Raw genomic sequence first — 72,089 nt, forward strand, 5'->3', positions numbered from 1 at the left:
GCCAGGAAAAAGCTAACCAACATGAAGAAGCACCTGAAAAAAACAAGGATCATTGATTTTTTTATGGAGACAGGGAAGATCAAAATACCAATTCAGAAGACAGCATTGAAACTATACCCACATCTGATAACTCAAAAGGGAATGTGAACTTGTCTCAGGCTCAAAAAACATTCCTGGAAGAGCCAAAGGAGGATTTTAAAAACCAAATTAGAGAGGTAAAAGAAAAAATGGAAAAAAATCACTGATGAGATCAAATCTTTAAAAAGTAAAATTGGCGAAATGGCTAAGGACACACAGAATCTAAATAAAGAAAATGACACCCTGAAAGGTAAATTCAACCAATTGGAAAAGGAGACTCAAAAGCAAAATGAAGACAGACTTCATTAAAAATTAGAATTGAGAAAGTGGAAGCTAATGACTCTATGAGGGATCGAGAATTAGTCAAAGAAAATGTAAAGAATGAAAAAATAGAAGAAAATGTGAAATATCTGACAGGAAAACCAACTGACCTGAAAAATAGATCCAGGAGAGACAATTTAAGAATTATTGGTCTACCAGAAAGCAACAATGAAAAAAGAGCCAGGACAGTATCTTCAAAAAAAATTATCAAAGATAACTGCCCAGAGGTCCAAGAACCAGAGGGGAAAATAGTCATTGAAACAATCCATGAATCACCCCTGAAAGAGATCCCAAATTGAAAACTCCAAGAAATATTATAGCCAAATTTCATAATTATCAAGTCAAGAAGCAAATACTGCAAGCAGCTAAAGAGAAACAATTCAAATAATATAGAACTACAGTTAGCCTCATGCAGGATCTTTCAGCTTCTACATTAAATGACAGGATAAATTGGAATATGATATTCCAAAGGGCAAAGGAGCTTGGACTACAACCAAGGATTAACAATTCAGCAAAATTGATCACAATTTTTCAGGCCAGGAGATGGACATTCAAAGATAGAAGTGAATTCCAGACCTTCCTGATGAAAAGGTCAGAATTCAACGGAAAATTTGATCTTCAAATTCAAAACACAAGAGAGACATAAAAAGATAAGCTGGGGGAAAACAACCCCACTAACCTTGTTAATCAATAAGATCAAATTGTTTACATCTTTAAATAGGATTATATTGTTTTATATATGTTATACATATATATATATATATATATGTGTGTGTGTGTGTGTGTGTGTGTGTGTTTACGTGTGTGTGTGTGTGTTTGTGTGTGTATGTCAATCTTGAGAATAGTACAGTTATTATGACGATTGACTAATATGACAAAACAGGAAAATGATAAGTGCTGGAGAGAATGTGGGAAAATTGAAACATTAATACATCATTCATGGAATTTTGAACATATCCAGCCATTCTGGAGAACAATTTGTATCTATGCCCAAAGGGCTATAAAAATGTGCATACCCTTTGACCCAACAATACCACTCCTAGGGCTATATCCCAAAGAGATCACACAAGTGGGAAAAGGACCTGTGTGTACAAAAATATTTATAACATCTCTTTTTGAAGTAGCAAAGAATTAGAAATTAAGGGGATACCTATCAATTGGGGAATGGCTGAACAAGTTGTGGTATATGAATGTAATGGAATTCTGTTGAAATAGGGTAGATATGGACTTCATAATAACCTGGAAAGACCTACATGATCTGATGCTGAGTGAGAGGAGCAGAACCAGGAGAACATTGTTCACAACCACAGACATATTGATTCTGTGATGACCAATTTTGATATTCTTGGCTCTTCTCAGCAATACAAGGCTCAAAGAGAGCTCCAAAGGAATCATGATGGAAAAAGCTATCTACATCCAGAGAAACAATTATGGAGTCTGAATTAAAATTGAGGCAAACTATTTACTCTCTTTTTTTCCTATTCTTTTTTGGTTTTGTTTCTTCTGTCTTATGATTCATTCCATTGGTCATAATTCTTCTTTACAACTTGAATATTGTATAAATAAGTTTAATGTGAATGTATGTATAGAATCTATATCATACTACATGATGTCTTGGGGGGAAGCAGGGAGGGGTGGGAAGGGAAGAAAATTTGAAACTCAAGAACATGTAGAACTGAGTGTTGTAAACTAAAAATTAAAAAAATCTAATTAAAAAAAACTCATTATGGAAAATGCTTTTCACATCCAGAGAAAGAACTATGGCATCTGAACACAGATCAAAGCATACGATTCTCTCTCTCTCTCTCTCTCTCTCTCTCTCTTCCTCTCTCTTCTTGTTTCTTCTTTCTTGTGTTTGTTTTTTTTCCATTTGTTCTAATTCTTCTTTACAACATGACAGTATGTTTAATATGATTGTATATGTATAGCCTGTATCAGATTGTATGCCATCTTGGGGTAGGAGGAGGGGAGGGAGGGGGAGAAAATTTAGAACTCAAAATCTTATAGAAGTGAATGTTGAAAACTAAAAAAAAAATAGATTTTTTAAAAATCCAAAGGTCAAAAAAGGGAAAGGTCAAAGACAATATATTTCAAGAAATCATGAAGGAAAATCACCCTGATATCCTAGAACCATAGAACAAAGTATAAATTGAAAGAATCCACTGAGCACCTCCTGAAGGACATCACAGAATGAAAATTCTCATGAATATTATAGCCAAATTATAGAACTCCAGGTTAAGGAGAAAATTTTGCAAGCAGCCAGAAAAAAAAAATCATATATTGTGAAGCTATACTCAGGGTTACACAAGATTTAGCAGCTCTGTATTAAAGGAGTGGAAGACTTTGAATATGATATGACAAGATAAGCTCAAAGTAGGTACCAAATTTAGACATAAAAGCTAATAGCATAAGCAAATTAAGGAAGCATGGAAGAAATTACCTATCAGATATATGGATATGGGAAGAGTTCATGCACATATATGAGATATAAATGTACACAGGAGGTAAAATAGATCATTTTAGTTACATAAAATTTAAAAATTACACTAACATAACAATATAGCCAAAATTAAAATAAAAGTACCAAACTGAGGAAGATGATTTACAGCAAGTTTCTCTGATAAGATTTTGTTTTTCAAATATATAGAAAACAGGCCCAAATTTATACAAAAATAAGCCATTTCCAAGGCAGTTTTCTGAAGAATAATTCAAAAAAATCAATGGACATATAAAATACTCTAAATTACTAATAACTTGTGAAATGCAAATGGTAACAACTCTGAGGTGCTACCTTACTCCCATCACATTGGCTAATATGACATGAAAAGAAAATGACTAAGGCTGAAGGGGATACAGAAAAAATAAATGCCTTAGTTCATTGTTGGTGGAGGTAACTAACCCAACTATTGTGGAGAATAATTTGAAACTATGCCCTTTTAATACCCTTTTTTTTAGCAATATTGCTGCTAGGTCTTTGCCCTAAGGACATGAAGGAAAATGAAAAAGGGCACAAAAGTACAAAAGTGTTTATAGTAGCTCATTTTGTGGCCAAGATTTAAAACTTAGAGGATGTCCTTCTATTTGAGAATGGCTGAACAACATATTGTACAGCACAATGATGGGATACTATTGTGCTATAAGAAATGAGAATAGAAGTGGTTTCAAAGAAGCCTGGAAAAACTTACATTAACTGATGCAAAGTTAAGGCAGAAGAAGCAGGAGAACAATCTCATAGTAACAGAAATATCATAAAGATATTAAACTTTAAAAAACTAAGCAACTCTATTCAATACAATAATCCACTGCAACTCAAAAGGATTCATGACATAAAATGTTATCTACCTCCTGATAGAGAACTGATAGACTTAGAGTGCAGATTGAAGCATATTTTTCCCTTTATTTTTCTTAACTTTATTCTTTTTTTGGAACATGGCTGTTGTTGAAATGTTTGTCATGACAATAAAAAGAATAGAGTTAAAGTCTAAGAGATAATTTCTTCAGACATATCTATAATCACCTGTCTACATACTGCCTTTTGTTAATTATATCTTGTGTCTTCAAGATTGAGACTGAAAAGCCACTTGGATGAAAGAAGAAAAAAAAAGAGAGTTTTATCTATTTGTACATGAAAACAAAATATGTGGAGTGTATCTCTTGGCCCATGATTTGAATGGACAACCTCTAGAGAGGTCGTTTCTCATTGCATATTTTGACTAGATAACACATGTGTACAAGACAGTTGTTCCACAGTTGAACAGAAGAAGTCAGATGGGCTAGATCACCTGTGGAAAACTGCAGAAATATTTTTAGTGAACTAAAATTTTCCCCTGAAACAAAGGCTCATCTTTTTAATACCAATAGTCTCCCAGTATTGTTTCATGTCTTTTAGTCATGAAAGACTATATTGTCTGAAGACTTAAAATGACAAGAATCATAAGAGGAATTAAAAGAGAGACTTAAATAAGCTACAATATATGACAAATCAGAAATTATGAAAGAAATGCAAAGTAAAGGATGCAATAAACAAATATCTGAATGAAAAAGGAAATGGGTTCATCATGTGATGAGAATGGTGTCATCTGGATATTTTTACGATGCCAAGACAAAGTTGAACAGTCCTCAAGTTGCTTGGCTATTTATTAAACGGGGGGAATGGATAAGACTTTGTAACAACAATGTTGCTAGCAGTTGCTGTGGAGGTGAAAGGCCCAACAACACCAACAACAAGAGCACACAGAAGGGCTGCTAGCATAGGTTCTTTGATTTGCGTTTCTAAGAAAAGCAACTTTAAGGGGCTAATTATCTTATTTTAATTAAATATACATATATCATTCACTTAGTTCAGGGGGAAAAATCAGCACCCTGAACTTCAGAGGGAATAGAAGCAGAAATTACAAACAGAGACAATATAAACAGACTAAATCACAATACACAGTTACCAGAGATGCACCAGCATCTGGTTTTTCAAAGCTTGAGGTGTTGCTGCTTCAATGGCTACCCAGAATTTGGTCACCAATACTCTTTCAATTAGTGTACCCCCAAAGGAAAAACGCTAACCTTTGAGTTTATATACACTTCTTCAGGGTGAAAGGGTGTCACAACCATGTGACTCAAACATGTGTGACTTAGGCCTTCTTGTGACTTTAATGCTTGCTCAGGGTCAGAAAGCATCACAACCATTCCACTCAAACCCATGTGATCTAAGCCTTCCCTTGACATAAGCAGGTCATCAAAGACTCACAATTCAATGAAAGATTCCTTAGTTCTGAGAAGCACTCTAAAACAAAGACAATAAAAGTCCACTTTGCTTGCCATTACATTTGAAAGGCAAAACTCAACAAAGGTATTTGATTACTTCAGCATTCCAAAAGAGAAAAGAGTAAAAAAAAAAAAGTTCCACCCTAATTACCATAAAAGACTTACAGAAGATGAATGGGAATGAATGGATTGTGATTTTTTTCAATGGAGGGAATAACTATGCTCTTGAGATCAAAGAGCCACTTTGTTCTTTGACTAATTGAAAAGGCAAAGGGGTGAAAATATTTCTCATTTTATTACTAAACATAATGATCACATTTTTTGACAATTTTTAAAATAATTTCTTTTCTGTCCAATTAAACAAAAGTTTCTTCCAGAATTAGTTAAGACCTTAATATTGTGGGCACACAAAATACAGCCAGGCAGCAAAATACAGTTGAAGTGTCATTTCCTGTTCTCTTGAAGTATGATTTATTGTCAAATCAACTGTATTTTCCCAATCTGTTTTATTTATAATGCCTTCCCTCTGTTTATTATTGCCTATTTGTCATCTACAAAGATTGTTTGAGTGAATTTCTTTTCATGTTGTTCCATTAGATTGTAAACTGATGGAGGGTAAGGCCTGTCTTTTGCCTCCTTTTGCATCCCCGGTACTTAGGACAGTGCCTGGAACATAGTAGGTGTTTAATAAATGTGTATTAATTAATTGATTGATTAGATACTATTATTAGATTTACATATTTATTTGAGGTGTGAGAGGTAGAAGAGAGATGGAAGGAGGGGAGAGGAAGAGAGAGATGATGATGATGAGACACAGAGAGAGAGAGAGACAGAGACAGAGAGACAGATAGAGAGACAGACAGAGACAGAGACAGAGAGAGACCAAGACTGCGAGACAGAAAGAATAAGGAGATAGAGAGACAGAGAGAGAAATAGAGACAAAAAGAGGACTTGACATACAGAGGAGGACTAACCTTGGAGAAAGGAAAACCTGTGTATAACCATGCTTCAAAATAACAGCTACGTTATCATAATCAAGTCACTAAACCTCTCAGTGATCCAGGAAACTCTCCAAGACTTCAAGTCTATATATGAGTATTATCATATTGATGAAATAACAGGTCTGGATCCCTTCAAACAAGCACAAGAATTAAGAAAAAACCTACCCCCCAAAAGAGATGCACACGTGTGTGTGTGTGTGTGTGTGTGTGTGTGTGTGTGTGTGATATTTTCAATTGTGCTTTTGTATTCAACAAAATACTTTCCAGACATAATACTTACCAAAAGTATTTTTGCTACTTAAGATTATGAAAATATCATTTTTTACGTAATTGAAATATGTATATGGAACTCAACTTTCTTTAAAAGATATTTCAGTTATGAAATTAGAAAGCTAAGAAAACATCTATCTTTTATATACTTCAAGACTGAGAGTGAATGCTATAGCCCTTAGCTGTTTCATGAAAGTGTGAAAAATGTGGTTGAAGTTATTTTCTGGAGCGTGACTAAATAAGGAAGCAGGAGACAGTTCCCATTCAAGACCAAGAATGGTGCTTAAAGGAATTAGGGACAGGGCAAAATTTGATGCCTTTCAAAGCTGTAAAAATAAGCTTTAGTCTAATAAATGTGACAGTGTGGTGTATTACAGCATGAATTAGAGGCTGTGGACTGAATTTTGATAGAAGGTATATGAATCAGGGAAGTTAACGTGGAGACAGATTCAGAAATAGGTGGTATTTGGAGTTCTAATTAATAGCAGGGAAATTCAGGGTTTGTCAGACATCACAAAATGTTTTCCATAGAGGGTTTATACAAGCTAATTTTGTGGAAAGGAAAAGGGTTGTGAATATATTGTGAAGACTATTAGAAGCATTATGTTATCCCAAATGGGGCTGATACTTAGGCAATGCAGGATAATCTCTATTCAGATCACATCTCTAATAAGTGGCAAGAATCCTGTTTCAGATTGCTCTCTGGAAATTTTCCCCTAGTAGGAAAAATCATATTTCCAAAATAATAGGTGATATAGAATTTGACCATAATGTTACTTGATTTATGTTAATATAAATGATTGAAAACCACTATGTCAAAGCAATCCAACTTGTTCTTTACTCACGTTTCAGAGTGATTTCCTATTCTTGGCTCCCTGTAAGCCTTCTGTAATAGATATCTAATTAGAATATGTTCCCCCAAAATTAAATTTATCTACTCTTATTCATATTTTAAAAATATTATCTATTTAGACTTGTTTTGGCTTATGCCAAGTTTGTTAAATGAACATGATTTCTGACCTTTAGTTGTTTCTGATTTTTGCCTCACAGTGAAACATAATGGGAAGAACACTGAACTCAGAGTTGGGAAATCTGGGCTTTGGATTGGATCATCCCACTTGTGTATCCTTGGACAAGTCATTAACTTCATTGGGTCCTATTTCTTGACTGGAACTGTATGGTTTGCTTCAAATGGCATGGCTGTGCCCGTCAGTTTTGTTTAGTTATTGTCTTTTGTTTTAAGGAGAGGGTTAAAAGGGAGAAGTGTATTAGGAAATGGCTGTGGTAAATATTATATGTATATATATATATATATATATATATATACACATATATATACACATATATACACATATATATATATATTGCCAAAGTGACAGAGCTGAATTCCTTATTTACCTTGAAGCCCTTTACTTCCATGTTGTGGACAGCCATTTGAATGACTTAATTTAGGGAATACATTTTAAGATTTAACAAATGAATGTGATATCTTCTATAATGCTATAATTAATGAGTACTGATTAAGCACCTACTAGGTACCAGACACTATGCTATAGATTAAAAATACACAAAGAATAAAACAATGCCTGCTCACAAGGAAATTACATTCTCTCATGGAAGAAGAAATATTAACAGTCTGTATCCTAAAGGATCCAGTAAGGATGTATTGTACCATTAATCATTAAGAATGTTCTTTTTCTGCCCAGTCATATATTTCCCTTTGAGGTCACATTCTGGCAAATATTCATTAATCAGCATTGTTTTCAAATTTTCAAGTATAGGAAATGCAAGTGTCTGACAATGCAAGGGGAGCATTATAGTTTCTGAAGACTGCATAAGCTTATGTTAATAGCTCAGTTTTATGCCATAACTTGTGTATATGTGATCAAGATAAATTAGATGCAAGTACTTGCCTTATTCGGCATTGAATAAATGATATTCAAAATCGGGGCATGGCAAGCAGTAGATAGAGGAAGTTATTATAGAAATATAAAAGACAACATAATTAGTTGTCCCCAAAAAAAGGAACATAAATGACAATCAATAATTAAGATTCTAGGTATGATTTGGACCTTAGAGAGAATATCAATTCCCCACCTAGAAGCTGAAAAGATCTAATTCTTAGCATTCACAAAGGGTAACAAGGAAGCACAGAGATTACTTGGATGATTTATTTCCTGGAGAAATTATATTCCTTGTTTTAGGCATGATGCTAGCACTAATGTGTGAAGTCACGAGAAAACTGATAAATTTTGAATGGGTTCAAAAATAGAAGCATTGTCTAGAACAGGTAAAATGGACTGTGTAAAATAATATATATTTGATCTGATTTATTCATAACCCTCTTTTAGAGTACAAATCAACCATGAAGGAATCTTTATAAATTGGTCCTTATGGACCAATTGAAGTAGGAATAATCTTAACTTTTACATACTGATAGCATTTGAACCAAGAAGATGACTAGTCCTCAGATTAGATATATTACAATGGAAAAAGAATAACTGTTAGTATTATCACACAATTGTGTAAACAGAGGGCTAGGGTTTAACCAAAGTATACCACTGACACAATGCACACTGAATCTTCTACTAGCGTGGGCCCCAAATTGTCCAAATAAAGTACATTGGAACTGCTTTTAGTTACTCAATGATCAAGTGCAAATTGCTTATAACTGAAAGATTCCGTGCAGGGGGAACAGAGATAAGCCATTTTTATGAACATGCATCCTATACTATTTATGTTTGAAACATAAATTTATGTTTCAAACATAAATTTATGTTTCAAACATTCTCAACAAAGTGAGAAATCCCTTACTAAGTGCTCTCCAATTCTTGCAAGATCTAGAAAATAAATTCATACATGGTTTATTAATGGCAGAGGTAAGAAGTGGAAAGTGGCTACTTTATCTACTGGAGAACAAATATTTGAAGGAGACAGAAGTTGGCCTATTCGAATGAGTTAAGGGGAGTTTAGTTAGTTGTCAGCAGAGCTACACAGGAAAACTTGGGTAATTTTGCGATTTATACTGACTTTTGATTAGTTGCTATTGGATTAGCCATATGGTCATCTAAAAGGAGGAATAATATTTGGGTACTGTAAATAACAGTGAAGTCTAGGGAAAGGAGACAGGGGAGGATATCACTAATGGGAAGATTAAGTTTGTAAATGTTTCATTTCATACTAAAAGGAAATCAAATGAAGTCAATAAAATGAGAGAATGAATTATATTTGGAGATAGAAGAAGGCAGAAGTAAAGGAGGACACTAAAACAAGTAGAATTATAGTGAAATGGGCACAAGAAAAAAGTGAATACTTTGGCATTCAGCTTGCCAAATTTCAGATGGAAGATAAGATGGGACTAAGGATAAGGGAAGTAATAATACTGTTCTACTCTTTTTTTCTGTAAAGCTAGAATTTTATGAAGTCATTATTTTGGAGCTATCATAAAGGTTGGGTCTAAGAAGTCTAGAATGTAGACTACATAGTGACCATAAGACATGGGACACAACTGGTTTCAAAGAATTACAGATGAGTTTTAACCAGAGAGCAATGGAGAACTGTCTAGCTGACATGAGGAGACTGAAACGTATAAGCAATGATAAACTCCACGGAAGCATACTGCTTAAGGAATTGCATGAGAGGAAGAAAAGATGTATTGGTCCCATGGCAAGAAAAAGGGATAGCAAATGCACTTCCATAGTGGTCCCTGGTACTCATTCAATTCCAGGGGAAATATAGGAAGGGCTTCAGCAGATTTGGTGGATCACCTATCATGAGCTTAAGGGACGATATGGATGAAAGTCACACAGGAAGTGCAGGCACACATCAGTTGTATCATCAGAGAGAACTATCATTTCAGTGAGATCAAAGATGCATTGAAGTAGGTTTGGAGAGAAGTGAATATATTTACAGGCAGATAGAAAAGAATCAAATGAAGAGGTGCTGGCTGCCTAGTGGCAAGTGATTTTCATAAGAATATGATTCTCAAAGGAAGAAGATGATTTCTAAGAGGACCTTGCAGTTAAAAACCTAAAGAAAGCCATACCTGACTGTCCAGGTCATCTGAACTTTGAGAATTGTTTGGACATTGAACATCTGAGGGGAAGATGAATAAAAATATCTGTTTAGCAGACCCACAATTTTTTCTTAATCTTCAAATGGAGTATAATAGATGTAATGGGCTAATTTTGTGTTTGTCTGTTTTCCTGTACAGTATTCATTCTTTGAGTATTTTGTATCTTAAATATTTTCAACAGTAGAATAACCTTCTATTGTATAAAAGATAGATATAGATACAGATACAGATATAGATATAGATATAGATATAGATATAGATATAGATATAGATATGGATATAGATATAGATATAGATATAGATATAGATATAGATATAGATATAGATATAGATATAGATATAGATATAGATATAGTACACTCAATACTTTTTGTAGAAGGGACCTTATGTCTGGATTTACATTTGGAGTAACACTCAACATGATCCTTACTAATCTCTCTTTTAGGGATTTTCTCAGAATTTCACCATATAGTAGGGTCATATACAAAGACAAAGAGAAAACTGACCCAACTCTTTCAGGTCAGCCACCCCTTTTCCTCCTCAGTCTCAGGATCAATTATAAGTCAGTTTGACCATAAATCTACTCCCTTTGTGAGAATGAACTCCCTGGTCTCTGAGATTTACATTCTTTGTCCATAAGTGATCTTAGTGATTAGCAAGAACAAATATAAATGATGACATGTAATATCTTGGTATCAGAAGCACTAGGTTATTAAAAGAGGGTTTATGGCCTTACCTTTCTATAGTGGGTATTATTTCTGATGGCTACATATAGCATACAGATGTATATGCTATGTCAATGAATTAGTAGTTTCCTTGACTCTAACCAGGATATTTTTTTTCATTTATTTCTAAATAATAGATGCACATCACTGCATTTGCTGCCAATATATTAAAATTAATTCATCCAAAATCATTTGGTGCACTGCTTGAGGATATTCAGAAATGATCATTTTTGGAAGCATTTTGAAATAGTAATGCCATGCCAAGTTTGACCATTGCCTCTTTGAAATTTCTCTCTCTCTCTCTCTCTCTCTCTCTCTCTCTCTCTCTCTCTCTCTCTCTCTCTCTCTCTCCTCCTCCTCCTCCTCCTCCTCCTCCTCCTCCTCCTCCTCCTCCTCCTCCTCCTCCTCCTCCTCTTCCTCTTCCTCCTCCTTCTCCTTCTCCTCCTCCTCCTCCTCCCTTTTAATCATCTCCTTGATCATTCAATTCCGGGGAGAGTTTTTCAAATGAGATTTCATGAGATTATTTTAGGTTGACAGCTCTCTAGTGGGAGCTTACTTAAACCAGTAATAAGCTCATTAAATCAAAAGATTTCATAGAAAATGTTATAAGAGACTCTCACAATCAACTTAAGGGGGGTGGGGTGGAATCAGAAAAGTGTATTTTAAATTATCACTGAAAAAGAGCATCTGTCCTAGATCACCAGCATTCCAGGTGTCAAATAATTCTGGTATTGATAGGTGAAGGACCACGGGAGATACACAAATCCATATTGCTTTTCCCTGAATCTGTACATTCTCCATTCTTTCATGATGTTCATGGAATGTAGAGTGCTTTTCCTATTCCGCTTTGCAAATCTGAATCCTTCAAGGCCCAGTTTCTTTTCCTTTTCTTCATTAAGCCTTCCTTGACTCATGTAACATTTAAGCATCTTCTCTTTTGAACTTCAATAGAACTTCCAATTTGTATAAGCTGAGTTAGCGCTTAATCTCATATTAATGAGCATACTTTTATAGATTTAGATCTGGAAGGAACATTGAAAATTATTTTATTCCATGTTCTGATTTTACAGATGAAGAAAGTGAGGCTTAGAGAGGTATCACACAGTTAATAAGTGGCAGAGCTGTGTTTCAAACTCAGATCTTCTGACTCCACAAATCCATTGCTCTTACTCTTAAAGTTTAGAAAGTACTTTGTGTATATATATATATATATATATATATATATATATATATATATATATATATATATGTCTTCTTATTTGAATTTTCTAATAACTGTGAGGTAGATGTTAGTATTATCCCCTTTTTTATAAGCTGAGGTTGCTACAGGCTTAGTGAATTAATTAGGGTCACATAGCTGCTAAATGTCTGAGGCAGTATTCAAATATAGTTAAGTCTTGCCTCTTCAACAAAGTATTTTCCCCACTCCTACCATGTTGAAGGTAACACCGTCATCCCAGGACCTTAGGTTCTAGAAGTAAAAGTTATCTTTAATTCCTATCTCTCATCCTCCCTAAATTGCCTAGGCCTGTTCATTTCACCTCTGTAACATCTCTCAAATATGCCCCATCATTCTTCTGACACTTCCACCACTCTAGTATAGGATCTCACTGAATTATACATGGATTACTGTAACAGCCTGCTACTTTGTCTGACTACCTGAACTCTCTCCCTGCTCCAATTTATCCTCCATTCAACCACCAGTTATTTTCATAAAGTACAAGTCTAACCATATCATTCTTCTACTTAACATTGTCCATTGGCTCCCTATTTATTATCTCTCATATAAAATACAAAATTCTCTGTTTGGCATTCAAAGCCCTTTATCATCTAGCCCCTTTCTAACTTTCCATTCTTCTACAACTTTACACCCCAACTTAACTCAGTAAAGGAAGTTAGAAAAAGAACACTTATAGAAGTAGAAATATCAGACAAGGCAAAATAAACAAAGATCTGGTAACAAAGGTGCTCAACATCTTATGCTATAGAGAGGAAAAAAAGTGGTAAATTTTTAAAGTAATCAAATTATAGGATTTGTATGTTTCTGGTTGATTCATCATTCCAATGACACTGGCCTCCTTGCCATTCCATGAATAAGAAATAATATTTTTCAGTTCCAGGAATTTTCACTGGCTGTCCTTGTTGCCTGGAATGCTCTCTTTTCTCTGCTATGACTCTGACCTTCCTGGCTTCCTTTAAGGCCCAATTAAATCCAGCTTCCTACAAGAAGACTGCCCCAGTCATGGTAGATTTTAGTGTCTTTCTTTCTCTTATTTATTTCCTATTTATCCTTTATATAGAATTCTTTAAATTCTTTTAACCTTAGTGCTTATTACAGTGCCTGACATATAATAGGTACTCAATGAATGTTTATTGATTGACCACATATGATATTATATTAAAATCATAGTATGTGTAATAACCTCTTACTAAACTATTACCTCTAAGATAACAAGGACTTTCCTAAAAATTGTTTCTTCACCAGAATCTAGCACAGTTCTCTTTCTAAAGTCGTTTTTTCCTTGTGGTTTGTTTTGTAGCTGAAGTGAAAAGTCCAAATAGAATGTGAAAAAAAAACGGTGCCCAATACTTATTCCAAGTCTTCTGGCAAGTGGATATTGGCCACATTGAAACTTCTACATAGAACTTAGGGGAGACAAGATGGCAGAGTAAGTGATAGATTGCTGGAGCTCTCCTTTGTTCACCTCCAAACAATCATAAAATAGGACCCCAGAATAAACCCTGGAAGAGCAGAGCCAGTAGGAAAAAAGGATGGAGCAGCCTTTTGGCCTGGGAGACTTACAGGATCAGGAAGAAATGTCCATCTCCTGTGGATATAAAGGGAGCACAGTCCAGGAGAGGAAGCATCTCAGCAAATCAGCAGCAAGTTCCACCTCAGCAAACTGGTGGGAGATTCTGAGCCCCAGTGTGGTGGAGTAGGCAAATGTCAACACCAGGACCCCCCACATTACTTGCAATAATTAACAACTTTAGTGATGTTGTAGGATATAAGATAAACCCATATGAATCATCAGCATTTCTTTATGTGACAAATAAAGCCCAGCAGCAAGAGATAGAAAGAGAAATTCCAATTAAAATAACTGCAACAATATAAAAAACTTAGTAGTTTACCTGCCAAGACAAACCTGGTAACTATATGAACACAATTACAAAACAGTTTTCACACAAAGTCAGATGTAGATAATTGGAAAAATACCAAATGCTCATCATTAGGCCAAGACAATATAATGAATATGTCATTTCTGCCAAAACTAATCATTCAGCACCATACTAATCAAACCAGCAAAAATTAGTTTAGAGAGATAGAAAAAATAACAACAAAATTCATCTGGAAGAACAAAAGGTCAATAATATTAAGGGAATAAAAGAAAAATATACAAAGGAGGGAGGATTAGCAATACCAGATCTCAAATTATATGGTAAAGCAATAATCATCAAAACCTTCTGGTACTGGCTAAGAGATAGTGTGGTGGATCAGTGAAATGGATTAGGTACACAAGACACAGTAGCCAATTATCACAGTAACCTAGTGTTTCATAAACCCAAAGATTCCAACTTTTAGAATAAGGGTTCACTATTTGACAAAAGCTGCTAGGAAAACTCAAAAATAGTAGGACATAAACTAGGTATAGACCAACATCTCCCACCATGTTACAAGAGAAGGTCAAAATGAGTGCATGATTTAGACATAAAGGATGAAACTATAAGTAAATTAGAAGAGCAAGGAACAGTCTACCTATCAGATCTATGGGGATGGGAAGAATTGATGGACAAACAAAAGATAAAGAGCATTACAAAATATTAAATAGATAATTTTGATTATATTAAATTTTAGAAATTGTACAAACAAACCTAAGGTTGCTAAAATTAAAAGGAAAATAGGAAATGGAAAAATATAATAAATTTCTCTGATAAAGGCCTAATTTCTCTCAGAGAGAATCAAGACCAGTTTAGAAAAGTAAGAGCTATTTCCCAGTTCCAAAGGGTCAAAATATATGAATAGGCAGTTTTCAAAAGAAGAAATCAAATCACATAATCACATAAATCATAATCAAATCAATAATCACATAAAATGCTATAAAACACTACTGGTTAGATAAATGGAAATTAAAACAACCTTGAGAAATCACCTCATATCTATCAGTTTGGCTTACATGGCAGAAAAAATGATGAATTCTAGAAGGGATATGAAAAAAAGTGGGACACTAATTCGATCTTGGTCAAATTGTGAATTAGTCCAACCATTCTAAAAAAATAATTTGGAACTATGCCTTAACAAGCTATAAATCTTTGCATATACTTAAACCTATCCATGCCACCACTACGTCTTATCACAAAGAGAAAAGGGGAAAAGGACCTATTGGTACAAAGATATTTACAGCAGATCTTTCTGTGGTAGCAAAGAATGGAAATCAAGGAAATGCCCATCAATTGGGGAATGGCTGAACATGATTTTGATGGACATCTCTTATGTTATAAGAAATGGTGAGCAGGATGTTTTCAGAAAAAAAAAAAAACTTGCAAAGACTTACATGAATTGATGTAAAGTGAAATGAGCAGAACCAAGAGGACCTTGTACACAGTCACTGCTTATATTGAAAGGATGATCAATTGTGAAAGACTACTTCAATCAAGATGATGGTGATCTAAGACAGTTTTCAGGCACTCACATTGAAATATGCTACCCATCTCTCAAGGGCGAAATGATGAACTCTGACAGCAAATTGAAACATGCTTTTTAAACTTTCTTTATTTTTCTTGTTTCACTTTTTTGACTGTCAGACTTTGCAATATGGCTAATATGAAAATGTTTCTCTTAACTTCATGTGTATGACTGACATCAAATTCACTGCTCAGGGAGGTGAGAAAGTTGGGAGGGAAGAAGAGAATTTGAATTCAAAACTTTTTTTAAAAAAAATTCCACATGAAACTGGGAAATATTTAATGAAATAAAATATATGTAAAAATGAAGGGCCGTCAGAGATGTGAGATTTATAGTTGATAGATTGGTGCAGAAAAGGTTGATTTGAGAATTACCATCATAGAGATATTAATTAAATTTATGGATGATGAGATCATCAAATGTAGTCATATATAGGGAAAACAGAAGAGGGCCTGCAAAACATTCCTTTGGGACATCTATGGTTAAAGAGTATGACTTCTTTGTCACCTACATTCCACTCAAATCCTTCACATAAACTTTATACTATATCAGCCAGGTCCCTCCAAAAAAATAGAAAAAAATGACTCTGAAAAAATTCTAGAACTGCGGAACCTACAAAATAGCAGAGGGAAGGAGGGATCTAGTCGAGGACAGCCTGGATGGTCACTGGATAAGGTCTATCGCCCATGGAGCAGAGGGGAGTGGAGCTCAGCATGGGCGATGGCAGGACCAACCAGACCAGCAGCAGGCTGGAACAGGCCCTAGCGCCCTGAATCAGTTACCAGACTTCTTAACCCACAAACACCAAAGGCAACAGAGAAGGGTTAGTGGGAAAAGCTGCGGGGGACAGAGTTTGCAGTTTGGCCACTGCCCCAGAGGCAGCGGGGGAGACGCAGATACAGAACTACAGCTGCAGTTACTTCTGGCCCCAGGCCCACATGGTGGGAGGAATTAAGTGGCAGATCAGAGCAGGAGTGCAGAGCCTGCTTAAGATTTCTGTCAGGTCCAGGTTGGTGGTTCTTGAGGAAGGAAGAGTGCTGGTGTGGCAGAGCTGGCTGTATACAAATAGCTCTGAAATCAACAGCACATCCCCTCAAGCTTGAAACAAAGTACTCTTTGCTCTACAAGCAGTCATACCCTGAGGAAAAACTCAAGGGTCAAGTAAGTCGGCTGGGAATATGGCCAGGCAGCAAAAACGCACTCAGATTCAGTCTCAGACTTTGGAATCTTTCTTTGCTGACAAAGAAGACCAAAACATACAGCCAGAAGAAGTCAACAAAGTCAAAGAGCCTACATCAAAAGCCTCCAAGAAAAACATGAACTGGTCTCAGGCCATGGAAGAGCTCAAAAAGGAGTTGGAAAAGCAAGTTAGAGAAGTAGAGGAAAAATTGGGAAGAGAAATGAGAATGATGCGAGAAAACCATGAAAAACAAGTCAATCACTTGCTAAAGGAGACCCAAAAAATACTGAAAAAAAATGTTGAAGAAAACAATACTTTAAAAAATAGACTAACGCAAATGTCAAAAGAGCTCCAAAAAGCCAATGAGGAGAAGAATGCCTTGAAAGGCAGAATTAGCTAAATGGAAAAGGAGGCCCAAAAGACCACTGAAGAAAATACTACCTTAAAAATGAGATTGGAGCAAGTGGAAGCTGGTGACTTTATACAAAATCAAGATATTATAAAACAGAACCAAAGGAATGAAAAAGTGGAAGACAATGTGAAACATCTCATTGGAAAAACCACTGACCTGGAAAATAGATGCAGGAGAGATAATTTAAAAATTATTGGACTACCTGAAAGCCATGATCAAAAAAAGAGCCTAGATATCATGTTTCAAGAAATTATCAAGGAGAACTGCCCTGATATTCTAGAGCCAGAGGGTAAAATAGAAATTGAAAGAATCCACTGGTCACCTCCTCAAATAGATCCCAAAAAGAAAACTCCTAGGAACATTGTCATCAAATTCCAGAGCTCCCAGATCAAGGAGAAAATACTGCAAATAGCCAGAAAGAAAGAATTTGAGTATTGTGGAAAAACAATCAGGATAACACAGGATCTGGCAGCCTCCACATTAAGGGGCCAAAGGGCTTGGAATACAATATACTGGAGGTCAATGGAGATAGGATTAAAACCAAGAATCACCTACCCAGCAAAACTGCATATCATGCTCCAAGGCAAAATATGGATTTGCAATAAAACAGAGGACTTTCAAGTCTTCTCAGTGAAAAGACCAGAGCTGAATAGAAAATTGGACTTTCAAACACAAGAATCAAGAGAAGCATGAAAAGCTAAACAAAAAAGAGAAATCATAAGGGACTTACTAAAGTTGAACTGTTTTGTTTACATTCCTACATGGAAAGATGACGTGTACAACTCATGAGACCTCAATATTATAGTAGCTGAAAGGAATACACATTTATATACATATATATATATATATATATATATATATATATATATATATATATATATATATATATATATATATATATATATGTGTGTGTGTGTGTGTGTGTGTGTGTGTGTACATATATATACATGTGTGTGTATGTATGCATATATGTAGGTGTGTATATATATGTGTGTGCATGTGTATGTATGTATATATATATATATATATATATATATATACACATACACACACACAGAGGGCACAGGGTGAGTTGAATATGAAGGGATGATATCTAAAAAAATAAAATCAAAGTAAGGGATGAGAGAGGAATATATTGAGAGAGGGAGAAAGGGAGAGATAGAATGGGGTAAATTATCTCGCATAAAAGTGGCAAGAAAAAGCGGTTCTCTAGGAAGGGAAGAGGGGGCAATTGAGGAGGAATTAGTAAATCTTGCTCTCATTGGATTTGACCTGAGGAGGGAATACCATACACACTTAATTGGGTATCTTACCCCACAGGAAAGAAGGAGGAAGAAGATAAAAAAGGGGGGATGATAGAAGGGAGGGCAGATGTGGGGAGGAGGTAATCAAAAACAAACACTTTTGAAAAGGGACAGGGTAAAGGGAGAAAATTCAATAAAGGGGGATAGTTTAGGAAGGAGCAAAACATAGTTAATATTTCACAACATGAGTATAGTGGAAGGATTTTACATAATGATACGCATGCAGCCTATGTTGAATTGCTTGCCTTCTTAGGGAGAGTGGGCAGGGAGGGGAGAGGGGAGAGAATTTGTAACTCAAAGTTTTAAAAACAGAGGTTCAAAAACAAGAACAAATAAAAAAGTTTTTGCATGCAACTAGGAAATAAGATACACAGGAAATGGGGCATAGAAATTTATGTTGCCCTATAAGAGAAGAAGAGAACGGGGGATGAGGGGTGACAGATGGGAGGGCTGACTGGGGAATGGTACAACCAGAATATATGCTATCTTGGAGTGGGCAGGAGGGTAGAAATGGGGAGAAAATTTGTAATTCAAACTCTTGTGAAAATCAATGCTGAAAACTAAATATATTAAATAAAGTAAATTTAAAAAAAATAAAAAATTAAAAAATAAAAAAAAAAACTTTATACTATATCTAATATTGAACCAACTTAACCTAGAGCCCAAAGAATTGATGTTATGCTTTGGGAGCACAACTGGAACACAAAACTTGAATTTCAAAGGCAACAACACAACAACGAAAATTAGCAACAAATACTTAAAGAGATCTTTACCCCAAGAAACTGTAGCATTTACAGTGGTAAAAATCTATCTTCTCATCAGATAGGCTAAATCAGATTGAGAGTAGCTGACAGGCCTCAAACCCATAGATGAGTTAGAGGAATGTCTACCCCAAGCATATGAAGATTCCCCTTCCCTCACCCCAAAAGAAGGGGCAGATGACAACAATCTGTTCTAATATTCCTGAAGGCAGGTAAAGCAGATGTTGTTAACTGCTTAGGGATTGGCAAGACCTAAAGATGTCAAAGTTATTCACTCTATCCTAAGCCATTGCCAGTCATTTTGACTTTTGTCCTGCCACTGGACCACTGGACATTGATGACTCTGGAAGAGAGAGTGAAGCTGATGACTTTGCTCAATTGTCTATCTCATTTAGCATTTAAATCCAATTCAAGGGCAAGTAAAGATGTCACTCATTATCCATTATTTTACTCCAATATCATGATGTCATTGATCCTCTTTGAAAATGAAGGGCAAACCACTTTACAACAGTAGAGTGAACAAGAACAGTGAAGTACCTTAGTAGGATACCCACTGCTCCACAAACTTAGATCTACTGCACCTCTTTTTTTTCACTACTGCACACAACCAACAAATAAGTGGGGTTGACAATTAAAGATGAAAAAAAAGTCACTGAAAAAATTTTGTGATTGCTTGAAGTCCCAAAAGTTAAACATGTGAATGTTAAGAATTGACTATATATGATATAATCCTCACAACAATACCTTTAGTCATATACTTATTACATCCATTTATAATTGAGGAAACTGAGGCAGAGGTTAAGTGACTTGCCCAAGGTCACAAAGCTGGTAAGTGTCTGAGGCTGGATTTGAATTCAGGTCTTCCTGACTCAAGGCACAGTCCTCTATCCACTGTACCACCTAGCAGAACTAAAAAGTTGAGAACCAGGAGGAACAGACAGACCGGAGAGTTTTTTTTGAAGGAAGAATCATCAAGAATTACTCACTTATTGAATACATGAGGAGAAGGAGGGAGAAGGGAAAAAAAATAATCCTAAAGTTTCAAGCACAACAACGTCAATTTCTGGGAATACTATATGCAGAAATGGTGAATTTAGAAGGAGCAGAAAATTTAGGAGAGAACACAAGTTTAGCTTTAGGTATTCTGAGTTTCCAGCTTTGGAGAGACAACAAGTTGGAAATATCCTATAGTTGTTTGGACATGCAGAGTTGGAACTTGGAAGAGAGTTCAGGTCTATAGATATAGACTGAAAATCTTCTTGCAGAGGTGATAGTTCTCCCAGAATAAAGGAGACAGACAATGGAGAGTAGTCAGAGAAAAAAGAAATAATGATAGAACCATAGAAAATTATGTGGTGGTGAGTGGAGAACCCAGTAAAGGGAGACAGAGAAAAGCTGTTTGAGAAGTAGGAGAATCAGGCAAGAGAAAACAATGTCCCACAGCAAGGGTGCTCAACCGTGTCATACATTATAAAGAGGAAAAAAGTATAAATTTTTAAAAACAATTGAATTAGGTGATCTATATATCCCTGATGACTTTTGAGAGGGTTGGTTCAAAGTAGACACATTATAAAGTGAATTTGAAGGATTTTAGGGGACGGTACAAGACAAAGAGGTAAAAAGGGAAACGATTGGGTGTAGATCTTTTTTTCTCTTATAAAATGTTTGATTTTTCTATTTTGAAATTACCTTAATTTCCAAATAAATGTCTTCCTTATCACTCTCCAAAGAGATATCCTTTTTAAACAAAGATTTATAAAGTGAAAGAAAAAAATGTTCATCAAAAGTGACCAACGCACAAACCAAATATGACAGAATATACACTGTTACAAAGTCGATCTCCTACCCCCAAGGTGAAGGGAAAGGAAAAAAAAAGTATGTACTCAAATAATCTCTTCGGGGACAAATCAGGTGATTATAATTATGCAACATATAGTATAATTTTTCCTGTTTATGTTATTGTCATTAAGCACAGAGTTTTCCTGGTTCTGCTTACCCTATCTTTTTTATTGGTGTTTTTCATTTGTTTCAGTTGCGTCTTACTCTTTGCAACTCCATTTGGCATTTTCTTGGCAAGAATAATGGAGTGCTTTGCCATTTCCTTCTGCAGCTTATTTTACAGATGAGGAAACTGAGGTAAACAAGGCTAAGTGATTTTCTCAGACTCTCAAAGTGAGTAGGTGTCTGAAGCCAGATTTGAACTCAGGAAGATGAGTCTTCCTAACTCCACGTCCAGCACGCTTTCCACTGTGCCAGCTAGTTGCCCTCATTCTTTATCAATTCATGTAACCCGTTTTATATTTCTTTGAATTTTTCTATAACATCAATCTCAATATTCTCTCTCAAAAACATTAGTGATATTATTAATGGATCTATGAAAGAAAATAGAATCCTGGGAAACAACATCATTTTTGAATCTCTCTGGAGCCTGAGTTTAACTGTTGTTTTACACAGTTACCTGTCCTTCAAGGAAAAAAATACTTGAGGTTCTGCAAAAAGGATGAAGGTGTAAGATAATTTAGTTCCTAAGAGATGGAGAGATTTAATTGTCAAGAAAAGTGTCTGAAAAGACATTTTCTGAGATTCTGATCTTGGGAAGAAACAATATGAAGAGAATTCCAGGAGGGGCAGAGCCAAGATGGCAGAGTAAAAGCAGGGATGTACTCCAGCTCTCTCACAAATTCTTTCATATACCTCTAAAAAAAGTGAATCTGTACAAATTTGAGAGAGGTAGTATCCACTAGGAGACAGAGTGTGGCAGATTTCTAGCCCAGGAGAGTCCCAAAGGTGGACTGGAAGGATCTGTTACACTGGGCTGGGAGAGCACAGAGCATGGGCAGGCCTATGCTCATCCACAGCGGGAATGGGAGCGGACCCTGGCAGGCTGAATCACAGCCTGCAGTGGTGATCCCCAAACCTCTCAGTGCAGGATGGGAGTTTGTCAGAGCTAAGTGAGACAGAAGCGCAGAGCCTACAGCACACACAACAGCTATTGTTGGGCTATCAGCCCACAGACTAAATGTTTGAAAGTCACCTATCTGAATTTACGGGAGCTATGATGATGGAGTAAACTGTAAGTGCTCTCATCCCTCCCTTGTTGATCTTAAATAACCGAGAGAATACTGCCCTGGGAAAAATCCTGGAATAGAGGAGCCAGAAGTAGGGGTATAGCAGTCTTTAAGCTCAGGAACCTAGGTGAAAGGGTCCCACTTACTGTGGCAGAAGGGGAACAGTGAAGGGCAGGAGGTATCCCAGCAAGCCCCACCTCAGCTGACCAGCAGGAGATCATGAGCCCTAGTGGGGTAGAACCAGCAAACACTAACACCAGAACCCCAGGTGTGCCTTCTCATGGTCAGGGGACTTGGCAGACACCAGCACAGATGATGACTGAGGCCACCCGTGCTATAGTGCAGCCCTATGGGAAGTTGTCCTAGGCAATTGTAAGACTATAAATTCTGGAGAAATTACATATTTTCATCAGTGATTGGAACATCCATACAGAGAGTTCTCTGAATGGGTGAAATAATAGGTCTATTCCAATCCCCAGCCCATCCCATCACACCATTTAATATTTATTATCTTTTCTTTCCAATTTTCTTGTTGTGATATTCAGTTGTTTTGGACATATCCGACTCTGCACGACCCCATTTGGGGTTTTCTTGGCAAAGATAATGGAGTGGCTTGCCATTTCCTTCTCCAGCTAATTTTACAAATGAAGAAATTGGGGCAAACAAGATTAAATGACTTGCCCAAGGTCACAAAGCTAGTAAGTATCTGAGGCCAGATTTGGACTCAAGTAGATGAGTCTCCCTGACTCTAGACCTGACACTTTAGGTACTATGGCACCTAGGTGCTCTTCTTCTAATTTACCCCTGGGTCAATAGTAGTACTCTAACATACAATTAAACATGCAATTATTTTGGTGTAAATACGTCATTTAAATGTCTCTAGCCCCCCCTTCATCATAGTTTATATTTACAAAAAAAGTTCATCTCAAAATAAAGTAATGAGGTGAATTCTGAGAGCCTGTCACCCTTCTAACCCTGAACAGTTCTATTACTTAATAGTCACATATCATATATTAATAAACCTTCAGCTATGTCTCCAAACATCTGGTTTGGTTGTTGATGCAAAAATCTAGAATAAAAATGAACAAAAAGGAAAACAATAGCAATTAGAATACGTAACCCCTCCCCAGGGTTATTTTGGTGCGGAATTTAGCAGGAGACAATAATTACAGTTTTAAGATAGCCAATTAGTTGTTATGCATTTGCTGGGATGTAGAGGTCTGGAAAAGTAATGAACACTTGCTTCCAGTTAATTTTAAAGACCATTGTTTCATTGTTACTATTTAATTTTCAAAGTCATTTTCCCACTAATTAAAACATTTAGTACCTGCACTGAAGGATCCTATCAAAAAGAGCTTAATTTTTATGAATCTAAAAAATGAATCTCTTTAGAATATTTGAAGCAGCAGGAGATGGCCCAGAGGAAAACTGTTGCATTACCCTATTATGACTATAATGGCAATCCACACTTTTAATATGGAGTATACTTGGGATTACTGAAAATCAATACATGTAGAGTAAAAAAATAAATTGGTCAGAAAAACATGAATTTTACATTTAAAAATGTGGATCAATGGGAATAATATCCTCGAACATACAAAGATCTAACTCAGAGAATAGAAATTAGATTTCTTTTCCATTTGGCTGCAGAAAGCAAAACTAGGGTTGAAATTATGGGGATTCAATGTGTCACTTAACAAGAATTTATTAAGACAAAACTATATATGACAGACATTCTTCTAGATCTGAGGATATAAAGAAATGTAAAACCACGATCTCTACCTTCAAAGTACTAACATCTGAATGAGGGAGAAGATGCAAATATCTTTGTACATACTGTCTGTAAAAGGAAAGTACTTTATGGAAAGAAGTACTTCTGCTTTGGGAGGAGTTTGAGCTGAGTCTCGAAAGAACCCAGAAAAGCTAGACAGAGATGAGAAGGGAGAACATGCTAGGTATTGTTGGGGACAGCCAGTGAAAAAAAATACAGAGTTTAGAGATTAAATATTGTGTATGAACAACAGTAAGAAAGGCAAAGTAGGAAATCTGGAAATGGAGTATTGTATGTGAGCACCAATAAATAGGATGGAGCAGCTGAATTACAGATTTTATTGAAGAGAGAAGAGTAGAAGACTAGAAACATGGCAAGGGCAGGTTAGTAAAGGGCTCTAAATACCAAAACAACACTTTTCATTTGATCCAGAAGTAACAGGGAGCCACTGGTGTTTATTGAACAGTGAGTAATTTGTTTTCTGGAAACTCACTTTAGCAGCTGTGTGAAAGATATGAATGAAAAGAGTTTTGAGGCAGGGAGACCTAATAGATGGGCTATTGAAACAGTCCAGGCATGATGTGATGAAGACTTCGACCACTGTGAAGGTCCCTTTGGGGATAAAGAGAAAGGTATATATATATATATACACAAAAGATGTTGTGAAGGTAGAAAATGATAAGGCTTGACAATAGAATGGATATATGAAATGAGTGTGAGTAAGGAGTAAAAATGATTGTGAGGTTGTGAGCCTGTGTAATTGAGAGGATGTCAGTGTTCTGAACACTAACAAGGAAGCTTTGAAGAGGAAAGATTTAGGGGAAAGCTACTGAGTTCTGTTTTTGAACATGTGAAATCTGAGAAACCTCTCAAACATCCAGTATTAGATGCTTAAGGGAAGGTGGTGATGTGGGACTAAAGATAGCAAGAGAGAGAGGGTTGAATATACCAACTGAGATATTATATGAAGAGAAATGATAATTAAAACCGTGGAGATTGATGAGACTACCATGTAATATATAATGGAGGGAAAAGAAAATAGGACTCCGTTCAGTACTTCAAGGTTCACCAACATTTAACGGGCATAATGTAGATGAAATTATGGCAAAGGAAACAGAGTGAATAGTAGGACTGGTAACAAGGGAACCGGGAGAGAATAGTATCATGAAAACCTAGAAAGAAAGAGAACAGTAATAGGGAGAGGATGATTTCTGGTACCTAATGCTCTGGATAGCTCAAAGAATCAGGACTTTAAAAAGCCCATTTAATTTGGCAATTAAGAGACCATTGGTAACTTTGCAGACAGATGTTTCAGTCAAATCATGAGGCTGGAAGCCAAACTGAAGAGTTAGGAACAAGTGAGAGAAGAAGTGGATGTTTGTGTGTAGATGTCTTTCTAAGTATGTATGAGGGCAGGGGAGACAGGACAAAAATTAGAAGGGAGGGTCACATCAAATGAGTATTAATGTCTGTTTGCTTGTTTGTTTTAGGCTGAATAGCCTAAACTGGAATTATAGTGACCACGCATGATTGGACCGGAAATATTGATCTGTTCTTTTTCTGACCTGTATTAGATTGTGTTTCTTTAGCAGGCTCCCCACTTTTGAGGACTTTTCATATTGGTGTTGGTTTCATTGCAGACTGATTGACTTAGTCCTACCACAACTCCAAACTCCTGAGTATAAGCAATCAACAAGCTTCAACCTATGCAGTAGCAGGAAACATAGGCATAAATAACCATACCTGGCATGGGAGGATTTTGATAAGATGAGAAGGTATAGAAAGAAAGATGCACACGGCGAGTTTTGATTTGGCATGGAGAAGTACCATCTTTTTCAATGAGACAGGAGTAAAGAAGTAGATGTTTGTGGAAGACGTCTTAGTGATATGAAGTGAAAAAGAGGGGAGAGAAGTTCTTCGAAAATTGTTACAGTTGTTTGAATAGTATTTGAGGGAGTATCTGAGAAAGTCAAGGGAGGCGGTGAGGGGAAAGCTTGAAGAGCAACAATGATATTTGAAATATATGCTCTGATGAGTGTGGTAGTGAAGTAGTTAGAATGACATAATACATTAGAATGCCTACATTATTTCCTCCAGTTCCATTCAGTAGCATGTGAATAGGAAAGAAAAAAAAGAGTGGAAGTTACTTAAGGTTAGAGTTTCACAAGATGAAATTCCCAATAAGACAAAGAGGGTATAACAACAATGCTACTTGCTGCTACTGTGGCTGTGTAAGACCAATAACACTGGTACACAGGAGGGCTGCTAGCACAGGTTCTTTGATCTGCTTTTCTAAGGAAAGCAACTTTAATGGGTTTACAATCTCACTTTAATTAAACATACATGTTTCATTCACTTAGTTCAGGGGAAAAAGCCAGCACCCTGAGCTTCAGAGAAAACACAAACAGAAATTACAAGCAGAAATTATATAAGCAGAACAAAATAACACAAATCAGATGACAGGCTTCTAGTTGTCTGTCCAAGACATTACATACATAGTTAATAGAGAGAGAAGCACCAACATTTGGGTTTTTCAAAGTCAGGGGACTTCAACAGCTACCCAGAGTCTTGTCTGGTCAAATCACACAGCACTCTTCCAGCTAGTGAGCCCCAAGGAAAATGCTAACCTCAGAGTATATATACACTTCTTCGGGGTCAGAAGGCATCACAACTATGTCACTCAAACAGTGTGACCTAGGCCTTCCTGTGATTTAATCAGGTCATTAAAGACTCCTGATTTAATCAAAGACTTTTGATTGAAACAAAGGCAAAAACTCAAAGGTGCTTGATTGCATAATGCTGAGAAGCACTCCAAAACAAAAAACAACAAAAAGTCCCACTTTACTTGCTATTACAGAGGGCAAACAGATTCCAGTGTAGAAGATAGCATTGAATTGAACTAATTTGCCAAGTTGTCAAATAATGAAAAGAAGGAGAAAATAGACAGAATAGAGCTGAGTAGTAAGGTTAGAAACAGAATTAAGATTAGAGATAATTAGAAGTAAGATAATTGAGGGGTTGAAGAATATGAGCTTGTGATAGGGACAAAAATGGAGCAGAAGGAATGATGAAAGATTCAGAGTTCATAATACAGAAGTGGAACATTTGTGGTTAAGGACAGGAAGAGGATTATAACCATATCTGTATGTAGTAGCTAAGGTGGAGTTGAAGAGTAAGTCATGAAAATTGAGTAAATCAAGGAACAGTGGGGACAGAGTGTTTTAGTGAGAATCAGTATATATGTTGAAATCCTCTAGCATAGGTTCATATTTGTGGTAAAAAGACATAGAATCAGGAAATGAATTCATTGGGGAACAAGGGAGACTCTCCCTGGGATTGAGAGTAACAGCTATGAATATGTGAACTGGGTGAAAATTTTGAATAGCGTGGACGTCAAAATAGCAGAGATTCTTGAGTGATGGTGAGAAAAGGAGAATCTGAAAATGACAATAAGGAGCAAAAAATATTCCAATTCTTCCATTACTAATGAATCCTGAGGTATGAGTAAAAGTGTAAACAGTGCTGGAAACCCTGGCAGGGATGCAATGTTATGAGAAAGAATCAAGACCTCAATGAGTGGTAAAAGAAATAAGGTTTGAGAAAGGAAAAGGTATAAGGAGATAGCAAATTTGTTAATTATTGAGAGAGCAAGGGATCAGAATAACCTTAAAAAAAGGAAATGGGAGTAGGACTAAAGGAGACAGAAGTTTAAAATTACAGGAATGGAGAGAGTATTAAGGGTTGGAAATGTATAAACCAAATAGGCATGACTCTAGGAAGAGTGTCTCCTTAGATAGAAGTCTATGGAGGTTTTAATTGATTACATCATTCAGTGTCATTCCTTGAGCTGCAAAGTCATGGCAGGTAGTGATGCTGTGTGCTCTGAATTCAAGGAAGCCTATCTCAGAGCCAACAGGAGCAAATATACATATGGACTGGGGGAGTCCAGACTGGATGCAAGCAAAGAGGGTTAGAGGTTGGCCTGGCCTGGGGATCGCTTCTGGTATACTGAAGAAGGCCTGGGGGAAAAGACTTGAGCTCAGGATGACACAGGATGGTCAGAGTCCTATTAAAAGGTCTGGAGGAAGACAGAATCTTAAGATGAGTAGATCCAGAGTTCACTGGGAATCAGTTGTTGAAGAGGCTATGGAAGAGAGGCCAGAATGATACGAAGATTAGGTACTGGCAATTCCATGTTCATCATGGTAATCAAAACCTCTCTCACATATTAACATGTGCTTGGAGTAAATATCAAGTTCTCTCTGCCTACCTCACTTCCTAACCACCTTTCTCATTTGGGGGGCATAGAATTGGTTTCATTAGACTCCAGGACTAGGGTCAGTATGAAATTATCCAATTAGAATCTAGGTTCAGGTCTCATCCACCCAAAAAAGTCCACTCTCACCCTTTAGTGCTTCATTTCAATGTGGCACTAGCTCCACACTAAAAAGTTATAGGGAAGTCAATCTCATAATGATTGCATGTCCATATGTATTTCTGTACTGATGACCACAGAAACGAAAGGTGGTTTCCAGACTTCTCAGCTATCAGATGCCAAAGATAACAGAGAAGGGCAGCAGGAAAAGTCAGTTGTAGAGCACAGTCCAGCACAGTCCATGCTAGCAGAGACCCAAGCCCAGCAAGCCAGGAGCAGGCCTTGGGAATCATTGAATCAACAGCTGCAGTGGCTATTTCCAGACCTCTCAGCCCACAGATGACAAGGGAGTCAAACAACTGGTCAGAAGGAGAATATAGGGGTCTCTTTGCTAGCTCTGAGGCAAAACTCTTTTGCTTTGCCCACACTTGGGTTCTGGTTGCCATCCTGGGTATAGGTTCCAGTGCAATGAGGAATGTTAGCACACCAGAGTTTGCAGCCACAATGGAGCTGGGACTCTCCTCACAGCTCCAGGGCAAAAAAAGAGTGGTTGTGGTCATTCACAACTGGAGCACAGGTCAGGAGAGTAATAAACATCACTCCTTAGATCCTACCATCTTCAAAGAACTGAAAACTTATAGGTCCCTAGAATTATCTCTGAAAACAGCTTAACTAAACCTCTGAAGCTCAAGCCACTGCACCTTCTACCCTGGAAGCAGAGACCTATTTTGACAAAGAGTCAAAATTCAAGTTATGGGCTAGAAATATGAGCAAACAATACAAAAAAATGTAATTATAGAAAATTACTGTGGTGATAACAAAGATCAAAACACACACTCAGAAGAAGATAACAAACTCAAAGCTCCTACATCCAAAGCTTCCAAGAAAAATATGACTTGGTCTCAGGCCATGGAAGATCTCAAAAATGATTTTGAAAATCATGTAAGAGAGGTAGAGGGAAAACATGGTAAAAGAAATGAGAGTGATGCAAGAAATCATGAAAAATGAGACAACAGCTTGGTAAAGAAGACTAAAGAAATACTGAAGAAAATAACACCTTAAAAAGCAGACTAGGGCAAATGGTAAAAGATATTTTAAAAAGCCAGTGCTGAGAAGAATGTCTTAACAAGCAGAAATGGCAAAAAGGGGAAAAAGCACAAAAATTGCCTGAAGAAAAAAAGTGGAAGCTAGTGACTTTATGAGAAATCAGGATATTATAAAACAGAACCAAAGGAATGAAAAAATGGAAGACAATGTGAAATATCTCCTTGGAAAAACCACTGACCTGGAAAATAGATCCAGGAGAGATAATTTAAAAATTATTGGACTACCTGAAAGCCATGATCAAAAAAAGAGTCTAGATAACATCTTTCAAGAAATTATCAAGGAGAACTGCCCTGATATTCTAGAGCCACAGGGCAAAATAGAAATTGAAAGAATCCATCGATCGCCTCCTCAAATAGATCCCAAAAAGAAATCTCCTAGGAATATTGTCATCAAATTCCAGAGCTCCCAGATCAAGGAGAAAATACTGCAAGCAGCCAGAAAGAAACAATTTGAGTATTGTGGAAACCCAATCAGAATAACCCAAGATCTGGCAGCTTCTACATTAAGAGATCGAAGGGCTTGGAATGCGATATTCCGGAGGTCAATGGAGCTAGGATTAAAACCTAGAATCACCTACCCAGCAAAACTGAGTATCATGTTCTAAGGCAAAATATGGATTTTCAATAAAATAGAGGACTTTCAAGCTTTCTCAGTGAAAAGACCAGAACTGAATAGAAAATTTGACTTTCAAACACAAGAATCAAGAGAAGCATGAAAAGGTAATCAAGAAACGGAAATTGCAAGGGACTTACTAAAGTTGAACTGTTTTGTTTACATTCCTACATGGAAAGATGATGTGTATGATTCATGAGACCTCAGTATTAGGGTAGTTGAAGGGAATATGCATATATATATGTTTATGTATATATATAAGTGAATGTGTATGTATGTATGTATCTATGTGTATATGTATGCATGTGTATGTAGGTATATATATATGTCTGCTTTTATATGTGTTTATACAGATATATGTATATATATATATATATATGTAAAAGAGAGAGAACAGACACAGGGTGAGTTGAAGATGAAGGGAAGATATGTAAAAGAAATAAAATGAAATTAAGGGATGAGAGAGCAACATACTGAGAGAGGGAGATAGGGAGAGATAGAATGGGGTGGATTATCTCGCCTAAAGGTGGCAAGAGGAAGCAGTTCTGTGGGAGGAGGGGAGAGGGCAGGTGAGGGGGGAATGAGTGAACCTTGCTCTCATCAGATTTGGCCTGAGGAGGGAATACCATACATACTCAGTTGGGTATCTTACCCCACAGGAAAGAAGAGGGAGGAAGATAAAAAAAAAATAAAAGGGGCGGGATGATGGAGGGGAGGGCAGATGGGGGTGGAGGTAATCAAAACAAACACTTTGGAAAGGGGACAGGGTCAAGGGAGAAAATTCAATAAAGCAGGATGGGTTGGGAAGGAGCAAAATGTAGTTAGCCTTTCACAACATGAGTATTGTGGAAGGGTTATACATAATGATACATGCGTGGCCTAGGTTGAAGTCATTGACTTCTTAAGGAGGGTGGGTGGGAAGGGAAGAAGGGAGAGAATTTGAAACTCAAAGTTTTAAAATCAGATGTTCAAAAACAAAAAAAAAAGTTTTTGCATGCAACTAAAAAATAAGATACACAGGCAATGGGGTGTAGAAATTTATCTTGCCCTACAAGAAAGGAAGGGAAAAGGGGATGAGAGGGGAGGGGGGTGATAGAGGGGAGGGCTGACTGGGGAACAGGGGAACCAGAATATATGCCATCTTGGAGTGGGGGGGAGGGTAGAAATGGGGAGAAAATTTGTAATTCAAACTGTTGTGAAAATCAATGCTAAAAACCAAATATGTTAAATAAATAAATATTCTCATAGTCAGTGTAAAAAAAAATAAATAAATTTGGAAAAAAAAAGAAGTGAGGAAAAAAAAAGCAAAAAAAATAAAGTACAACCATCAGCAAACATTATATGTAATGGAGAAAAACTAGAAGTCTTCCCAATAAGATCAAAGGTGCAGCAAGGATGTCCATTATCACCACTATTATTCAATATGGTACTAAGAATATTAACTATAGCAACAAGAGAAGAAAAAGAAATTGGAGGTATTAGAATAAGCAGTGAGGAAACAAAACTACCACTCTTTGCATAGGATAGAAAGGGATATTTAGATAACCCTAGAGAATCAACTAAAAGAACTACTTGACATAAGTAGCAACTTTAGCAAAGTAGCAGAGTATATTATCAACCCACGTAAATCATCAGCATTTCTTCATATGACAAATAAAGTCCCACAGCAATAGATAGAAAGAGAAATGCAATGCAAGTTAAAACTCAGAGGTACTACCTCACACCTATTAGATTGCCTAACATGACAAAAAATTAAAATGATAAATATTGAAGAGAATGTGGGAAAATTGAGAGACTAATACACTGTTGGTAGAGTTGTGAACTTATTCAGATTTTCTGGAAATTAATTTAGAACAATGCCCAAAATCTATAAAACTGTACATTCCCTTTAATTCAGTGATACCACTACTCGGTCTGTATCCCAAAGTGATCATAAAAAAGGGGAAAAAACTTACACATGCAAAAATATTTATAGCAGCCCTTTTCACGGTGGCAAAATTTTGGAAATTGAGAGCATGCACATCAATTAAGGAATGGCTGAATAATCTGTGGTATATGAATGTAATGGAATACTATTTTGAAATAAGAAATGATGAGCAGGAAGATTTCAGAAAAACCTGGAAAGACTTGTATGAAGTGATGCAAAATGAAATGAGTACAACCAGGAAAACATTGTACACTGTATCAGCAACATCTTGTGAAGATCAACTATGAATGACTCAACTCTTCTCAGAAACGTAATCATCCAAGACAAGTAAAAAGGATTCCCAAAGGAAAATTCTATACACATCCAGATAAAGAAATTATGGACTCTGAATTCACGTTGAAGCATATTCTTTTTATTTGCTTTATTCTTTTTGCATTTTTTTCTTTGTGTTCTCTTTCCTCTTTCAAAACTTTGACTACTATGGAAAGGTGTTTTCTGTGATAGCGTTGTAGAACTTATATTGCATTGCCTATCATTTTCAGAGGAGGGAAGGAAGGGAGAACAATTTGGAACTAAATATCTTGTAAAAAATAAATGCTAAAAATTGTCTTGACATGTAATTGGGAAGAAATATAAAATACTATTGAGTTCCACACACATAAAAGAATATAGAGGAAATTAGAATATAGATTATGTATATATATATACATATATATATATATATATATATATATATATATATACATGTATGTGTGTGTAATTCAACGCAAAAAATATCTATCAAAGAATTATTATGTGGAAGGAACTGTGAAATAAACTTATACCAATGAAACAGCCTCTGTCTTCAAGGAGTCTCTATTCTAAGAGGGGATTTCATGTATGTAAATGATGGTGTTGGTTTTTTTTTAATGCTCAAAAAGCACTTGTTGAATGAATCAATCAATCAATTAAGAAAGGTTATAAATACAGCATAGACTAGAATAAATATCTGTTAAAATAGCATAAGATTAGAATTTGTTCAGATAAGTAATGATCTCCATTTAATTTATAGTTTTCTTTCAGCAATTTGGCTCAATTTCAGCAGCAAAATGTTCATAGTATTTTATTTGGCACAGTGGATATATATTTTTCTTAGGATTGTTTTACAGTGTTCTAAAAATCTTCACATATAAATTTACAATTCTCCATTTAGAAAATCATCTTGAATATCACTTAAAATTATCTTATGGTTGAATTATTGTTTTTTTTGTTTGGAACAAAATCTAATCTTTTTGGAAAGACATTTGACTAGTATACTGCCTGAGAAGAAGAGGCAATTGTGAAATAAATGAATTAATTGAAAATGACCCCGAGCCTGAAGGTTAAGCAGAGGGCAGAGGAGTGAATTGTTACTCTGATAGAAGCCAACATAACCATATGGCTCCTCCAGGAAATGAAATACTCAGAAGAAACCAGACGTAGTGAAGGAAATTTGAACCAGACAGTAGGAATTCATGAAGCAAATTTGGATACTGGAGGAGTTTCTGGACAAAGTAGAAGATGTAACTGAAGAAAGAGACAATTATATATTGGAATGAGCTTGATTCTTGCCCTTCACTGATTTCCTGAGCTACATAGGCCATGTAAATTCAGGAAAAGGGATTAACTTGTTATCAGCTTCCAAGAGCTTTCTCTGAAGGTCTCCTCAACAAAAGGAATTACTTGCTACAGTACTTCTTCAGTCTAGGACAGAAAATGGAGCTAGGGTTCTTTGACCCTCCAGCCATATCATATTCTTTCCATGGAAGAAAATACCCAAGTTCATACTCTCAATGTAGAGGACCATGCCTGGAAGTAATGAGGCTTGCTTGATACCAGAGCACTTTGATAACAGGATACTATTTTATGAACTGGAAAGGCCTGAGAGATTGTCTAATTCTCTCATTTTACCTAGGATCACATAGTAAGTTTCTGAGGAAGTATGCAAAATACTCTCTAGTGACTCTATACTCTTTCCCTTTGGGAGAAAGGGGTGTCTCCATCTATAGAGATAATAAAATGTCTTTTAATCAATCAAAAAAACATGTATTAAGTCATGATATTACTAAGTTAATAATTAGTAATAGATACTGGTTTAAGTGCTGGAGACACAAAGAAAATGAAAAAAAAATTCTTTGCCCTTGAGAAGCTTAAATTCTAGTGGGAGTCACAACAAATAAATGTTCACCAAATACATGCTTTTTTATGTGTGTATCTATGTATATTTATATGTATACATGTATGGGGCACCTAGGTGGCACAGTAGATAGAGCACTTAGCTTGGAATCAGGAAGACTCATTTTCCTGGTCTCAGACATATACAAGCTGTTTGACCCTGGGCAAGTCACTTAACCCTGTTTACCTCAATTTCCTCATGTCAAAAAATGATTTGGAGAAGAAAATGGCAAACCACTCCAGTATCTTTGCCAAGAAAACTCCAAATGGAGTCATGAAGAGGTAGACATGACTGAACAGAAACATGTATATGATTGTGTGCATATATACATATATGGACACTCAGATCTGCATATGTGTACATGCGTGAACTAATGTTATGGGAGGTGATCTGGGAGCAGAAGTTAGTAACAGTTGTGAAGACCTGGGAAAGGGCTCCTGCCAAAGGCAATATTTTAGCTGAGACTTGAAGGAACAGATATTTTCATTTTCACTCTTCTCATTTTCTTTTATACCCTCCGTACTCTGGTTTCCAACCTCAATTGAAATTGTTCACTCCAAAGTTACTGATAGGAGAAATTCCTGTCCTCAATCTTCATTCTTCTTGACCTTTTGGAAGACTTGATCCTGCTGATCAAGTTCTTCTCCTCTAAAGTTTCACTTTTTTTGATTTTTGTGACCGTGCTTTCTATTGTTTTTCACCCCTCTGATTGCCCTTTAGTGGTGATTCATTGGTGTCATACCTGTTAACCATGTATGATTCCTAACCCCCCATCATGCTCTATCCTAGGACCTTTTATCTTTTCCCTCTATTTTAACCCACATGTTGATTTCTTGGTTTTCCTTGGGTACTGAGAGATAGCTTTCATTGTTGTGGTGTGTTGCTTCACTGTGTAGCAACCTAGACTTCCTTCTCTTTCCGGGAGAACGGGGAAGGAGGGAGACTAGAAAAGCATCAGTAAATACTAAATGTCCAGATGACCACATATGTTTCTGAGAATGTGGTATTGTCTGAAGGAAAGAAAATGTTAGACCGTCTATGGGTGCAGGTATCAGGTTTTAATTTTTATTTTTTAAAATATTCATTGTTGTGTACCTGAAATTTGCTTTTTATTTCATGACTTGCTAGCTTGGTACTGGCAAGAGAATTAACACACTGAGATGAAGGACAAATAAATCAAATTCGTATCTCCCCAGAGGATCCCTCAATAGAGGTCACTAGCCAAAAAAAATTAATGAAAAGTCTCCAAGACTAAACCTTGTGAAAATCTGTAGCTTTTATGTATGAAGTATACAATGGAGTGTGCTGGATGTGTGGTCAAGAAGAGCCATCTTCCTGAGTTCAAATCTGGCCTCAGATATTTACTAGTTGTATGACATTTAGTAAGTCACTTAACCCTGTTTGCCTCAGTTTGCTCATCTGTAAAATGAACTGGAGAAAGAAATGGCAAATCACTTTATTATCTCTGCCAAGAAAACCCAAATGGAGTCACAAAGGGTCAGAAACTACTGAAAAAAACAACTGAACAACAACAGCAAGATATAATTTTCCATAGATATAGTCCATAGCTGTATTCCAGTCTTATAGCTCATCTTAGAAAATCTTATGGTTGCCTATGTGATTGAATTTTTCTCCTTTTATGTTCAACTAATTTGTCCCATGTATTAGTATGTAGAAATCCATGGGACTTTTAAAATGAGGAGTAGATGTTTGTGCAAGGTCTCAACCATATCCAAATCCTATGATGTCAGTGAACTGGATCAATATAAATTCAAACTATACAGATTAGCAATAGTAAACTCTTTCTTGGATAGACTGAAGAAACAGATGTCTGTACACTGACAGTTTAAAGTTACCTATGGTTCCAATTTAGATTATCTATATTTAGTGTCTGGATCACCTGGAAACAAGTATTTTTAAAATTCCTCTTTAAAAAACGTGTTATGTTGTGTATTTTTACCTAAGTTTCTTAGTAAACATCCTTTAAAAACACTTGATAATCTGTAGCAGGAATTCAGGGAGGTGTAGCCAATCTACCTGATGATTAGTGAACAAGTAAACCTGCTGATCATCACCTGCTGGTTAACTAAGTAGGATATTGGCATCTGGGCCTAACTTGCTAAGGTGACTAGAAAGAAGAGATTGAGTTCAGAGTGTAGAAAAAAATGAGATATTTTCTGGATGTTGGTGAATCCTCCTTCTGCCTGAAGAGTCATTATTTCCTTTGTTGGTGCATCTGACACTTCCACTTAAAAGTAACTACAAAGTTCCAACAGAAACCCAGGATCTAAACTTGACACATTTGGAGCCCTATTAATGTGATGGATCATGGCACTCATTATCTCTTGTTTCTTCTATTGCTTTTTCACCAGCATCACACTTAACAAATCTATATCCTTCAGTGTCCTACTATCCATGGGAGGAAGTCCCCTTTATGTCAATCTCCACTGAGGCCTACATTTAGATGTGAGACATTGCTATTATTCTAGGAAATTGGCAGGCAACTACATAAAAATGAGAAACTGTGTCAAGCCAAATGGGCTGATGATTGGGAGGTGAAGAAGGAGAAAATACTGTAGATGGGAGGAATGAGACTCATTACATAACACTCTTTTTACTAATAAGCTACTAACAGATCCAAAGTAGTGCTACTTTCCAGGGGCTGGCAGCCTGTTTCTAACGAATCACTGGACTGGCTGCAGAGTAGACGTCTTCAAACTTCAGTTTAATAGACTTATGTAAATATCAACTTTATCCCTTTCTTGGGAATTTCAAACAATTTTTGTTAAGCCAGAAAATATGTTTAATATCTCATGAAGTTGTCTAGGGAAGATTAAAGATGATTATTAATACCCAGATTTAATGAAGAAACTAAATATTATGGTACCATTTGTGAGTTGTAGCATGCTTCTTAAAAATTATTTCTGATTGATAGACCTGGAAGCAAGGTCACATTATGTTAGCTTTCTAACTGATAATGTTACGTTACAATAATTCTCCTTCTGTGAGATATTTTACCTCATATCATTTCATATTCCAAGCTTGAAATTTATTTAAAATTTGATAAATATACAATTTAGTCATTTTTAAAAAATAAATATGTTATGCATAAATTGTCCCCGATGAGATATTATTTTCAATTAATTTTAGAGCTCAATATGTTCAATTTATTTTATTAGATTTATTTTGCTCTTGGTTTGCATACAAGTATGATGGATTATATATTGACACACATAAATATACACTCAGTCAAAAGATGCATATTTTCAAAATTACAATTTTTAAATAGTATTTTATTTTTTCCAATTACACCACAAGACAATTTTTAGCATTTATTTTTACTAGATTTTGAGTTTAAAATTTTTCTTCCTTCATCCCTCACCTCCACTCCCCTCTTCTGAAAATGATAGGCAACATGATATAGGTTCTACATGTGCTATCACAAAAAACATATCTCCTCCATATTAATCAAAGTAGTGAAAGAAGAAGATTAAAAAAGAATAAAGTAATCAAAAATAGTATGCTCCAATCTGCATTGAGTCTATAATTTCTTTATCTGCTTGTGGATAGAATTATCCTTTGTGAGTCCTTTGTACTTGTCTTAAGAATCATTATGTGGCTGAAAACAGTTCAGTCATTCATAGTTGATTACCACAAGATGTTGCTCATACTGTGTACAAAGGTTTCCTGGTTGTGTTCATTTCACTTTGCATCCAGGTTTTTTTTTTAAATCTGCCTGTTCATCATGTCTTATGGCACAGTATTCCATTACATTCATATACCACAGCTCGTTTGGCCATTCCCCAATTGATGGGCATCCCTTCAATTTCCAAAATTTTGTGACCACAAAAAGGGCTGCTATAAATATTTTTGTACATGTAGGTTCTTTCCCTTTTTTAATTGTCTCTTTAGGATAGAGACATAGTAGTGGTATTGCCAAATAAACAGGATTGCGCAGTTTTATAGGCTTTTGGGCATTGTTCCAAATTACTTACCAGAAAAGTTGAGTAAGTTCACAAATCCACCAACAATGCATTAGTGTCCCGATTTTCCAATGCTCTATGAAACATTTATAAATTTCCTTTTTTTGTCATATTAGTCAACTTGATAGGTAGGAGGTGGTAGCTCAGAGTAGTTTTAATTTGCATAACTCTAATTAATAGTGATTTGCAGCACTTCTTCATATGTCTATAGATGGCCTTGATTCATTTTTTGAATCTGATAACTGCCTATTCATATCCTTTGACCACTTAATTTGGAATGGCTTGTATTCTTGTAACTTTGACTCAGTTCTCTATATTGAGAAATGAGAGCTTCATCAGAGATACCTGCTGTAAAAATTGCTTCCCAGCTTTCTGTTTTTCTTCTAATCTTGGCTGCATTAGTTTTGTTGCTCAAAAGGTTTTTAACTTGAAATAATAAAAATTATATATTTAATATTTTGTAAGGATTTCTTTCTCATGTTTGGTCATAAAGCAGTAACTCACTTATCTTCTCCTTTGGCTGGAAAGCAGGAACTTACCTAGGGCTCTCCCCCAGGACCCTCCAAACACTGCAAATTCTGAACAAATTCTATAACTGCAGAACTCACGGAATAGCAGAGGCAAGCAGGGCTCCAGCCCAAGACAGCCTGGATGGTTGCTGGGTAAGGTCTATCACATGTGGCTTGGAGCGGAGCAGAGCAGAGCACAGTGTGGGCAGCACACAGACCTGGAGCCAGGCAGAACAGGCCCTAGCGCCCTGCATCAGTGAGCTGTGACAGTTGCCAGACTTCTCAACCTACAAACACCAAAGACAACAAAGAAGGTTAAAGGGAAAAACTGCAGAGGACAGGGTGAAAGGAGTTCGTGGTTTGGCCACTGCCCTAGGGGCAGTAAAGGAAAAGAGGATGAGGGGGAGTGGGGTGACAGAATGGAGGGCTGACTGGGGAACATGGCAATCAGAATATATGCCATCTTGGAGTAGGGAGGAGGGTGGAAATGGGAGAAAATTTTAATTCAAACTCTTGTGAAAATCAATGCTGAAAAGTAAAAATTTTAAATTAAAATAAAGAAATAAAAAACTTGAATGCTATAGAAATATATCAAATTTACAAGAATACACATCATTCCTCAATTGATAAATGGTCAAAGGAGATGAACAGACCATTTTCAGAGGAAGAAGTTAAAGCTCTCTATAGTCATGTTTAAAAAAAATGCTCTAAATCACTTTTGATTAGAGAGGTATAAATCAAAACAATTCTGAGGGCACCACAACACACCTGTCAGATTGGCTAACATGACAAAACAGGAAAATGATAAATGTTGGAGAAAATGTAGGGAAATTGGAAAACTAACGCATTGTTGGTTGAGTTGTGAACTGAACCAACAATTTTGGAGACCAATTTGGAATTATGCCCAAAGTGGATACTGCATAGATGCTTTGACCCAAAAATGCCACTCCTAAGTTTACATCCCAAGGAGATCATAAAAATGGAAAAAGGACCCACAACTATAAATATATTTGCAGTACCTCTTTTTCTGGTGGCCAAGAATGGGAAATTGAGGGGATGCCCATCAATTGGGTATTGGCTGAACAAGTTGTGGTATATGTATGTAACAGAAGACTATTGTGCTATAAGAAGTGATGTGCAGGAGATTTCAGAAAAACCTGGAAAGGCTTACATGAACTGATGCTGAATGAAGTGAGTAGAACAAAAAGAATATTGTACATTGTAACAGCAACATTTTGAGATGACTTTTCTAGACTTACCTCTTCTCAGCAATGCAAGGACGTAAGGCAACTCCAAAAGACTCATGATGGAAAATGCTATCCACATTCAGAGAAAAAAAACTGTGGAGTCTGGATAAAGATTAAAGAATACTTTGCTGGAGCCCAGATGGCATAGTGAAAGCAAGAACATGCCCAAGCTCTCTCACAAATTCTTTCAGATACTTCTTAAGAAGTGAATCTGAACAGATTTGAGAGAGGTATAATCCACTAAGAGGCAGTGCAGCAGATTTCCAAGGCAGGAGAGTTTGGAGAGTCAACGAGAGGGATCTGTTTCACGGGGCTGGGAGAGCACTGAGCAACCCCCAACCATACCAGAACACCATAGCAGAACAGGAGCAGCCTCAGCCCTCCAGCTGCAGTGCTGATCCCCAAGCCTCTCAGCACAGGATGGGAGTCTTTTGGAGCTAGGTGAGACAGAAGCACAGAGCCTGCAGCAGCAGCAGCTACTCCTGGGGCTATCAGCCCACAGTCTAAAGATTGGAAACTCACTTTATTGAACTTCCTGAAGCCATGATGATGGACTATACTCTAAGAGCCACAGACAGATGATGTGGGTACACATTAACTGATGTGATGATAGAAAACTTGATTAAGGGATGTAAAAGCATTGTAAGAGGTAAGGAGGAGGAAGAAAAGGGTAAATTACCTCACATGAAGAGGCACAAAAACATCTTATAGTAGAGGGAAAGAAAGGAGGGAGAAGAGCAGTGTTTGAACCTTGCTCTCATCAGATTTGGTCCCAGGCCAGAATAACATACTCTATTAACTATAGAAATCAAACTTGCCCTACAGGCAGTAGGAGCAGAAAGGGGAAAGAAAAGAAGGGAGTGGTTAGAAGGGAGGGAAAGAGTAGTAAAGGAAAAGGGAAAGATGGGGAGGGGCTAAAAGGGAGGGGATATGGAAGGAGGCAGTGGTTAAAATCAAAACTTTTGAGGAAAGGAAGGGTGAAAGGAGAAAGGAAATAGTAATTATAACTGTGAATGTGAATGGGATTAACTCTCCCATAAAACAGGCAGATGTCAGAATGGATTAAAAACAAAAATCCTACAATATGTTGTTTACAAGAAACACATTTCAAACAGGAGGATACACAAAGGGTAAAGGTAAACGTCTAGAGTAGAATCCATTATGCTTAGGCTGAAGTAAAAAAAGGGGGGACAGCAATCCTAATCTCAGACAAAGCAAAAGCAAAGATAGACCTAATTAAAAGAGATAAGGAAGGACACTATATCCTGCTAAAAGTCACCATAGACAAGGAAGTAATATCATTACTTAACATATATGCACCAAGTTGAATAGCATAAAAATTCTTAGAGGAGAAGTTAAGGGAGTTATAAGAAGAAGTAAACAGCAAAATATACTAGTGGGGGACCTCTAACTCCCCCTCTCTGATTTTGATAAATCTAAACTAAAAATAAGCAAGAAAGAAATGAAGGAGGAGAATAGAATTTTAGAAAAGGTAGATATGATAGACCTCTGGAGAGAACAGAATGTGATAGAAAAGAATATACCTTTTTTTCTCAGTGGTACAAAGCACATGCTCAAAAACTGACCATATGCTAGTGCATAAAAACCTCACAATCCAGTGCAGAAAGGAAGAAATAGTAAATGCAGCCTTTTCAGATCGTGATACAATAAAACATCATTCGTAATAAAGGAGCATGGAAAGATAAACTAAAAATTAATTGGAAACTAAATAATGTAATCCTAAAGAATGAGTGGGTCAAAGAACAAATCATAGGAACAATCAATAAGCTAATTCAAGAGAATGACAATAATGAGACAATATACCAAAACTTACAGGATGCAGTGAAAGCATTTCTTAGGGGAAGATTTATATCTCTGAATGTTCACATGAATAAAATAGAGAAAAAGGAGATCAATGAATTGGGCATGCAACTGAAAAAACTAGAAAAAAGAACAAATTGAAAATCCCCAATAAAATAGCAAATTAGAAATACTGAAAACCAAAGGAGAGATTAATAAAATTGAAATCAAGAAAATTATTTAACTAATAAATAAAACTAAACTGGTTTTATGAAAAAGTACAATAAAACATATAAACCTTTGATTGATTTGATTAAATAAAGAAGAAACCCAAATTACTGATATCAAAAATGAAAAGGGTGAATTCACCTCCAATGAAGAGGAAATTAAAACAATACTTAGGAATTATTTTGTGTGACCACAAATTTGATAATCTTAGTGAAATGGGTGAATACTTACAAAAATATAAATTGCCCAGATTAACAGAAGAGGAACTAAAATGCCTAAATAACCCTATCTCAGAAAAAGAAATTGAGCAAGCCATCAATGAACTCCCTAGGAAAAAATCTCCAGGGCCAGATGGTTTTACATGTGAATTCTATCAAACATTTAAAGAACAATTAATTCCCATACTTTATAGACTGTTTGTGAAACTAAGCAACAAAGGATTCCTACAAAATTCTTTTTATGACAAAAATATGGTACTAATACCTAAACTAGGAAGAGTCAAAACAGAGAAAGTTATAGACCAATTTCCCTTATGAATATTGTTGCATAAATTTTAAATAAAATATTATCAAAAAGATAAAGCTGCTATTTTCATGGGAGTAATACAATATGACCTGGTAGGATTTAGTGCAAAGCTGGTACAAAATTAGGAAATCTCTCAGCATAATTGATCATATCAACAACAAAACTAGCAGAAACCATATGATTATCTCAATAGATCCAGAAAAAGCTTTTGACAAAATACAACACCCATTCCTATTAAAACACTAGAAAACATAGGAATAAGCAGAGTCTTCTTTAAAATAAGTGGCATCTACCTAAAACCATCAGCAAGCCCTATATGTAATGGGGATAATCTACATACATTTCCTGTAAGATTGGGGTAAAGCAAGGATGTCCATTATCACCCCTATTATTCAATTTCGTTCTAGAAATGTTAGCTTTATCAATAAGAGAAGAAAAAAGAAATTGAAGGAATTAGAATAGGCAAATAAGAAACTAAGTTATCAGTCTTTGCAGATGATATGATGATATACTTAGAAAGTCCTAGAGAATCAAGTAAAAAAACTACTTGAAATAGTAAATACCTTTAGCAAAGTTGCAGTGTATAAAATGAACCCATACAAATCCTTGGCCTTCCTATATATTACTAATGAAGCCCAAAACCAAGAGATAGAAAGAGAAATTCCAATTAGAGTTACCAAGACAAACCCAGGATCTCTATGAGCACAATTACAAAACACTTTTCACACAAATAAAGTCAGATTTAAATAAATGGAAAAAAAAAAAAAACATCAGTTGCTCATGGTTAGGCTGAGCTGATACAATAGTAATGACAATTTTACCAAAATAATTTACTTATTTCATGCCATACCAATCAAACTACCAAAAAAACTATTTTATAGAGCTAGATAAAATAATAACAAAATTCATCTGGAAGAACAAAAGGTCCAGAACATCATGGGAATTAATGGAAGAAAAGATAAGGAAGGTGGTCCAGCTATAGCAGATATTAAACTGTATTATGAAGAAGCAGTCATCAAAACTACTTGGTACTGGGTAAGAAATAGAGTGGTGAATCAGTCACATAGATTAGGCAAACAAGACCCCGTAGTCAATGAATATAGCAATGTACTCTTTGATAAACCCAAAGAGTCCAGTTTCTGGGTTAAGAATTTACTATTTCACAAAAACTTTTGGGAAAACCAGAAATTACTGTGGCAGAAACTGGGCATAGACCAATATCTTACAATGTATACCAAAATAAAGTCAAAATGGGTTCATGATATAGATATAAAGGCTGATACCATAAGCAATCTGGGAGAGCAAGGAATAGTTTACCTCTCAGATTTATGGAGAAGGGAAGAATTTATGACCAAACAAAAGATAGAGAGCATTATGAAATGCAAAATGGTAATTTTGATTATGTTAAATTGAAAAGTTTTTTGTATAAACAAAGCCATTGCAACCAAGATTAGGAGGGAAGCAGAAAATTGGGAAAGAATTTTTATAACCAGTGTCTCTGATAAAGGCCTTATTTCCAAAATATACAGGGAACTGAGTCAAATTTATAGGAATACAAGTCATTCCCTGATTTATAAATGGTCAAATGATATGAACAGGCAATATTCAGAGGAAGAAATTAAAGATATCTATAGTCATATGAAAAATGCTCTAAATTACTATTGATTAGAGAAATGCAAATCAAAACAACTCTTAGGTAACACATTTTTCCTGTCAGATTGGCTAACATGACAAAACAGGAAAACGTTAAATGCTGGAGAAGATGTGGGGAAATAGGAACACTGTTACACTGCTGGTGGAATTGTGGCATTTTCGAGAGCAATTTGGAATTATACCCAAAGGACTAAAAAATGTGCATACCCATTGACCCAGCAATACCACTTCTAGTGCTGTACCCAAAGAGATTACAAAGTGGGAAAGGGACCTGTGTGTACAAAAATATTTATAGCAGCTTTTTTTGTGGTGGCAAAGAACTGGAAATCAAGGGGAGGCCCATAAATTGGGGAATGGCTAAATACATTTTGGTATATGAATGTAATGAAATACTTTTGTGCTATAAGAAATGAGGAGGGGCTGGATTTCGTAAGAACCTGGAAAGACTTATGTGGTCTGATGCTGAGTGAGGGGAGGAGACGCAGGCGAACATTGTTCACGATTATAGACACACAGTATCTGTGATGACTAGCTTTGATAGAATATTCTCTTCTCAGCAACACAGGCTCAAAGACAGCTCCAAAAGACTCATGATGGAAAAAGTATGGAGAAAGTATTATGGAGCCTGAATGCTGATTGAAAGAAACTATTTGCTCTCCTTTTTTTTCCTTCTTTTTTTTGGTTTTATTCCTTGTTTCTCATGATTCATTCCATTGGTTGTAATTCTTCCTTACAACTTGACTATTATATAAATAAGTTTAACATGAAGGTATACGTAGAACTTATATTTCATTACATGCCATTTGGGGAGACAGGGAGGGAAGAGAGAGGAGGAGAAAATATGGAACTGAAAAACTTATGGAACTGTGTGTTGTAAACTAAAAATAAAAAATAAATTAAAAAAAGAATACTATTTGCTCTCTCTCATGTTTTTGTTTCTCCTTTCTTGTGGCTCCTCCAGTTGGTTCTAATTCTTCTTTACAGCATGCCTTAATAGGAAAATATTTTTAATATGAATGCATATGTAAAGTCTGTGTCAAATTGCATGCCATCTTGGGATAGGGTGAAGAAGGGAGGGGAGGAACTTTGGAATTCAAAATCTTTTGGAAGTGGAAGTTGAAAACTAAAACTAAATTAATTAATTAATAAAAAAGAAGTACCATATTCACTTCCTCATTTATAAAACAACAACAACAAACAAAAAAAGGAGTTACATGTATCATTCTCCCATGTATGGATATTAACAGTTTAGCTCTATTCAATCCCTTATATTTTCTTTCCCTTTTTTACCTGTTTATGCTTCTCTTGGATCTTGATATTAGAAGTCAAATTTTTGGTTTAGTTTTGCTCTTCTTATGAAGGCTGGAAATCTTTCTATTTCATTGAATGACCACTTTTTCCCATCATGTTTTACACTTAATTTCGCTGGGTAAGTGATTCTTGTTTGTAGTACTTGCTGCTTTGCCTTCCAGAAGATTGTGTTCCATTATCTGTTATCCTTTAATGTTGCAGCTGCTAAATCCTATGTAATCCTGATTGTGACTCCCTAATAATTGGATTGTATCTTTACAGACACTTGCAGAATTATTTTTTTTTCTTTAACCTGATCATTCTGAAATTTAGTTATAATGTTTCTTTGGATTTTTATTTTGGGGTCTCTTTCCTGAGGTGATCAGTGGATTCTTTCAATGTCTATTTTGCCTTCTGTTTCCAGGATATCAGGTCAATTTTCCTTTATAGTTTCTTGAAAGATGCTGTCTAGCTCCTTTTCATTATGGCTTTTAGCTAGTGCAATGATTCTAATATTGTCTCCTTGGCCTATTTTCTAGGTCATTTGTTTTTCCCATGAGATATTTTACATTCACTTCTTTTTTTTCATTCTTTTGAATTTGTTTAATTCATGATATCTCAGAGAGTCATTAGTTTCCACCTGCCCTATTCTAACTTTCAAGGTGCTGTTTTCCTCAATTAGCTTTTGTACTTTCTTTTCCATTGAGCAGTTGTAGCTTAAGTGATTTTTTATCTCCTTTCCCATTTGGCTAATACCCCCTTTTAAGTAGTTTTTTCTAAGCTGCTGATTCATTTTTTTCATAATTGTCTTCCATTATTCTCATTTCTTTTCCCAATGTTTCTTCTACCTCTCTTATGTGATTTTAAGCTCCTTTTTGAGCTCTTCCATGAGCTTTTTCTGGGCTTGTCACCACTTCCCATTTTTCTCTGGGGTTTTGCCTATAGTTAATTTGACATTTTTGTCCTCTTCTGAGTTTTGTGTCTTGGTTTCTCTAGTTACCATAATAACTTTCTATGGTCAGGTTCTTTTTCTCTTGGTTTTTGCTCATCCTTTTTTTCATCCTTTTCTTTCCTTTAAATGTAATCTCTGCTTCTGGGCTTGAAGGGTCATTGTCTCAGGTTCCTTTTGCCAGGGGAAATCTCCGGAATCCTAATCAGTCCCAGGGTTGCACTTTCAGGCTGCCAGAGAAGGCAGTCAACCTTCACTTCCATCACACACACACATACACACATGCCTGGAAATGGGGTCTCTTCTTCTCCTTTCATTTCTTCATGGGCTTTTCCTGTACTTCCTTTCACAGTCCAGGTACTTAAATCTTCCATTTGGAAAGTGGATGTTGACAAGCCTTTTTCTCTCCCATCCTCCTCCTGCTCCCATCCCTTCCCTCCAGATTGAAACTTTTTATTTTGCCTGGTATCAAGTTGCCAATACAGCTCTCTAACGGCTGCTTTAAGTGGGAAAACAGACCCACGGTGCACCCTTGTGTCTGTTGCTGTGCTGAGGGGATAGTTGGAGAGTGACTGCGCCTGCTGGAGGATATAGGGATATGGCAGTTTATCTAGTGCTGATCCAGGGTTCCAGTGGTGAAATCTAGTGTGTGCTGATGCTGATGGTATGTTTGTGCATTTCCCTTGCACTGCAGCGAGATATGTGCCAGGGGGTTGGCCTCTAAAGGCTGATTTCTTGTCTGGGACTATCTCAATGTCTGGCTACTGGTGTTTGTCTGACCAGAGCTATGCTGAAGCACATGGCAGTTCTTGGATCTGAAATCTGCCAGTTTCCCTGGCTGAGGCACATGGTGTGTCCTGGGGTTGGCATTTGCCTGCGACATTGCACTAGGGCTCAGGATCTCCCACTACTTTGCTGAGGTTGGGCTTGCTGCTGGCTTATCGGGATGCTTCCTGTTCTGGACTACGTTCCCTTTTCCCCAAAAGTGACAGACCTTTCTTCATGATCTACCAAGTTTCTTGGGCTAAAAGATTTTTTCACCCCATATTTTTGGTAGTTCTGTTCCAGGAATTTTGGAGAGTGCTACTGTATGGTTGTTTGGAGGTGAATATAGGAGATTTATGGTGATTTGCTTCTTACTTCATGCTGTTGGCTCCTGGAAGTCAAAGGTGACAAATCTAATGTTACCTCCAATCGGTATGTGTTTAAAAATGAAACATTCCAGGAATATTAATCTTAGAGACAAAAGATATCCATGAAGAGACCTCTTTTGATCAATTCTATAATTTCCTGCATATAAAATATTACCTTAGTTTACATACTGTTTTGCAACCTACAAAAATAGGCTACATGCATTATTGAAAGTTACTTAGCAGAAACACACACTGTTGTAGGGTGGCACAGCCTGAGACACTGCCCCCTCCAACCCCAGGAGCAGAGATCACATGTAGATATGGGAGCCTGAAAAATTTAAGTAGAATTAGAGAATCATAGAATGTTATATGTGTTAGGAGAGGAAAGAAACTTTGAGGACGTTTAGTTCATTAGATGAGGAGATTTCAGTCCAGCTACAAACAATGATTTATCCACCAATCCAGAGTGATTATAATTTATGCAAAGCTTCAAAACTAGTTATCATGAAAAGGGTTCAAACTCAGGTCTTTTGAGTTTAAATCAAGCATTCTCTCCAATGTAACATACATTTCTGATTTTATTTTAACAAACAAAGAAGTTTACAAAAGTTGGGTTAAGACAATTTAAATGTATTACCTAAACCCCACATTATGGCTCAGTTTTATCCAAAATGAATTGACTACCAGAAAAATTATTAGAGATTTAGGGGAGTTTACTGCAGAGGTAGCTGACATGATCAAATGGAAAACATTATAATTCTTTCCCTTGGTGAATGGCAGGAAAATTCTGGAACAAACATGTTGCTAGTAAATGATGATGGATGACTTTGAATAAGAATGTTGATCAATAGAGCATTGACTAAAAATCTTTTTGTCTTGTTGAATGACCCTCAGCTTCCTTTGTCTTACAAGAGCTAACTCAAATGTTCTATCTCCCATGAAACCTTCATTTTATTTCATCAAAGATCATAGTTTCCTTTGTAGACCTAACAAAATACTTTGCCTCAATTCCAATTAGGTATACATTTATTTATTTTTTAAATCAAGGAGGCAAAGATTTATTATGCTTTTTAGTGGGCAAGAGTTCTTAGGGAACCTGCAACCATAAAGAGGTGCAGGGGGAATCCTTATAGAATCTAATAGGTGATTAAGGGGGGGATATGTCCTTTAGGTGTTTGGGGGTGGGATTAGGGACTGGTTCTTTTTTTAATTTTTTATTTTAAATTTATTTATTTAACGTATTTAGTTTTCAGCATTGATTTTCACAAGAGATTGAATTACAAATTTTCTCCCCATTTCTACCCTCCTCCCCACTCCAAGATGGCGTATGTTCTGGTTGCCCTGTTCCCCAGTCAGCCCTCCCTTCTGTCATCCCACTCCCCTCTCATCCCCTTTTCCCTTCCTTTCTTGTAGGGCAAGATAAATTTCTACTCCCCATTGCCTGTGTATCTTATTTTCTAGTTGTATGCCAAAACTTTTTGTTTTTGTTTTTGAACATCTGTTTTTAAAACTTTGAGTTCCAAATTCTCTCCCCTCTTCCCTTCCCACCCACCTTCCCTAAGAAGTCAAGCAATTCAACATAGGCCACATGTGTATCATTATGTGTAACCCTTGTACAATACTCGTGTTGTGTAAGACTAACTACATTTTGCTCCTTCCCAACCCATCCCCCTTTATTGAATTTATTCCCTTGACCCTGTCCTCTTTCCAAAGTGTTTGTTTTGATTACTTCCACCCCCATCTGCCCTCCCCTCCATCATCCTCCCGCTTTTATTTTTTTTTTTATCTTCCTCCCTCTTCTTTCCTGTGGGGTAAGATACCCAATTGAGTATGTATGGTATTCCCTCCTCAGGCCAAATTTGATGAGAGCAAGATTCACTCAATCCCCTCTTACCTGCCCTCTCCCCTCCGTCCACAGAACTGCTTCCTCTTGCCACCTTTATGTGAGATAATCCACCCCATTCTATCTCTCCCTATCTCCCTCTCTCAATATATTTCCTTTCTCATTCCTTAATTTGATTTTATTTCTTTTAGATATCTTCCCTTCATCTTCAACTCACCCTGTGTCTGCTCTCTCTCTCTCTCTCTCTCTCTCTCTCTCTCTCCCTCTCTCTCTCTTTTGATAATTTCTTCAAAGATATTGTCGAGGCTCCTTTTGTATCATGGCATTCAGGTAGTCCAAAAATTCTTAACTTATCTCTCCTGGATCTCTTTTCCAGGTTAGTTGTTTTTCTCATGAGGTATTTTAAATTTTCTTCTATTTTTTCATTCTTTTGATTTTGTATATATATATATATATATATATATATATATATATATATATATACACACACATATATACATATATATGTATATATATACACACATACATATATACATACATACACATTTACTTATATATATATATACACATAAACACACACACATATATATATACACAAACATATATATATATATATGTATATATATGTATATATATGCATACTCCCTTCAGCTACCCTAATACTGAGGTCTCATGAGTTGTACACGTCATCTTTCCATGTAGGAATGTAAACAAAACAGTTCAACTTTAGTAAGTCCCTTGCAATTTCTTTTTCTTCTTCTTTTTCTTGATTACCTTTTCATGCTTCTCTTGATTGTTGTGTTTTAAAGTCAAATTTTCTATTCAGCTCTGGTCTTTTCACTGAGAAAGCTTGAAAGTCCTCTGTTTTATTAAAAATCCATATTTTGCCTTGCAGCATGATACTCAGTTTTGCTGGGTAGGTGATTCTAGGTTTTAATCCTAGCTCCATTGACCTCCAGAATATCGTATTCCAATCCCTTCGATCTCTTAATGTAGAAGTGCCAGATCTGGGGTTATTCTGATTATGTTTCCACAGTGCTCAAATTGTTTCTTTCTGGCTGCTTGCAATATTGGGAGCTCTGGAATTTGGTGATAATATTCTTTGGAGATTTCTTTTTGGAATCTATTTGAGGAGGTGATCGATAGATTCTTTCAATTTCTATTTTGCCCTGTGGCTCTAGAATATCAGGGCTGTTCTCCTTGATAATTTCTTGAAAGATGATATCTATGCTCTTTTTTTGATCATGACTTTCAGGTAGTCCAATAATTTTTAAATTATCTCTCCTGGATCTATTTTCCAGGTCAGTGGTTTTTCCAATGAGATATTTCACATTGTATTCCATTTTTTCATTCCTTTGGTTCTGTTTTATCATATCTTGATTTCTCATCAAGTCACTAGCTTCCACTTGCTCCAATCTAATTTTTAAGGTAGTATTTTCTTCAGTGGTCTTTTGGACCTCCTTTTCCATTTGGCTAATTCTGCCTTTCAAGGCATTCTTCTCCTCATTGGCTTTTTAGAGCTCTTTTGCCATTTGAGTTAGTCTATTTTTTAAGGTGTTGTTTTCTTCAGTGTATTTTTCAGTATTTTTTTTGGGTCTCCTTTAGCAAGTCATTGACTTTTTTTTCATGGTTTTCTTGCATCCTTCTTATTTCTCTTCCCAATTTTTCCTTTACTTCTCTAACTTGCTTATCCAAATCCTTTTTGAGCTCTTCCATGGCCAGTTCATGTTTTTCTTGGAGGCTTTTGATGTAGGCTCTTGCACTTTGTTGACTTCTTTAGACTGTATGTTTTGGTCTTCTTTGTCACCGAAGAAAGAATCCAAAGTCTGAAACTGAATCTGGGTGTGTTTTCGCTGCCTGGTCATATTCCCAACCAACTAACTTGACCCTTGAGTTTTTCAGTGGGGTATGACTGCCTGTAAACTAAAGAGTTCTATGTTCCATGTTTGGGGGGGATGTGCCAGCTCTGCCACACCAGCACTCCTCCTTCCCCAAGAACCGCCAACCCAGACTGGGCTTAGATCTTCAGCGGGGCTGTGCACTCCTGCTCTGATCCGCCACTTAATTCCTCCCACCAGGTGGGCCTGGGGCCGGAAGCAACTTCAGCTGTAGCTGTCCCACCTCCGCTGCCCAGGGGATGGTGGCTGAACCTCGAACTCCTTCCACTCGTGCAGCTTTTCCCAGTAACCTTTTGCACTGCCTTTGGTATTTGTGGGTTGAGAAGTCTGATAACTGCCACAGCTCGCTGCCTCAGGGTGCTAGGGCCTGCTCTGCCTGGCTCCTGGTCTGGTTGGTCCGAGCCGCTCATGCTGGGCTCTGCTCCACTTCGCTCCCAGCTCCCAGCTCCCAGCTCCCAGCTCCCAGCTCCGTATGGGATAGACCTCACCCAGAGACCATCCAGGCTGTCCTGGGCTGGAGCCCTGCTTCGCTCTGCTGTTTTATGGGTTCTGCAGTTCTAGAATTGGTTCAGTGCCATTTTTCATAGGTTTTTGGAGGGACTCGGCAGGGAGCTCATGCTCATCCCTGCTTTCCAGCCGCCATCTTGGCTCCACCCCTAGAGAGCAATTAGGTATATATTTAATTTTACATTATAGATATTTGTCAAACCAAATGGTATCAAATGAGATGATTTTTGTAAGGTGCTTAGTGCAGTGCCCGGATAATAGTAGGCAATATATGAAATGTCAGCTCTTATTTGTGTATTGATCATATTACCATCCTAAATTGTAAGCTCTAAGTGATTATCAAACAGGTTATGTGTCATTCAACATCCCTAGTCATTCAGCATCCGTAGATCTAAAAAGAGTGCAACATAACTGAATTTAATTGACCAAGGATGTGTAAACACCTGATGTGTTTAAGGACCTTATTTAAGTGATAAGAATATGAAGACGTCCTGTAACTAAAGCTCTGGAGGCTGCTGGAGCAAGTTTAAATTGGTTCCCAAAAGTAAACAGATACATTTTCATTTCAATGATATTTTTATGTATGATTTATAATTTGGCAAAAGCTCTGAAACAGGAATTGATTTATTATTTTGCTGAATGAACATTTAGAATTAAGAAAATATTAATAATGCAATATAAACTTAAAAGAGTTTCTTATTTACATTTTTTTCTGGATAGTTGGTAAACATTGGCCAGCACAGGACTCCCAAAGGTCTTTTCTTTACCTATGACACAGATAGATAAATACATGCAATCACTATTCTCAATTAGATTATATATTCTACATAATCAAATACTCAAATGAAATTGCAATCTTACGAATATACATATTTTCTACAATAATATAGATTGAGACTCATACATGCCAGTCCACTCTATATGATTCTTGTACATTTTCTACAATTAATTCATGACATAAGTTCCCCACAAAGAACTGGCAGCAATCCTCCCTTTCCATTGACAATGACAAGATGTCAGAATGAAGTACAGTATCCAATCGTTGGACACTCCTCTTGTTAACCATGAGCCTAGCTTGTATTTATAATTTTTGATGATATCTTCTAGTCTGGATCTTCAGTATTTTATTTGTTATAATTGAATTGCTTCATTCTGGCTGTTTGCAATATTTTCTCCTTGACCTGTTACTTCTGGAATTTGGCTACAATATTCCTTAGAGTTTTCATTTTGGTATCTCTATCAGGAGGTGATCAGTGGATTCTTTCAGTGACCACTTCACCTCTGGTTCTAGGATATCAGGGCAGTTTTTTTTTTTTTGATAATTTCTTCAAAGATATTGTCCAGGCTCCTTTTGTATCATGGCATTCAGGTAGTCCAAAAATTCTTAACTTATCTCTCCTGGATCTCTTTTCCAGGTTAGTTGTTTTTCTCATGAGGTATTTTAAATTTTCTTCTATTTTTTCATTCTTTTGATTTTGTTGTACTGCTCCTTGATGTCTCTAGAGTCATTAGCTTCCACTTGCCTAATTTTAATTTTTAAGGAATTATTTTCTTCAGTTAGCTTTTGTACCTCCTTTTCCTTTGCTCAATTATACCTTTTAAGGAGTTGTTTTCTTCCTTCATTTTTTGTGCTTCCTTTTCATAGCTATTGCCTCTTTTTCATTATTCTCCTACATAACTCATTTATTTTTCCAATTTTTCTTCTACCCTTCTTATTTGTTTTTAAGATCCTTTTTGAGCCTTTCCAAGAGGACATTTTTGGGCTTATGACCAGTTCATATTCCCTTTTGAGGCTTCACATGTAGGTATTTTGACATTGTCCTCTTCTGAGTTTCTGTTTTGATATTGCTGGTCCCATAGTGACTTTTCATCATCCTGGCTCTCTTCTGTTTCTTACTCATTTTTCAGCCTTTTAATGACTTTTAAAGTTGAACTCTGCTCCTGGGCCACACGGGCCACTCTCCCAAGTTTTTTTTTTTCCTATGATGGAGACCAAAGGCCTAGTCACTGGCTTTCTATGCCAGGGCCTCAGGTGCTTATGGCTTGCCCACTGTGCTGGGGGTGGCTCAGCCTAGTTGCGCCTGTTGTGGTAGTGTTCCGGAGCTCACAGTTCACTTTCTACACTAAGGCTGGAGGCCTCACTCCTGGCCTGCTAAGCCAGGACCAAGGGGCCTCAGTTGCTGATCTGTGCTGCACCTAAAAGCCTCCCACTGGCTTGCTTAGACACCATCTGCACTGGGTTGTGCTCCCCTTTTACACAAGTGAGACAGATTTTTCCTGGAGTCCTTCTAAGTTATCTTAAGATGGAAAATTGTTTCAAACCATCTTTTTGTGGGTTCTGTTGCTCCAGAGTCCTTAGAGGCTCCATTTAACTTTGTTTCTGAGGGAAACTGGGGAGAGTTTAAGGCAACTTCCTGGCTTCTCTTTGCCATCTTGGTACCACCTTCCCCTCCCCACCCCAAATCTTGTATTTGAAGATCAAATTTTCTGGACAACTCTGCTATTTTCATCAGGAAAGTTTGAAAATCCCCTATTTCATTCAATGTCCATTCTTTCACTGAAATATTATAATCAACTTTGCTGGGTAGTAGATTTTTGGTTGTAATCCAAGCTCCTTTGCCTCAAACAATATCATATTCCAAGTCCTTCTTTTCTTTATGGTGGAAGTTACAAAGTAATCATGACTGTGGCTCCTTGATATTTCAGTTATCTCTTTCTGGCTGCTTGCAACACTTTCTCCTTGACCTGATAATTCTGGAATTTGGCTACAATATTCCTTGGAGTTTTCATTTTGGGATCTCTTTCAGGAGATGATCAGTGGATTCTTTGGATTACTATTTTACCCTCTGCTTCTACAACTTCAGGACAGTTTTATTTGATAATTTATTACAAGATACTGTCTGGGCTTTTTGTTTTAAAATCATAGCTTTCAGGTAGTTCAATCATTCTTAAATTATCTCACCTCAATCTATTTTTCTGGAGAGTTGCTTTTCCCAGAAGTTTTTTTTTAGATTTTCTACTATTTTTTCATTCTTTGGTTTTGTTGAACTGCTACTTGATGTCTCATAGAGTCATTAGCTTCACCTTTTCTAATTATAATATTCAAGGACTTATTTCTTTGCTTAGTTTTTGTACTTCCTTTTCCATTTGGCCCATTTTAATTTTTAAGAAGTTGTTTTCTTAAGTGGATATTTTTTCCAATTGTATTTTTAAGGAAATCTTTTCTTCCATCAATTTTTGTCCTTCTTTTTCTGAACTCTTGACTCCTTCTTGCATAATTCTCATTACTTTTCCCATTTTTCTCCTACCTTTTATTTTGATTTTGAAAATCCTTTTCAAGCTCTTCCAAGAAACCTTTGTGGACTTGAGGCCAATTCACATTCCTATCTGAGGCTTCACATGTGGGCATTTTCACATTGTTGTCCTCTTCTGAATTTGTGTTTTGATCTTCTCTGTCACCATAGTAGCTTTCTATCATTAGAGTTCTTTCTAGTTTTTTTTTCCTCATATTTTAGCCTAATTTGTGACTTTTATAGCTGAGGTCTCCTCCTGTGACACAGGGAACACTGTCACAAGTTTCTTTAGCTGGGGGCCAGGGGCCTGGTCATTGGATATCTGTGTCTGGCCTCAGGTACTGGCAGCTTGTCCACTGCACTCAGCTGGCCCAAAATAATTGGGTTTGTTGTGCTTGGATTCTTGTACTGGGAGTTTACCTGCTAAGCTGGAGCTGAAGGCCTCACTACTGGCCTGATTTGTCAGTGACCTGTTGAGCCATAACAGGGGGTCTGTTGTGTTGATCTAGGCTGGGGCTAATTGCCACCTGATGCCTTGTCCATACACTGTCTACATTTGGCTGTGCTCACCTTCTACACGAGTGAGACAGACCTTTCCTGAAGTCTTTCTAAGTATCTTAAGCTGGTAAATTGTTCATTCCTTCTTGTTGTAGGTTCTGTCACTCCAGAAGCTGTTTAGAGGCTTGATTTAATATTGTTTCTGAGGGAAAGTAGGGAGAGCTCAGGCAACTTCCTGGCTTTTCTCCACCATCTTTCTATTCCTGTAAAACTCTTTATAAATTATTTTAGTTCAGTATTTTATTCTTTGCTATTACACATTTTAGATCATTTAAATGAGAAATTGTAAAGTATACTGGATTGGAAGATATATGGCCTGGGTTTAAATCACACCTCTAATCTTTATGATCTGCTTGACCTTAGGTGAGTCATTTAACTTCCATAGGTGTTTTTCCCTTGGAAAATAAATTGATTATTTTGTAGAGACATAGAATTGGAAAGTAAGAAGAGTAAACTTCAGTTGGGGATTGGATGAACAAATTACAAAATAGGAAGGAGATGAAACTCTGCTATGCCACAAGAAATGATGAAGGGGACAGTTTCAGAGAAGCCTGCAAACAGCTGTATGAATTGATACAGAGTATACTGAGAAGAACTAGAAAATAAAACAATTAACTCAAAAGCAAAAATATTATAAAGAAAATAAATTTTGAAAGTCTTAAGAACTTTGATCAACTCAATGACTGGCTGTTATTCTTTTTTGTTAATTTATCTAATATATTTAGTTTTCAGCATTGATTTTCACAAAAGTTTGAATTACAAATTTTTTCTCTATTTCTACCCTCCCCCCATTCCAAGATGGCATATATTCTGGTTGCCCCGTTCCCCAGTCAGCCCTCCCATCTGTCACCCCACTCCCCTCCCATCCCCCTTTCCCTTCTTCTCTTGTAGGGCAAGATAAATTTCTATGCCCCATTACCTGTGTATCTTATGTCCTAGTTGCATGCAAAAACTTTTTTTTGTTGTTGTTGTTTTTGAATGTCTGTTTTTAGAACTTTGAGTTCCAAATTCTCTCCCCTCTTCCCTCCCCACCCACCTTCCCTAAGAAGGCAAGCAATTCAACATAGGCCACATGTGTATCATTATGTATAACCCTTCCACAATACTCATGTTGTGAAAGATTAACTATATTTTGCTCCTTCCTAACCTATCCCCCTTTATTGAATTTTCTCCCTTGACCCTGTCCCTTTTCGAAAGTGTTTGTTTTTGATTACCAGGTGTTATTCATAAGAGGTTATAAGAAATAATGATACTCATCTCAAGACAGAAAGTTAATATTTAGGTGACTTATGAGATATTTGTACTTGGGAACATTTTGCCTAATTATCCATATTCCTTAAAATGTTACTTTTGTTTTACTTTTGTTTTCTTTTTTCTCAATGAGGGAGATCAAATGGAGAAAAATGTTTGATAATTGAATTGAATAAGTGAAAGAGTTGATTAAATGTCTGTTGATTAGTTTTAGATTTATATTATAATTTTCACTAATATATGATATGAGTTTTTTCTTTTTTTCTATTAGGTATTCATTTGTGCTCTGTTGCTTAATATCTTTAGCTTCATCACTCTAATTCTGTTTTTTTTTTCCTAACCGATATTTCTTTGATCGGTATACCTATGGCTTCATTTAATTTTTCTCCAATTAAATAAACTAATCATTGACTTCAGGCTATGAATTCATTGAATTCATGGCATCATATTGACATTTTACAAGGGGCTTTTGAGAACTTTGATTAGGGCTTTAGTTCCAGCCCCTGCCCAAATTGAATTCAATTCAGCTCAATAAATATTTGTTAAACTGTCTGCTATATACAAAGTATGGAGGGTCTATATGTTGAGAATGCAAAGATAAAACAACAGATATTGTCTTTAAGAAGCTTAAATTTTACTTCTGAGATGAAGCAATAAGATAAAAGGTAGACTAGGTCAAAGATATATTGGGTAAATACAAGTTCTGCAATATATTTGTGAAGGGAGTCAATACTTTCAAAAGGAGAGATAAAGAAGGTTTCCTGAAGAAATAATCTTCTGAGATAGAACTTAAAGAAAAGAGAAGTTTTTCAATAGGAGTGAAATCAGGAGAAGAATATTTTAGGTATGTGGTTGGGACAAAAGCAGCAGATGGCAAGATACAATTGGGGAGTAGCTATTAGTCAATTTTGGAAGGACTTGGTATATAGCAGACACTTAATAAAGCTTTATTGCTTGAATTTAAAGGAGATAAAAGTGAAATATTTTTGCAAAGGTGGGTTCTATATGGATTGTGGCTAACTTCACATAATGAACTAAGGCATTTGTATTTTATGCTATGGATAACAAAGAGCCATCAAAGGTTTTTGGCTAACATAAAATCATATAACATAAGAAAGATTGATTTTGTAGCTGTGTTATAGGTAGATTGTTGAGGGGAGACACCGCATCCAAAGAAAGAAATCTTAGGAGGTCATTGCAATAGTCCCAATGAGAGACCTGAACTAAAGTGGTAGCAATATGAAAGCTATAGTGGTGACAAATGTGAAAGACGTTGTTGAGGTAGAAGCTACATTGTTTTGAAAATTGATTCCGTGTAGGATGGGAAAGAGAAGACACAAAGATGACTCTCAAATTTCCAGATTAAGTGTTTGATTTGGCAGTTAGTATTGACATATGTAGAATAAGGAAATTGGGATAAGGGTTGGCTTTTCGGGAGAAGAAGATCAGTTTACTTTTAGACATGAACTATGTAACATTGGGCAAGTCTTTCATCTATGACTTGGTTCCTTTATCTATAAAAGAAAGGGCTTGGATTAGTTGATTCTGAAGGTCTCTGAATACTTATCTATTCTATATCAAGCACTGTTGCAAACTAGTAGAGAAGTCATTTTGAAACAGGATAATCTTTCCTGGAACTCTGCTTTATTTCACAACCTGCACCCACCTTATGGTGAAGAATGGTGGTGATAAACTCATATAGAAATGAGGGCCACTAATTGGTACATATAGATTCCTGTAGGCTGTATATTGATGATTTTAAAATGTAATATTATCTATTTTACTGTACTTTATTCTGTTAAATATTTTCCAATAACATTTTAATCAGGTGTGAACATATTTGGGACTGTTGTTGGTTCTGTGTGGTCCATGAGCATTGTGTTTGACATCTCTGATACAGTGATCTCTAATCTACTTATGAATAATGTGTTGGTTTTCATTTCAAAGGAATTCAGCATCCTTTCCAAGAGAACTACACTCAGTGAGATTGGTGGGTTTACTAGTTAGAAGGCAAGCCGGAAGTTTGGATTACACTGAACCCTTCATTGGTAAACTTTCAACCCATGGCATCTAGCAGGAGTAAGTCATCCTGATGACAAGAATTTTTACCACTTTTATTTATGTCCATGTATCTATAACTCCTTGTCTTAACTCTTAAGTGATTCTTCCTAGTTTGCTGGAATGAGTTGTACATGGTACCCTCTCCTAATCTCTGATTTTGGCTATTTCATGCTTCCTTGGGCCAAACATTGCTCTTCTTCAAAAATTTGTCTGTTGATTACTCTTCCTGCTTTCCACTGCCTTATACCATGCTTATATCTGGTTTCTGTTGAGTGGTGCATGCTGTTGATATGCAATAAGCCTGTAAGCATTCACAGACCTGTCTCAAGACATGGTACCTCACTGCTTTTCTATCCCACCCATCACAGATAGGTGCTTCTCCAATCAACTCTTCAGTAACAGTTTTCGAGAGAGTGTATAAATAGGAGCATGTGGCTGTGACAAAGGACATCCCTCTGTGCAACTGCTCAGATTGACTGATCAAGAGTATCGTTCCTGAGAACTGCAGCTGTTAGTAAAGATACAGTATTCCTTTTTTGATTTTCAGGACTTTGCCTGTAGAAAACAGATCAGATACCACTTTAAATGCCATATTCTTTTTTTCAGTCTCATCCATATCATGAGGATTTTCCTAGAATTTAAATACAAAAGACATTTAAGGGCTTATCCTTCCAAAAAGCAAGTTAAATGGACAAAGCAGTCACCACACATTCAGCTTTGCTCAGAGCAAAAGCAATGAGCTCCAGGCCATTGAAGCCAGGCCCCCTTTTCCAGATTCTAACGACTAATGACTTATTACTTTACTTATAAGACAATGTTTCATTCTTCTTTTTTTTGCAGGGGGAAAGGCAGGGCAATTGGGGTTAAGTGACTTACCCAAGGTCACACAGCTAGTAAATGTGTCAAGTGTCTGAGTCCGCATTTGAACTCAGGTACTCCTGACTCCAGGGCTGGTGCTCTACTCACTGCACCACCTAACTGCCCCAACAGTGCTTCATTTTTAATTAACTTGAATTGTCTTGTATTCAAAATTAGTATTTCTCCAATAATGAAATATTTCAAATGGTTAATGCTGCAGTGAGTTATTTTTTGTTATAGTAAAATGATATTCCAAACCAACTGAGTAAGAACTATGGGATGAAGAAAAATCCTTTCTCAGCAAAACAAAATTGAAGCTCTTATTTGTAAAAGGACTAAAACCATGCTGTTGAGACATATTTTAGAAAGGAAAAAAATGGAACCTAAATGACTCCTAAATGTAAGAACAATGTTGCTAGCAGCTGCTATGGGTGTGTATGACCAATAACACCAGCACACAGGAGGGCTACTAGCCCAGGTTCTTTGATCTGCTTTTCTACAACTTTAAGTGGTTATCAATCTTATTTTAATTAAACATATATATATATATATATATACCATTCACTTAGTTCGGGGGAAAGGCCAGTCCCATAAACTTCAAAGCAAATGCAAACAGAAATTACAAACAGAGATAATATAAACAGATCAACATTTCTGTTTAACCAAATCACAATACATAGCTACCAGAGAAGCACCAACATCTGGGTTTTCAAAACTGGGGGTAGGGGAGGGGTGGCTGCTTCAACAGTTTACCCAGAGTCTCAGCACCAACACTCTATCAATGAGTGTGCCCCCAAAGGGAAAACACTAACCTCTGATCTATATACAAGTCTCAGGGTCAAAGGGTATCACAACCATGTGACTCAAACTCATGTGAACTAGGACTTCCCTTGACCTAAGCAGGTCATCAAACACTCTTGATTCAATCAAAGATTCCTTAATGTTGAGAAGCACTCCAAAACAGACAACAAAAACTTCACTTTGCTTCACATTTGAAAGCCAAGACTCATGGAAGGTACTTGATTAACCTCAGCATTCCAAAAGAGAAAAAAGTAAAAGAAAAGTCCCACCTTAATTACCATAACACTAAGTCAATATACAAACATACACTCATACATCAAATATTTATGTCTACACACATAAGATAAGAAATAGTGCATAGTTACTAAATAACTCAGTCCCTTTTATATTGATATCATAATTTTTTGTATAGAATCTTTAAGATAAATTCTATGGAATCTTTACTTCAAATATATTAATGTGGGATAGTGGGGGAGTCTTTCTCAAATGCAGACTTTTGAATTGGGAGTATTCTACCTTGCAGTCAAGACAGCTGTTGACACAGTCAGGTATGACAAAGAAAAGACAACAGATTAATCTTTGGTTGATTTTCAAATGTGTTTATTCAAAGGCACATCTTTTGCAAATCATTATGCATATTTAGGAAAATATGTTTACCTCAATAAGTTTGATTCATTGAATGGATAATCATATTATGAAATCATAGATTTAGATGCAAAGAGAACTTATAAGTCACAGAATTAGGCACTCTAAGCCTCCCTTAGGATATGGTTACCAGATCTTTACCCTCAAAACACTGAATTTGAAATGAAATGGCAGTATTGGGACACTTCGAGCAGCAAAGAAACAGTAGAGCTGAGCACGTAGCTAGAATGTTTACTAATTTGAGTAGCAAGTTACTACAGTTTTCCCTACTGCCTAATACACTTTAGTTGTACCCTCCCCTTCTTACCTTCACTCACTCTTCTAGTTATTGTCCCAATCACTACCGAATTAATATTATTTATTTGTATGATCTTGTCATTCTTTTCTTCGGTACTTTTCAGTCATTCCATAATATCTGCTGAATAATATTTAAATTCTTAACCTAGAATTCATGATGTTCAGAGTCAGGTCTCACTTTTGTTATTCTTTCTGTTTCTCATACTTCTGCTTTTCTATAACCTGGAGCCAAAATAAATGTCTAATTTTGTGCTATCTGTACAGATCCCATGGCTTATAATGCTCTTCCTACAACCCAGCCTAACATCAATTTTTAAAGCTCAACTTCCTGAAGGCTTCCCTAATCCTCTCAGTCTATATTGTCTTACTCCTGCACACATCCCCTACCCCACCCTGAACTCAAACAAAATTTCATTTTTGTTGTTGCTGTTCAGTCATTTCAGTGGTGCCCAACTCTTTGTCACTCTTTTTTGGTGTTTTCTTGGCAAAGATACTGAATAGTTTGCTTTTCCTTCACCAGCTCATTTTACAGATCAGGAACTGATGCAAACAGATTTTAATGACTTGCCTAGGGTCACACAGCTAGTAAATGTCTGAGGCAAGATTTGAACTCAGGAAGATTAGTCTTCCTGATTCCAAGCCCAGTGCTCTATCCATTGTGTAAACTAGCTGCTCATGACTTATGAATTTATTATCTAGTATTTTGTATTACAGTTATTGGTACCCTACCTGATCTATGAGGGCTACATGAGGGCAAAAACAATGTCTTATCTGATCTTTGCAGATAAACCAGCACCTAGAACTCTATTCTGAATAAAATATGGGCTTTATATATTTTTGTAATTTTGCATTTTGTGTATACAATCAAATGAATATCAAAAATTTAAATTCTCTGGTCATTGGTATACTGACAGTTACCTTGACTCCTTCCTACTTCCCCTTGTAGATGGTGAATTCAAAGGCATGAAAACTAAATATACTCTTTACTAGTAATAGTGTTCTTACCAAGTACAATTTGGATGCACATAATAGCCAATCAATAAATGATTCATGATGGTGATGACAATGTCTACAAAAACAATATTGAGAAGGATATTAAAAGGAAAATGCAAGGAGGAAGAGTTTTCACCTGATATTTGAAGAGTTGGAGAGCTGATGAGGCACAAAGACTTGGCAAGGCTATTCCAGATGGTAATTGTTGCAGAAAAAGGATTCTGTACTGGTACTGAACAGATTGTTTTTCTCTTATTCACTTCTAAAGCAATTTTATTAAAAATCCTTGCCTTAGAACCATCATGACTTCAATATAGAACATACTTTATGGTGATTAAGAAGCAGAATACAAATGAAGTTAATTGCAATGGAGACAGTGACAAAATGAACATAAAGTTGAGAGTTGGACAATAATCCAGACAATTTAAGTAGAACTTTAAAAAAAACCCACCATTTTTACTTCTGATAATTTGCTAGCTTGAGCAAGGAACTGTTGCATGTGTTTAAATTTCTCAATTTGTCTTTCAACTTATTTGCCTACTAACCTGATAGAATAATAACCAACAAAAACTCGATATAGGAAATGCCTACTACATTTTGCTCTCTAAATAAAGACAGATGGTAGAACTAATTTCCTCAAATCCTCATCACTTTTTACATGCTATTTGTTTGCTTGCTGTTTATACATGTATAAGTTATGACTTCCACAGTAGAATGTTTATTTCTGTCTTTGTATCCACAGTGCCTGGCACAGTGCTCTTCCCAGGGTAATCATTTAATGCATTTTCATTAAATTGAATTGAAATGAAATGGGGTAGACTTTTCTCATAGCTTATTATATTCTGATAAATTACCAGAAGTTTGATAATTATTTCCATACTTTGATCCTTCAGTGGATCAATGATCTCAACAAAATAAGTTCTACCTGTAATAGTATACATTAAATATCCCTACTCCTTTCTAACTTGTGAGATTATCTTCCATTTTTAAAGAGATGTGAAGGGTGGTATTTGTCCTTAGAATTGCCTGTAAAGACTTCTTTTCTAGTTTTTAAAATAAATCCTCTAAAGAGAATCTTCTTAAAAGACTAGAGACCATCTTTTTTTAATTTTTAGAATTACAAGCGTACTAATGTAACACTCAAGGTCTCTACATAATACCCCTCAATTTCAAATTATGACTAGCCTTATTCTTCTGAGTACAGATTTCCTTTATGCTATATTCATACTACTTATTATACTTAACACACTATTGCTAATATATGGCAAACAACTTGCTTACATCCACCATTATTTTTCAGTTGCTCTTTTGACCACTCACACTTTTTCTTCTTCAGCAATTTTAATGATGAATAATTTTCAGTTATACAGCATGATTTGGAAAATGATAGTATTGAGAGGAACAATTTGATATGCAAAGGGTGTCTTAAGATCAGAGAAACATCAGAAATGTCACCCATTCTGTTACCTTTCTCTTATTCAATTATGCATCCATGACATTGTCTATATGCACAGCTTATCCAAGAGAGTTATATTGAAGAAATAATTTATTTGAACTTCCCATACATCTTCGATTATTATTCTAGACAATAAGCTTCCTGCCCTCCATTTGGTTTTCCTATATGCATTGCTAGGGCAATATTTTTTAATGACTATAGATTTCAGTGAACATGTCTCAGGTACTGGCATACATATGATGTTTATATATATATGTATACACACACACACATGTATGTATGTATGCATATATATGTATGTATATGTGTATGTATAATACAGATATGTGCATGTATGTTTATGGAACTATACATACATACACACATAGTTAAATGCACACATATGTGTACCCATGGGAATATGTACAGACATGCATACATTGTACATGCACACACATGTGCACATATGCTTATACATACATGTACATACGTGTGTTGCCACAGATATATATGTATGATGTTGTCAGAAGTCAGTGTAATGGCTATACCTTGATTTACTGAATCAAAAACAACCAAAAGCACCCTGGAATATTTTGTTCTTTTAACCATTCAATGAGTTGTGCAACTGAAGATGTGGGCTGCTACAGAAAATCATTTGAAAAACCTTGTCTGTTCCCCTTTTAAACATTTATTAAACATACCTTCGATACGTGCATAGGATAATATCAAAAAGAAAAACAGATATTCAACTCAGCTAAATGAAAGTCACTGTTCTATATGCTAAAAAATACAAAGAATACATGAAATAGCTCATGCCCTCAGTGAGATTATTTCCTATGGGAGATAAAACATGTACACAGATAAATGACTGGAAGTTAATTTGGAGGGAAATGATAACTGAGAGATACAAGAAAAGCTATATAGGCAAAGTCATCCCTGAGCTGAGCCTTGAAGGAAAATGAAAATTCTGAAAGTCAGAGATGAGTAGTAGATACATTCCTGGTAGAAGCAATGGGTAATCCAAAAATGCACAGGTGTAAGGCATGAAATACAAATTTCAGGGAGTAGTTGGTACTTATTTCAGTTTAACTGGGACATATAGTATAGGAAGAGGTATAAAATATGTCACAGGTATATTGTTTTGCCAGCTATGTATAAATGTGTATGGTGGGGGAGAGGTTGGAGAGGGAAAAGAATGAAACCATTACAATTAGGGGAGGGGCTATTATAATTATTATGATGAAAGTTAGGACAGTGGTCATGTGAGTAAAGAGAAGGGGACAGAAGGAAGACATACCTGGGAAAGTTAATTAACAAGAATATTTGGATATAGGGGGTGATGAAAAGACTCACAAAACAACAGAATTTAAAAATTCAAAGAGAACCCAGAAGGACAGTCCCTCCCACAAAAACATATTGATACATGATTATTCAGCCTTTTCTTCAATAACTAAAATGAAGGGAAGCCACTAGTTTCTTTGAATTGCTTTCACCTCAGAAAACATTTCAAATGTATTAATTTGGGTGACTGGAAGTATTGTGGTGTCTTCAAAAGAAACAGGGTATCTTTTGTCAATGGTGGGTTTAAAGGAAAACCATATAGGTATATAATTATTAATGCCTTATTAGTTACTTTATTGTATTAACTCTATTGGTTATTTCTTTTTTTAGTGTCTCAGAGAAAAAAGATAACTCTTTTGTTTACTTTAGCTAGTTGGTGTAATTCAAAGGTGCCAAACTCCAGGTTATTCACATGCCACCCACAAAATTCCAAAGGCATAAACAGGATGAAAATGTAATTGGGAAATGTCTAACAAAATAAATAAAAATAAAAAATAGCTTAGACAATGTTAACTTGTGGTGTTCTGAGTCCATGTGTGGCCAGTAGGGATCTGTTTCTATTTGAGTTTGATACCTCTGGTATAATTGGATAGTTTTGGACTGGGAGTCAAGGAGACTTGAGTTCAAATTATGTCTCAGAAACTTACAAGTTATGTGACTCTGGGTAAGTTACTTAGTCTCAGGCTTAGTTTCTTTATCACTATAATGGGCATAATATAAGCAATTTTTAATGTGAGGATAAAATGATATTACATATATAAAATGCTATGCAAATCTTAAATCAGTAAATAAATTCTAGCTATTATTTTTAGGCAGTTAGGTAGCAAAGTGGATGGAGTTTTAGACCTAGAGTCTGGAAAATATGAGTTCACATCAGACTGCAACATGTCCTAGCCATGTGACCTTGGGCAAGTTACTTAGCCTCTGTTTGTCTCAACTAAAAAAGTATGAATGAAGGGGCAGCTAGGTGGCATAGTGAGTAGAGCACTGGAGCACTGGCCCTGGAGTCAGGAGGAACTGAGTTCAAATGTGGCCTCAGACACTTGACACACTAGCTGTGTGATCTTGGGCAAGTCACTTAATCACAAGTTCCCAGCCTACCCCCTCCAAAAAAACAAAACAAACACAAAAAGCATGGATGATAATAGCACTTATCTCCAACAGATCATAGAAGATAATATTTGTAAAATGTTTAGTAAAGTTCCTGGCACACTACACATACATACATATGCAGAAAACACACAAACATATATATATATATATATATATATATATATATATATATATATATATATATATATATATATGGATATATATATATGGATATGGATGTATATGTGTGTATATGCACACACACATACACACACACACATATATATATATATACACAGTCATGTAAAACATATCTATATTATTCATGTTGTGAAAGAAAACACTAACCAAAATTTAAGAATCTCAAGAAAAATAAGGAAATTTAAAAAGCAAACAACCATGCTTCAAACTACATTTCAACTTCATAAATTCATTCTGCAGAAGTAAATAGCATTCTTCATAAGTCATTTGGAATTGTCTTGGATCATTGTATTGCTTAAAATAACTTAGTAGTTGATAGTTGTTCATCATAATGTGATTGCTTATATACAGCATTCTGGTTCAGATCATTCTGCAGTGTTCATGTATATCTTATCAGGTTTTTCTGAGAGCATCCTGCTCATCATTTCTTATAATACAATAGTATTCCATCACAAAATATACTACAAATTGTTCATCCATTCCATAATTGATAGATATACCCACAATTTCCAATATTTTACCACCACAAAAAGAACTACTAAAGTATTTTTTTATTATGCATGTATGTATACATATAGACATTATATATATATATGTATTTTATATATGTGTGTGTACATATACCCTTTTTCTTTTTTCTTTAATTTCCTTAGGATACAGTAGTAGTTGTAGCGGAAGTGGTAGTAGTGGTAGTAGTAGTCATAGTAGTAATAGTAATAGTAATATTGCTGGGTCAAAAGGTATGCATGGTTTTCCAGTCCTTTAGTCATATGTAGCAGTAAGGCAAGATTCATGACCTCAAAGACAACCATGAACATACCTGTATAGCTCAGAATTGCAAAGTATAAGAGATCTATTCTTTAGGTAGAAGGCAGAGGAAGTATAACATTTAGTCAGACACCAAAAGATCAAACCCCAGGACCAATAACTCCAACCCGACATAGCAGTAATTGTATTCCAAAACCAGTAAGTCCACCTCAATGTAACTACAAGGAAATTATAACACAGTATAACACAAGGAACCAAGTCATCCTGGAACCTTTCCCCCTACTGGGGCCTTCCCATATTACTCATGAATCCCAACTATCTGCTTGCTTGCATTCTCTGGTCTCTGCATATCTCTGATTTCGACTCTCCACTCTCCACTGTCTCTGTAGCTCTGTCCACTTGGAGTTTTTACACCTTCTCCTTGGGCTGAATTCGGACCTTACAATGGCTACCTTCTGGGTATATATACTCTTTTTAGGACCTGAGAGCTTCATGACCAATCAGCGAAGGGGTGTAGGCCTGAGGCTTAGTACTTAGTAAGTAAAGAGTTCAGGCCTGGGACTTAACACAGGCCTGCCTACAAACAAACCTCTAATCAAGCCTCCCTTAGCCAGCCCCACCTGAGGCCTATTGAATGTACAGGAAAGATCTTTAATCACTGATTGGCATCACAGCATAATTCCAAACTGTGTTCAGAATAATTAAGTAAGTTTACTACACTACTGACAATGCATACGCATATCAGTTTTCCTACATCCTCTCCGACATTTTTCGCTTCCCTTTTTTTTATTAGACAAATTTGGAGAGTCACCCCAGAATTATTTTGATTTGTATCAATAGTGATTTAGGACATTTTTTTTCATGTGAGTATAGATTAATTACTTCAACTAAAACTATTTGTTCATATCATTCGACCATTTAACAATTGGTGAGTAGTTCTTATTTTTATAAATTTTATAAATTGGACTCAGTTTTCTACATATTTGAGAAATGAGGCCTTTATCTTATTCTTTCTTTCTTTCACCCTGACCATCCTCTACTGTTTTCCTTCTGACTGCTGCTTCCCCAAGCCACCCACTCTTCTTTAAACCTCCCCCCACTTATCCCCTTCTCCTTTTACTTCACTGTAGGGTAAGGCAGATTTCTATACCTAAAGAGGTATGTATATTATTCATGCTCTGAGGCAATTCTGATAAGAGTAACTTTCAAGCACACGCCCAGTGCCAGTCTCCTATCTTCCCCAGAAAAAGCTCTTTTGTGCTTCTTTTATGTGAGATAGTTTATCCTCCCTTCCCCCTTCTTTGTCTCAATCCTTATTTTACTTTTTTAAGACATGATTCTGTTGTATTCCACTCACACCCATACCCTCTCTCTATTAATACTGATACTAATTGCTCTAAGAATGAAAAAGTTCTTAGGAGTTAGAAGTATCATCCTCTCATGTAGGAACATCAACAATTTAATTCTATTGAATCCCTTATGATTTCTTTTTCATATTTACCTTTTTATCCTCCTATTGAGTCTTAGAATTGAAAGTCAGATTTTCTATTCAGCTTTGAACTTTTCATTAAGAAAGCTTGAAAGTCCTCTGTTTTATTGAACATCTATCTTCCCCCTGAAGGATTGTACTCATACTCAGTTTTACTGGATAGGTGATTCTTGCTTATAATCCTGAGTCCTTTACCCTCCAGAATATCATAGTCCATGCTCTCTAATCTTTTAATATAGAAGGTGCTAAATCTTGTGTTATCCTGACTGTGACACCACAATATTTGAATTTTTTTCTTTCTGACAGCTTGCGATAGTTTATCCTTGACATGTGAACTCTAGGTTTTGGATACAATATTCCTGTGAGTTTTCATTTTGGGATCTCTTTCAGGAGGTAATTTGTGGATTCTTTCAATTTCCATTTTATCCTCTTGTTCTAGAATATCAGGGCAGTTTTCCCCGATGATTTTATTTGGTCCTCCAAGTCTACTTCCAAATTTGTGTGATGCTCTTTCAGTTCTGGTGTTGATTTTTCAGATTTTCCTAGTCATACAGGACTGCCGTTTGTCATATTTTAGGAATGTATCTTCATTTTTCAAGGGGTTCAGGTTGGTAATTATTAGAGAATAAATTTTTTATCTATGTGTTGGGATTATTGAGCATTAGAATTTGTTCAAAGAATGGTGGAGAAAGAAAAGGTAGTGATGTGGGAGGAGTCTTAGTCATCCCATGTCTAACTTTATTTTTATTTTTATATAGAATTTACTCTGGTCTCCATTGTCTTGACTGAGAAACTCTCCCCTATATATGTGGTCAGGATAGATACCCCCCAAAAAATAGTGCCAAAGATTTTCATGGCCTAAATTTCTGATTTGATTTGACTTCTTCCTGGAGTAAATCTCAAGCCTCTAAAATTCAGGGGTGAGGAACCTGTGACCTCAAAGCCACATGTGGCACTCTAGGTCCTCAAGTGTGGCCCTTTGCCTGAATCCAAACTTCACAGAGCAAATCTCCTTAATAAAAGCATTTGTTCTACAAAACTTGGACTCAGTCAAAAGGTCACACCCAAGGACCTAGAATGCCACATGTTGCCTCAAGGCCACAGGTTCCCCACTCCTGCTAAATCATTCAGTAGGTGCAATGAGCAAATTACTATTTACTTGTGGCCTTTTGTTCAATATTCCATAAATTTGCATGTTAGGATATCTTGTAGCTATGACATGAGCAAACAAGCTAGAATGGCTAGAATAGATTTCTAGTGTTTCAGATTTATTCCTTGTCATAATTTTGTCTGGTTCTAAAAAGCAGCTTTTTGGTAACTTGACTGCTCTAACAATAAATCTGTAAATATTAGGTAGTATTATACATTTTTATTAGGTTGGTATAGTCCAACTATTAACACTAAATATCTCTCAAGTTATTTTTTCTTTCTTTAGAGCACTTTTTGTTTTAGTCATATAAGTCTGGTGTAGATACTTATATGTTAACATTCACGTAGCTTATGTATTTTTGCCTATTTTGAATGGGAATTTTCTTATCATTCATCTTCCCTTTCTTCTTTTTAGGATAGTTATTTATTCCCTCTTCCTTCCTACATGCATTCAGGGGGCACTGCTTTAAATAGTCTGGATGAATTTCTCATTAAGGATTTTAGGAGGCCAATGAGATCGTCCCTGGTTTTACTTTCTTGCTGGTGGAGGCATAAAAGGCTCAGCCTCTAAGGAGTCAGTGTCACAGGTTTTGGCGGAATTAACACTGTCTTATAGAAAAAGTTTGTCTAATAAACTGTGATCATTTGAAGTAGTGAATAAAAAGGTGGAGGAGAAAAACCATTTTATCTGAATTAATATCTATTTTTAACCTTAAGGACTGTTTCAACAATCTGGCTAGCAGCTGTTGTGGGAGTGAAAGACCAACACAAACCCAACAACAAGAATGCTGCCAGCATAGGTTTTTTTAATCTGCTTTACTAAGGAAAGCAAAGGGGTTAACAAGCTTATTTTCATTCAGCATACAAATACCATTCACTTAGTTCAGGGGAAAAAGCCAGCACCCTGAATTTCAGAGCAAAATACAAACAAATTACAAACATCGACAGACAGACCAAATATAATTCCTAGTTACCAACATCTGAGTTCAGCTTGGGAGCTCATAACAAGGGCTGACCCAGAGTCACACGCGCCACCATGGCTATGGGTAAGAGATCTGCAAAAGAGAAAGCCAGCCCCTGGTTTTATATCATTTTCTCATTGTATTACATTTTATAGTGCAGAAACGCCTCACTCCACACATGTATATATATTATATATCTATATATACATGTTTACACATATGATATTTATCTCCCTGGGTAAATAGTGATGAACAGGGGTAGTGATGGAGAAACTAACTGTCATAAATGCGTAAATTTTATACATCTTGACAAATAATTAAAATCAAGATTTTAAAAGGAAAGTGTCAAAACCAAAAAAAGCAAGAGAAAAGAGCAATATCATAGAAAGGATATTATAAAGATTTCCTTGCAAATAATGGATTCAATAATTGTTGATTATCCAAATGAATGAAAGGCTAATGGGAGATTTTTCAGATTATGGCTTTTGTTGGAATTGGTTTTATATTAGGTAAATGTAGTATTATTTCAGGAGTTCCAGAAAGTCCCTATTACTTAAAAATTTTCACCATTTAACTGACATTTCATTGTTTGAGCTTTAGTTTGTTAACAAATAAGTACCACTGGGAAGTGTGAAGGAACAAGCAGTTATTAACAATTTATATAAGTATGAATGAATGATACAATAAGACAAGAAGATGGAGAGAGT

This window comes from Trichosurus vulpecula, chromosome 4 (genome assembly GCF_011100635.1).
Source record: "Trichosurus vulpecula isolate mTriVul1 chromosome 4, mTriVul1.pri, whole genome shotgun sequence".
In the NCBI taxonomy this organism is placed as follows: domain Eukaryota; kingdom Metazoa; phylum Chordata; class Mammalia; order Diprotodontia; family Phalangeridae; genus Trichosurus; species Trichosurus vulpecula.